The sequence below is a fragment of the Haematobia irritans genome, chromosome 1 (assembly GCF_050003625.1).
Source record: "Haematobia irritans isolate KBUSLIRL chromosome 1, ASM5000362v1, whole genome shotgun sequence".
NCBI classification, from domain to species: Eukaryota; Metazoa; Arthropoda; class Insecta; order Diptera; family Muscidae; genus Haematobia; species Haematobia irritans.
In genome coordinates this window covers 44,892,252-44,964,340 of record NC_134397.1, presented here as the reverse complement: position 1 = coordinate 44,964,340, position 72,089 = coordinate 44,892,252, and the positions used below count along the sequence as shown (strand labels likewise).

At 31.6% G+C, this 72,089-nt stretch overlaps 3 protein-coding genes and 2 long non-coding RNA genes across 5 annotated transcripts; 3 read left to right on the top strand and 2 right to left on the bottom strand.

Moving 5' to 3' along the window:
• The first annotated feature begins 17,577 nt into the window (after positions 1-17,577).
• CheA87a (Chemosensory protein A 87a) lies at positions 17,578-18,426 on the top strand. Its single transcript, XM_075290172.1, has 2 exons — positions 17,578-17,931; positions 18,003-18,426. Exons 1-2 carry the CDS (start codon positions 17,593-17,595, stop codon positions 18,327-18,329), a joined length of 666 nt encoding a protein of 221 aa, XP_075146287.1. The 5' UTR covers positions 17,578-17,592; the 3' UTR covers positions 18,330-18,426.
• A 3,227-nt stretch (positions 18,427-21,653) lies between these two features.
• Positions 21,654-29,333, bottom strand: LOC142220814 (protein TAPT1 homolog). The gene is made up of 4 exons (XM_075290171.1): positions 29,018-29,333; positions 28,315-28,910; positions 26,705-28,200; positions 21,654-22,213 (listed from the first exon to the last, which is right to left on the bottom strand). Exons 1-3 carry the CDS (start codon positions 29,187-29,189, stop codon positions 26,830-26,832), a joined length of 2,139 nt encoding a protein of 712 aa, XP_075146286.1. The 5' UTR covers positions 29,190-29,333; the 3' UTR covers positions 21,654-22,213; positions 26,705-26,829.
• A 604-nt stretch (positions 29,334-29,937) lies between these two features.
• LOC142238508 (uncharacterized) lies at positions 29,938-30,595 on the bottom strand. Its single transcript, XR_012722744.1, has 2 exons — positions 30,209-30,595; positions 29,938-30,151 (listed from the first exon to the last, which is right to left on the bottom strand). It is a non-coding gene; the product is annotated as an uncharacterized LOC142238508 (long non-coding RNA).
• Positions 30,596-31,549: 954 nt separating this feature from the next.
• Positions 31,550-32,045, top strand: LOC142238500 (uncharacterized). Its single transcript, XR_012722743.1, has 2 exons — positions 31,550-31,775; positions 31,832-32,045. It is a non-coding gene; the product is annotated as an uncharacterized LOC142238500 (long non-coding RNA).
• Positions 32,046-34,433: 2,388 nt separating this feature from the next.
• Positions 34,434-68,753, top strand: LOC142220813 (peroxisomal N(1)-acetyl-spermine/spermidine oxidase). Its single transcript, XM_075290169.1, has 5 exons — positions 34,434-35,546; positions 62,145-62,550; positions 62,611-63,427; positions 65,144-65,264; positions 65,325-68,753. The coding sequence occupies exons 1-5, from the start codon at positions 35,298-35,300 to the stop codon at positions 65,505-65,507; spliced, it is 1,776 nt and encodes a 591-aa protein (XP_075146284.1). The 5' UTR covers positions 34,434-35,297; the 3' UTR covers positions 65,508-68,753.
• The last annotated feature ends 3,336 nt before the right edge of the window (positions 68,754-72,089 follow it).

The window sequence follows — 72,089 nt, the reverse complement described above, 5'->3', positions numbered from 1 at the left end:
GTTTTCATTTTTATTAAAAACACATCTAATATCACACACCTACTTTCTATAATCGCCAACCTTTCGTTCTCTTTGTTAGCTTTTTAAATGTCTTTTTTGTCATATCCGGCATGTGTGAGTTTTTCTCTTTGGTCCAAAATATGTAGTTACTTGTTGTAAATTTCTATTATGTCTGGCGCCAAATAGTTTTCCTTAACACATATTCAACTAATATGGACCCGACCTCCGCCTTCAGGGTTTTTTTGATTTTTATATTTCTTTTCTGAGAAATTCCTTTCACCTTTCGTCTTGAACATTTCCATTGTCGACATTTTGGCCACTTCAAATGTCAAGGTCATCGTATACTAGTCGAGCAGTCCAATCCTAACCATGTGGCGGTTGTTTATTTTTATGAATGAATCCCATGACTAAGTAGTATGATTGTTCTTCTTTGATTTCATTATATTTCTTAAAACACATCAGAATGAAGAGTCCTTTGCTGCAGCTTTTCCAATTAGTCTAAGTTTTTATGTATGATACGAATGCGTTGTGATTTTTCTTAGAATTTCTTCCATAATCAACAAAAATGTTTGTGTTTATATGTAGAAATTCTTGGAGAATTTTTAATGAAGCTTTATACAGTTCAGCAGTTGTGAAAGTGGTAGCCTCATGCAAGCAAGGAAAACTAGAAGACTTTTAGATACAGTAGAATGGGACATCAAAATAGGGGGGCGGTGGAATTCATTTTCATCATCGTTGACACAAGCCATTGAGAAGCCACTAAGCGTCCAGAGCAAGGGATCGCTAACCTACTGCAAACACAAAAGGAAGAAACTTAAAACCTGATATTTCTTTTCTATCGAAAATTTTGTCAACATTTTATTTCTATAGAAACTTTTGTCAAAAATTTATTTCTATAGAAAATTTTGTCAAAATTTTATTTCAATTTATTAATTTTCTTTTTATTCGACCTTTATCAATATATAATGAAATGATTAATCAAGCTCGAGATCTCGAGGTCAAGACGAAAAATTCCTTACAGATTAAGGCGAAATATCGACAAATGAATAAGTAAAAACACAAAGTCCTCGAGCTTGATTAATCATTTCATTAAAAATTTTAATTCTATAATTTTATTTCTTTAGAAACTATTGTCAAAATTTTATTTCTATAGAAAATTTTCTCAAAATTTTATTTCTATAGAACATTTCCAACATTTTATTTCTATTGAAAATTTTATTTTTATAGAAAATTTTGTCAACTTTTTCTTTCTTTAGACAATGTTCTCAAAATTTTATTTTAGTAGAAAATTTGGTCAAAATATTATTTCGATAGAAAATTTTCTCAAAATTTTATTTCTAAAGAAAATTTTGTAAAAATTTTACTTTTATAGACAATTTTGTCAAAATTTTATTTCTATAGAAAATGTTGTCAAAATTCTATTTCTATAGAAAATTTTATTTCTATAGAAAATTTATTTTTTTTTATTATTATTTTTGTAGAAAATTTGGTCAAAGTTTTATTTCTATAGAAATTTTGGTCAAAATTGTATTTCTATAGAAAATTTTCTCCAAATTTCTTTTCTATAGAAAATGTTCTCAAAATTTTATTTCTATAGAATACTTTTTCAAAACTTTATTCCTATAGAAACTTTTCTCAAAACTTAATTTCTATAGAAAATTTGGTCAACATTTTATTTCTAAAGAAAATTTTGTAATAATTTTATTTCTATAGAAAATTTTGTCAAAATTGTATTTCTATAGAAAATTTTGACAAAATTTTATTTCTATAGAAAATTTTGTCAGCATTGTATTACTATGGAAAATTTTCTCAAAATTTTATTTCTATAGAAATTTTTCTCAAAATTTTATTTCTATAGAAAATTTTCTCAAAATTTTATTTCTATAGAAAATTTTATTTTTGTTCTAGTGTCAACATTTTATTTCTATGGAAAATTTTCTCAAAATTTTATTTTTGTAGTAAATTTGGTCAAAGTTTTATTTCTATAGAAATTTTGTTCAAAATGTTATTTCTATAGAAACTTTTCTACAAATTTCTTTTCTGTAGAATAAGTTTTTAAAACTTTATTCCTATAGAAAATTTTCTCAAAACTTAATTTCTATAGAAAATTTGGTCAAAATTTTATTTCTAAAGAAAATTTTGTAATAATTTTATTTCTATAGAAAATTTTGTCAAAATTTTATTTCTATAGAAAATTTTGTCAAAATTTTATTTCTATAGAAAATTTATTTCTTTAGAAAATTGTGTTAACATTTTATTTCTATAGAAAATTTGGTCAAAGTTTTATTTCTATAGAAATTTTGGTCAAAATTGTATTTCTATAGAAAATTTTCTCCAAATTTCTTTTCTATAGAAAATGTTCTCAAAATTTTATTTCTATAGAATACTTTTTCAAACCTTTATTCCTATAGAAAATTTTCTCAAAACTTAATTTCTATAGAAAATTTGGTCAACATTTTATTTCTAAAGAAAATTTTGTAATAATTTTATTTCTATAGAAAATTTTGTCAAAATTTTATTTCTATAGAAAATTTTGACAAAATTTTATTTCTATAGAAAATTTTGTCAACATTGTATTACTATGGAAATTTTTCTCAAAATTTTATTTCTATAGAAAATTTTCTCAAAATTTTATTACTATGGAAATTTTTTCAAAATTTTATTACTATGGAAAATTTGGTAAAAATTTTATTTGTATAGAAATTTTGTCAAAACTTTATTTCTATAGAAATTTTGTCAAAACTTTATTTTAATAGAAAATTTTCTCAAAATGTTATTTCTATAGAAAATTTTGTCCAAAAATGTTTTTTTTTTTTGTTTTTTCATAGAAAAGTTTATCAAAATGTTATTTCCATTGAAAATTTTCTCAAAATATTATTTCTATAGAATGTTTTCTCAGCGGTTTATTTCTATAGGAAATTTTGTTTGTTTTTTCTATCTTTTGTCCCTTCGAATAGCTATCTTTCATCAGACCATAGAGATAAATTTATTATCAATGTTCCGCAGCTTTTTAGTCAATTATTAAAAATTACTCTGCAATTTAAATCAACTAAACCGTAAACACCCAATTAAGGGCACGTGCCATGTAAGATTCAAAGAAAAAAGGGTGACTTTTTTACATCAATGCCTTTGATATGAATTCTTTGTCCATTTATTTATTCATTCAGTGATAAAAAAAGAACCCACGCAATCATTAACATATCAGAAGATGAGCAGCCCTAACTTTTATGGTCTCACTTCTGCAACAATTTTTAATTGTTTTTGCTAATTTAAATATTAAAATATAAACAAAAGGGATAATTGAAGTTAAATGCATTTTTTGCTCTTTTTGTTGGTCAAATAACTTTTAATGTTGCTTCCTTTGGGTAGAAGGGGTTCCATTTAAACGGTGTCCAATAAAAGGTGTGAAAAATATGGCGCCTTTTTCATTAAACTTAGCCGCTGCTATTCTTACGTATTGTTAATTCCAGGTGGTCCAGTAATGTGACGCCTAACTCATTAATACATTTCCTATGTTTGATTAATATTTAACGTTAAACTTAAGGAAATGTCTCACTTACCTTAAAAAAAATAATCATAATAATTTCGATTGGTTAAGAATTGGCGCCTATACGTATTTTTGGGGATAGTTATAAGAAGTTTGAGACTTAATGTCATTAAATCCACGTGTCGAAAAATTCGTAGAGTTTGGGTGGTCTACATTCACGGAAGCATTTCGGTCGACTATTGTCGATGGAAGAGCGTTGAAAAAGTTCATTTCGAATCCAGGTGACTGGCATGAGGCATATGTTGACTATTTAAACAGTCGTTGCATTGATGATTGAATTATTACTGGCTGGATGCACAGCTTGTCTTTCAAATAAGCCCAAAGGAAGAAGTTATATGGTCTCAAATCACATGATCTCTAACAACAGTTGACACCGCCCCCCCATGAAATAGCACGGCCATTGAATTTGTCATGCAAAAGAGTTAATGTTTCATTAAGCCTGAAGCACTGTTCTTTATATTATTCAAATTGAGTTAGTCTGAAATTGAGAAATGCCAAATGATATATCCAACAAAAATCTTGACATTTAGATGTGCTTCACATTTAACAGTCGCCTTTAAATTTAATACCGTAATACAAATATCAGCCCGAAAGTATGCAAACATTTTTTCAGGAATTTAAGTAAGTTATTCAGGAAGTCCCTTACGTAGATTAAACTTTGATGAAATAAAGAAAACGTGTTTGTTAGGTTAATCGAAATCTTAATATGTTCTGCTTAATAGTATCAAATAGTTGACACAAAGTGTTTCCAATTTACAATCGGTCAAAACAATAAGATTCAAATTGAACTAATGTATTATTCGATATTTTGGACCATTCTCATGAACTGGCTTCCTTCACATATGCCAAATTTGCACACAAAAATACAGTAACAGACATACACTGAAAAAACAGTGAACCCTTTTCCATTGCAAAATGAACTAAACTGTAGTAATATTGACCATGATTTAGCCCTTAAGATTTTTTTCAACTTGTCTAGTTTATAATTCTCTTAAATTTTAGTTCATCTATAACATTGTAGTTTAGTTCATTTTTACAACACCATAAGATTTATATACCCCTACCAAGTTAAAAAGTCAGTATTATTTTGTTTTACTTGCTTATTTTGTGGGAAACCCGATAATAAAAATTGGTTAACAGTCTCTTTAAAATGTCGACGATTAAACTATTTTTAAATCAATCATTCCACAGTACAGAGAAATTAAATAATTAAAGGAACAACAAACCGTTTTACTATTATGAAAAATTTCATACATTAAAATTAAACTTTCTTTAAGCAAAAGTACTTTATTATAAAAACTTATGATGAAAGTTCTTAATACAATGTTTTTTGTGAATAAAAATTATGACCACGTGGAACAGAGAGTAGTTCATTTGAACCCGCTGTTTGGACATTTTGACTTATCCTTTTTTTATTCATCGTAGGTAATTTTTTCACATATCTTGCTGGAAAAAAATGGAAACAATAATGAAAATTGTTAAAAATTAACACCATGTAATGAAATATAATTTTAATTCTTCATTTTAGCTTGTAACTTACCATATTTGGGGGCATTTTATCGAATGTGTAAGGAATTCAACTTTTCTTTGGAAAACGTATCTCATAAAATTGGTACCTGAAACAATTAGAGAAATAATGAAGTATTCTATATAAACTCATAAAACTGTGTTGTTATCGATGTGAAGGATATAATAAAATAAATATTCTAGTTGAAAGAAAGCCAGAGTTTTAATATAAAACTTACCAATTCTCTATTAAATTGTACGCTGAGGGGAAATATAAAAAGTTGTCCAAATTTATTTGGGCTATTCTGAAATTAAATATTTAATTTTTACGTTAAATAAAATTATTAAATAGGTTTTCAAAAAATCTAATGAAAAAAATAATATGCATAAAAACCCAAATATTCTTGATAGCCCTAGACAGTCATCATTCGTCAAAATGACTACACCTAATTTAATTTTCAATTTAAAATGCATTTTAGTCTATTGGGAAATGGTAAATTTAAGTTATACTAATTCGACCGTTTTATGAATTTTTATTTTATACTAATTATAACCACATTGAATAAGAAAATAAATTCAAGTTTGGTTCACTTTTTCGCTCACGATGAAAACTATAGCGTCTTGAAATCAGCCGTAGTCAAAATGACGAGGATGACGTTAATGTACAAAAAATAAGGATGACTGTCCAGGGTTAAAAGAAAGTTAAAGAATCCTTACCAACTCACTATTAAATTACAGGCAAAGGAGTACTAAAAATTTGTACAAATTTTTAAGGGGTTATTCTGAAATTAGATATTTGTTTTTACATTAAAAATATTACATTGGTTTCCAAAAAATTTGATTAAAGAAATACTAAAATAAGGTATTAAAACCTGTAATTTTGATGATAAAAAGGTCACAAAAACGTAAATATTCTAGTTGAAATAAAGCCAATTTTTAAAAGAAAACTTACCAATTCTCTATTTTTTAAATTTGTTCGAATCCATCTAGAGTTACTCTGAAATTAAATATTGTTTTTACAACAAAGAAAAACATTAAACTGGTTTTCAAAAAAAAAAAATAATTAACAAATAATAATATACATAAAAAATATTATTTTTAAAAGAAAGTCATATTTAAAAAATACTTACCAATTTATGAATAAACTATACGCTGAGATATAACAAACATTTTTCAAATTCATCTGGAATTGAATATTAAATTTTTTACATAGACATACAAACACCAATATATGTCTCAAAAATCCAAAATATTCCATGCCTTTTATTCCCTTGTTGAATACCTGCCTAAAAGATGCAACAGCCCACGCCAACGCCAACTATACAACTGAAGCATGTAAACAAAACCAAGCAAAGCCAAAACATTCCTACAACAACAAAAACACATGTGCCTTTATTGAAAACAACACCTCATCCAGCCAAATAAACCATCCGCGAAAAAACACACACACACAAACCACTAAATGAACAAAAATAAAAACAACCCCATGCTCATGTATACACAACAAAACTCAAGTAACATCATCTTTACATTAATCACATTCCACTATGCCGTTAAAGATCTCTGTACTATACATTAGTTCATCGCATCTGCTGACAATTTACTCTAAGAATAATATTCGTAAAGGCACACCAGTTTATGAACGATGAAACGTTTAACTTAAAATTTGCAAAATTTTCATGAAATGTTATTTACCATTTTTGACGAAAATGTCTATAAATTTAATTACATGTGAACTAAAAATATTTCATTGGGTAATTTTTTACCAACAATTATTAACTATAGGACTTGTCAGTAAGAACTTGCTATCCACTTTCAAGTTCATTTTTCGTAAAAAAATATTTTCTCATACAAAAAAATCTTATAGTAAATTGCACTTATTATTTAGAAAGTACTTTACATTTCACAAGTAGTTTTATAGCATGACAAACGAATTTTTAACTACCAGTTAAGAAATTTTTTAAGGAAATTTCCATCGTATTTTGTAGGCCATGAACTAAACGATTGCTACTTAGAATTTGTAAAATTTCCTTTCGAGTAGTTAATTTTCGTTGAAGATACGAAAAATGAACTAAAATTCTGGAAAAGTCTTGTAATAAATTATTGTAAAAATCTTCTTAAATTTACGAGACACTTTTTTTTCTGTGTACAGATGGGTGGATATCGCTAATTCGATTCAGAATTTAATTTTAAGACAATCGGTATGCTAAACGATCGGTCTCAGAGGGGTCCTTCTTGCAGTTATACACACAAACTTATTATACCCTCTACCGCAGTAGTGGTTAAATGTATAAAAATTGAAAAATCTTGAAATAGTAGATTTTTCAATTTTTATACATTTAACCACTACTGCTTTGGAAACATTGGAAAGTAGATTATTTTAAATTTTGCAAAAATCTACTTTTTGGTTCGCATTACAATTCCCATTTACGACCAAACGCGTTTTTCTATGTGTCCCTACACACATTTTTTATTTTTAAAAATTTAATTTCTACATTTTAAAAATCTCACTAACATTTTTCTCATCATTTTAAATCTGCCCAATTTCTATAACCCCATATAGCAAATAAGAATAAGCACAAACCAATGTAATTATAATTTGATAATATTATTTGTGTTTTATAGTTTTCAGACGTGATTTCCAAATAATCCTTCCTTTGACTCCTACACACGTTGGTGCTCTGGCACCCACACAGTGTGTAACTAGGATTGTAAAATACATAATAATAACTGCTTAACTTTTGAAGCTGGCCATTTGGCCAATTATTTATCAATTAAAAGTATAGTAATCACAGCAATAAGGGTGCATAATGGGCGACAATTAATATGGCATTTATTCGCTAAAACACCTACGTGCATTAAACTTGAAAAATGTTTCCATGTTATGTGACAGGGCCATTGATCAGTAAGGCCTTTGAAATCAACAAGAGTATTTAAATAGGCTTTAAATTGGCTTCACTCTATTAAAAGGTCTATTTTAGTAAAACGATTTGTAAACAATTGCACAAGTACTAAATAACGGTGGCCCGAATAGTACAATAGTACGAAATAGTACATGTGGTACAACTATAGTTTGGAAAAAGTACTTTACTAAACCATAAAGTACTTTTTCGTATTCATTCAAGCAATCCTACTAATCGAAAGGACGTTACAATTTTCCTTGTTTTTTTGGGAAATATAGCCTCCAAGACATTTCTTTGTTCTTTAATTCCTTCCATTCGTCCTTAGTTATATAAGTATAATAATATAATTCATTCTGGCAATATGAGTTTAAATGCATTTAAAGAAGGTTAAAAGACGTACCAATCGTATTCCGGGAATACAATATTGATTTCACTCAAAAAGTAACAAAAATTGTACAAAAGTATCACCTTTAACAAACCAGAACCCTAAAATATCCCTTTAACCTGAACCCTATAATCCCTCTTTAAATTCGGAGAATGTAGGATTCCTACATGCACAGTTTTTAATTTCCAAAAAGGCCCTTCTTAAAGGTTATTTGCTCATTTATTTCTCTCCTTCATTCAATGGCATTTGCTCCCACATAGCCATTTCATTGGAAGGTGTATGTGCATAGTTTTTTTAAACGGATATGGATATCACATCATGCAGACAATTCCCGGAACAACAATACAATTTATTTCGAAAGTCCGTTAAATGCTACCACCATTTATGGATACCCTTTAAATGCTGATGGACTATATATCTATTGGTATTTTCGGTTTCGTAACTGTGTAGGTTTATAAATTCTATTAATGCGAAGTAAACGAAAGCATATGTTGAATGCCGATAAAATACGTATATAATTCAGTTTGACAAAATTTTCTATAGAAATAAAATTTTGACAAAATTTTCTATAGAAAGAGAATTTTGATAAAATTTTCTATAGAAATAAAATTTTGATAAAATTTTCTATAGAAATAAAATTCTGACAAAATTTTCTATAGAAATAAACTTTTGAGAAAATTTTCTATAGAAATAAACTTTTGACAAAATTTTCTATAGAAATAAAATTTTGACAACATTTTCTATGGAAATAAAATTTTGACAAAATTTTCTATAGAAATAAAATTTTGACAAAATTTTCTATAGTAATAAAATTTTGACAAAATTTTGTATAGAAATAAAATTTTGACAAAATTTTCTATAGAAATAAAATTTTGACAAAATTTTCTATAGAAATAAAGTTTTGACAAAATTTCGACAAAATTTTCTATATATAATTATGGACCGATATGGAAATAAATATAGAAATAAAATTTTGAGAAAATTTTCTATAGAAATAAACTTTTGAGAAAATTTTCTATAGAAATAAAATTTTGAGAAAATTTTCAATAGAAATAACATTTTGACAAAATTTTCTATAGAAATAACATTTTGACAAAATTTTCTATAGTAATAAAATTTTGACAAAATTTTCTATAGAAATAAAATTTTACAAAATTTTCTATAGAAATAAAATTTTGACAAAATTTTCTATAGAAATAAAGTTTTGACAAAATTTCGACAAAATTTTCTATATATTATGGACCGATATGGAAATAAATATAGAAATAAAATTTTGACAAGATTTTCTATAGTAATAAAATGTTAACAAAATTTTCTATAGAAAGATAATTTTGATAAAATTTTCTATAGAAATAAATTTTGACAAAATTTTCTATAGAAATAAAATTTTGACAAAATTTTGTAGAGAAATAAAATTTTGACAAAATTTTCTATAGTAATAAAATTTTGACAAAATTTTCTATAGAAATAAAATTTTGACAAAATTTTCTATAGAAATAAAATTTTGACAAAATTTTCTATAGATATAAAATTTTGACAAAATTTTCTATAGAAATAAAATTTTGACAAAATTTTGTAGAGAAATAAAATTTTGACAAAATTTTCTATAGTAATAAAATTTTGACAAAATTTTCTATAGAAATAAAATTTTGACAAAATTTTGTAGAGAAATAAAATTTTGACAAAATTTTCTATAGTAATAAAATTTTGAGAAAATTTTCTATAGAAATAACATTTTGACAAAATTTTCTATAGAAATAAAATTTTGCCAAATTTTGTAGAGAAATAAAATTTTGACTAAATTTTCTATAGTAATAAAATTTTGACAAAATTTTCTATAGAAATAAAATTTTGACAAAATTTTCTATAGAAATAAAATTTTGACAAAATGTCGACAAAATTTTCTATATATAATTATGGACCGATATGGAAATAAATATAGAAATAAAATTTTGAGAAAATTTTCTATAGAAATAAACTTTTGAGAAAATTTTCTATAGAAATAAAATTTTGAGAAAATTTTCAATAGAAATAACATTTTGACAAAATTTTCTATAGAAATAAAATTTTGACAAAATTTTCTATAGTAATAAAATTTTGACAAAATTTTCTATAGAAATAAAATTTTACAAAATTTTCTATAGAAATAAAATTTTGACAAAATTTTCTATAGAAATAAAGTTTTGACAAAATTTCGACAAAATTTTCTATATATTATGGACCGATATGGAAATAAATATAGAAATAAAATTTTGACAAGATTTTCTATAGTAATAAAATGTTAACAAAATTTTCTATAGAAAGATAATTTTGATAAAATTTTCTATAGAAATAAAATTTTGACAAAATTTTCTATAGAAATAAAATTTTGAGAAAATTTTCTATAGAAATAAAATTTTGACAAAATTTTCTATAGAAATAAAATTTTGACAAAATTTTCTATAGATATAAAATGTTGACAAAATTTTGTAGAGAAATAAAATTTTGACAAAATTTTCTATAGAAATAAAATTTTGACAAAATTTTTTATAGAAATAAAATTTTGATAAAATTTCGACAAAATTTTCTATATATATAATTATGGACCGATATGGACCAATTTTTGCATGGTTGCAAGGTACAATATACTAACACCACGTACTAAATTTCAACCGAATCGGTTGAATTTTGCTCCTCCAAGAGGTTCCGGAGATCAAATCTGGGGATCGATTTATATGGGGGCTATATATAATTATGGACCGATGTGGACCAATTTTTACATGGTTGTTATAGACCATATACATACACCACGTACCAAATTTCAACCGAATCGGATGAATTTTGCTCTTCCAAGAGGCTCCGGAGGTCAAATCTGAGGATCGGTTTATATGGGGGCTATATATAATTAGGGACCGATTTCGACCAATTTTTGCATGGGTGTTTGAGGCCATATATTAACACCACATACCAAATTTCAACCGAATCGTTTGAATTTTGCTTTTCCACGAGGCTCCAGAGGTCAAATCTGGGGATCGGTTTATATGGGGGCTATATATAATTATATACCTATGTGAACTAATTTTTGCATGGTTGTTAGAGACCATATACCAACACCATGTACCAAATTTCAGCCGGATCGGATGAAATTTATTTCTCTTAGAGGCTCCGAAACCCAAATCGGGGGATCGATTTATATGGGGGCTATATATAATTATGGACCGATGTAGACCAATTTTTTCATGGTTGTTAGAGACCATATATGAACATTATGTACCAAATTTCAACCGGATCGGATGAAATTTGTTTCTCTTAGAGGCTCCGAAAGCCAAATCGGGGGATCAGTTCATATGGGGGCTATATATAATTATTGACCGATGTGGACCAATTTTTGCATGGTTGTTAGAGACCATATACTAACACCATGTACCAAATTTCATCCGGATCGGATGAAATTTGCTTCTCTTAGAGGGTCTGAAATCCAAATTTGGGGGTCCGTTTATATGGGGGCTATACTTAAAAGTGGACCGATATGGCCCATTTGCAATACCATCCGACCTACATCAATAACAACTACTTGTGCCAAGTTTTAAGTCAACAGACGGACGGACGGACATGCTTAGATCGACTCAGAATTTCACCACGAACCAGAATAGATATACTTTATGGGGTCTTAGAGCAATATTTCGATGTGTTACAAATGGAATGACAAAGTTAATATACCCCCCATCCTATGGTGGAGGGTATAAAAACATGGGAAACATTTAAATCTAAGGCAATTTTTAGACAACGTCGCAAAAGAGTATTTATGATTTATCGGGCGATAAATCATAGAACTATAGGAAAATTGAAGTCATTCTTACAAGTTTTCGACTTAGCAGTGACGATTTTACAAAGAAAATGTTGGTATATGGATATTTTTTAAGAAAAACATATATATGGGGCCTACATCTAAATCTGAACTGATTGCAACCAAATTTGCAAAATTCAAAACAAATTAGGGCAAAACTCTGGCTTCTGGGGTCATATGAATGGATATCGGGCGATTACAAAAATGTGTTCACAGACAGACGGACATGGCTAGATCGACTCAAGTGCCGACCCTGAGCAATATTGCCAAAGACACCATATATCTTTGTCGACTCCTTCTGGGTAATGCAAACATATGCACTAATTTATAATACCCTGATCCACAGTGTGGTGCAGGGTATAAAAATTAGTCCCTACTATTGACGTATAGCCCGGTCTCCTCTGTTGACTTTGTGAATGGCTATTTTGAAAAGAATATGAATTGTATCGATTTTATTCGATTTTATCAAAATTTGGTATGTGGCCTTAAATTAGAACCATAAAGATATGTGTCAATTTTATCGGCTCATATTTTAGTAGAGGTCGCATATATTACGACATTTCGATTGGAATTCTTCACCCCCTGGGCGCCCATATTTTAACCGAATTGCCTGAATTTTGGAATTGGGTATTTTTTGGAAAATGTGTAAAATACTGTTACATTGGTACATGTTTGAATTCAGTCCCTTTTTAACCCGATGTCCCGATTATACTTGCTAAAGTTCAAGAAATTTGTATCCAAATTACTTGAAACTTAAAAACTAGAAACATAAAAGGCCATGCAACATTTGAATTATATCTCTCCAAATAGATCGATTTGACACCCCCTTTTCCTCCAAATTACCTGAAATGTGAAATTCCTTGTTGGTTGTTCATTACTTCTAGGTATACGATTTTTCTGGGTATAATTACACAAAAGTTTCTGACAATCAATTTTTCACCTCAGTGTTTGTTCCACTTAAAAGTTCTCTCCATTCGAGTCAAACCTACGATATTCACTTACGTGACTTCCGGACAAAAACATTACCATTCCCTATCCTCCTACTATCCAATATTCATCGTAATTTATGTTTTCCGAAAATTGGCAAAAGGGTACATAACAGCCAACATTCACGTTTGGCATTGTTACAACTACGCGTACAATCCAACCTATCTATAGCTGGAACTTGCGTGTAGGTGGCTTCAATGTAAAGGGTGATTCTTTTGAGGTTAGGATTTTCATGCATTAGTATTTGACAGATCACGTGGGATTTCAGACATGGTGTCAAAGAGAAAGATGCTCAGTATGCTTTGACATTTCATCATGAATAGACTTACTAACGAGCAACGCTTGCAAATCATTGAATTTTATTACCAAAATCAGTGGCAGAAAATCCGCTTTTTTATCGACAAATTTTGTTCAGCGATGAGGCTCATTTCTGGTTGAATGGCTACGTAAATAAGCAAAATTGCCGCATTTGGAGTGAAGAGCAACCAGAAGCCGTTCAAGAACTGCCCATGCATCCCGAAAAATGCACTGTTTGGTGTGGTTTGTACGCTGGTGGAATCATCGGACCGTATTTTTTCAAAGATGCTGTTGGACGCAACGTTACGGTGAATGGCGATCGCTATCGTTCGATGCTAACAAACTTTTTGTTGCCAAAAATGGAAGAACTGAACTTGGTTGACATGTGGTTTCAACAAGATGGCGCTACATGCCACACAGCTCGCGATTCTATAGCCATTTTGAGGGAAAACTTCGGAGAACAATTCATCTCAAGAAATGGACCGGTAAGTTGGCCACCAAGATCATGCGATTTGACGCCTTTAGACTATTTTTTGTGGGGCTACGTTAAGTCTAAAGTCTACAGAAATAAGCCAGCAACTATTCCAGCTTTGGAAGACAACATTTCCGAAGAAATTCGGGCTATTCCGGCCGAAATGCTCGAAAAAGTTGCCCAAAATTGGACTTTCCGAATGGACCACCTAAGACGCAGCCGCGGTCAACATTTAAATGAAATTATCTTCAAAAAGTAAATGTCATGGACCAATCTAACGTTTCAAATAAAGAACCGATGAGATTTTGCAAATTTTAGGCGTTTTTTTTTTTTAAAGTTATCAAGCTCTTAACAAATCACCCTTTATATGCAATAGAGATTTTATGAATGAATTTATTTGAATGTGGGTTTTTTCGGAACATAAATCCTTAGTCATTTATGTTTTACATATGCAAAAAATTTAAGGGATAGTGTTTTTCTAGGAATGGATGACACTACTAGAGAAAGTTTATGATACTGGAATGTGGTTTTAGGAAATAAGCATTGAAGCATTTAGTTGAAGATTGCAGCATTTAGTTCAAGTTCACCAATGTGGTATCACAATGGACTGCATAGTCTTAGTGAGCCTGATACATCGGGCTGCCACCTAATATAACATAATATAACATGTATACATGACTATAATTGGTTAAACTTAACTGGGTTAGGATTCATATATACAGGATGGCTGATATGTATTGCTACCAACTTCAGATTGCTATAATTGCTAAACCGCGCGTCTAACAGCACGTATATATACAGATCTATTCAAGTGACAGTAAATTTGATTATTTACTTACAAAAGCATGCTGATCTATTGCATTCATTATTCGTGATGGAATTTAAGGGTGACAGTATGATTGCTTATAGAGCTAGAACAATTTAAGCAGTTTGTAAACCAACAAAATTATCATATAAAAGAGGTCATCTTAAAATGTAAATCTTTGATTGGCCACCAGAACTTAAGCACCGCCAATGGTAAGTCCACGGTCTGACACATAGATGGCGTCGCTAATATTAAATGCATATTATTTTTATATAGTACCAACCTTCAAATGATTCGTATCAAAATTTGAGGTCTGTAAGTCAATTAGTTTGTGAGATGGAGCGTTTTTTGTGAAGCAAATTTTGTTATTGTGCAAAAAAATGGAAAAAAGGAATTTCGTGTTTTGATAAAATACTGTTTTCTGAAGGGAAAAAATACGATGGAAGCAAAAACTTGGCTTGATAATGAGTTTCCGGACTCTGCCCCAGGGAAATCAACAATAATTGATTGGTATGCAAAATTCAAGCATGGTGAAATGAGCACGGAGGACGGTGAACGCAATGAACGCCCGAAAGAGGTGGTTACCGACGAAAATATCAAAAAAATCCACAAAATGATTTTGAATGACCGTAAAATGAAGTTGATCGAGATAGCAGAGGCCTTAAAGATATCAAAGGAACGTGTTGGCCATATCATTCATCAATATTTGGATATGCGGAAGCTCTGTGCAAAATGGGTACCGCGCGAGCTCACATTTGACCAAAAACAACAACGTGTTGATGATTTTGAGCGGTGTTTGCAGCTGTTAACTCGTAATACACCCGAGTTTTTCCGTCGATATGTGACAATGGATGAAACATGGCTCCATCACTACACTCCTTAGTCCAATCGACAGTCGGCTGAGTGGACAGCGACCGGTGAACCGTCTCCGAAGCGTGGAAAGACTCAAAAGTCCGCTGGCAAAGTAATGGCCTCTGTTTTTTGGGATGCACATGGAATAATTTTTATTGATTATCTTGAGAAGGGAAAAACCATCAACAGTGACTATTATATGGCGTTATTGGAGCTGTTGAAGGTCGAAATAGCGGCAAAACGGCCCCATATGAAGAAGAAAAAAAGTGTTGTTCGACCAAGACAATGCACCGTACCACAAGTCATTGAGAACGATGGCAAAAAATCATGAATTGGGCTTCGAATTGCTTCCCCACCCACCGTATTCTCGAGATCTGGCCCTCAGCGACTTTTTCTTGTTCTCAGACCTCAAAAGGGTGCTCGCAGGGAAAAAATTTGGCTGCAATGAAGAGGTGATCGCCGAAACTGAGGCCAATTTTGAGGCAAAACCGAAGGAGTACTACCAAAATGGTATTAAAAAAATTGGAAGGTCGTTATAATCGTTGTATCGCTCTTGAAGGGAACTATGCTGAATAATAAAGACGAATTTTGAAAAAAAAATGTGTTTTTCTTTGTTAGACCGGGGACTTATCAGCCAACCTGTTAATTATGAAATTTTGAAATTATCCAATTGAAAATGTGTGTTACATAAAGTAAAATCCCAGCTAGCATTTTAAGCACTTTGGAGTCTTTTTCGAGTCTACTTGGCAGAATATGATTCGAGTCTACTTGGCAGAATATGACGATTAAAAAGGCAGAATATGAGCTCATTTTATGAACATAAAAGACTCTTTTGTCGGGAGAAAAACGTGACTACCCGCGACTCTTCTTTATAAATCATTTATGAGTCTTCTTCCATATTTATTTTATTTATTTAGTCTTTTTTGACTCATTTTCTAGTAGCATTAAAGTCTTTTTTGAATCGTTTTTTGATCAGTTTTAGTCTTAATATACCTCATCTGCGAATCTTTTTCGAGTCGTTTTTCAATTATGATTATAATCCCTTACGAGTCTTTAATGGATCACATATTACTCTATTTATGAGTCATTTAATAGTCATATTTCTAATCGCAAATGACTCTTCTAAGTGCATTTTTGAGTCGGTTTTCTGAACCATTTCCCTTTAATTAATAATACGTGGTTTTTTAAATAAATATTTAATATTAATATTTGTATAATTATTTTTAATACTTAGTATTTAATAACAAAATTATAAATAACAATTTCTTTTTATATGGATATAAAATTACATTCAATGAACAAATTCATAAGAGTTATTCATAATTTGAAATGTAAAACAAAATAATAATAATAATCGGTTAATCCATTTTTCATTCCCGGGAAAGCGGGAGCGAAAAAAAAGCAAATTCCCGGGAATTCCGGGGTCCTGTTCCCGGGACAAAAACCCCTAATGCCCTCCACCATAGGGGGGTACACTAAATTTGTCATTCCGGTTGTAACGCATCAAAATATTGGTATCAAACTCTATAAAGCATATATGTATATATTCTTGGTCGTGGAGAAATTCTGGGTCAATCTAGCGATCGGCATATGGTATTGCAAATGGACCATATCGGGTCACTTTTAGGTATAGCACCATATAAACTGACCCTCAAATTTAAGTTCTAGAGCTTCCTGGAAGAGCAAAATAATTGGATATACATTAAAAATAAGAACATGAACCACTACAGGACTTTTGTTATCATTAATTAACGGTTCATGATGAATAGATGTCTATCTAATAATTTTTCATGAAAATATTGAAAGGGCTGGACTTATTGTCTATAACAATTTCCGGCACTATGAATAGGCGTAACATTTTAAACCTTTCAATTATTGTCGAATAACAATTACAATTGGATAAATTTTTTATTGTAAACCCCCATAATATCTCTGAAATGACAATAACAAAACTTTACAGCATTCCAACATTTCCGTTTTGTGTTAACAAAAAATCTGATAAAATTTAAAACATGGACAATTTACCATTGCCATTAAGCATTTGGAAAATAATAAAAACCAGCAGATACACTTTAGATCAACTCAATTGTAGTCTGATCACATATCAAATTGAGATGGGTTTTAGAATTCATCCACTATTGGTGTTGGGGCTAATTTATTGCCTCTGGGGAACCATTAATGCCCAAGAGGAAAAAAAGGACTTGAAAATAGTTTTGGATAAATTGGAAAAAATTAACGATGCTGAACACATCTTAAAAACTGATTTGAAATTCGAAAAGGATGAAGCTGACAATGAGGTGAAAATCAGTGGTACGGTGGAGCAAATGTTAGATTTGGGTGATGAACATAAGGTTCGTTTAAAGATTATCATGAAGATTATCGGATTTCATTGTTTGTTTTTTTCTCTAATTTCTTCTCCTAGATAACTATCAATATTTCCCATTGCAATACAGAAGATGGTGAATTTAAGACTATAGTTAGTACACCTGCGAAAGGAGTTTGTGAAGTTATGCAAAATCAATATAAGAAATATTTCTATGACACCTTGAAAGATTATTGCAGCAATGCTCCAGACCCCGAAAAATGCCCCGTGACCAAAGATAAATATGAAGTTACTAAATATCCTTTGGATTCATCGAAATTCAAAAAATATTTACGTCCAGGTTACTATCATGTTGTGACTACTCTCTTCCATGATGACAAGGAAGTTTTGCAATATCGTGTTGAAGCCCATACGGAAGAGGAATAAACATTTGTTTTTGGAAGACAATATCATATTCTAGTTCATGACAAACTGTATCTTTGCATAAATAAAAACCCTAAAATATGCCACACCAAATAAGAAATTAAGTCGTTGTATTTGCAAACAAAATATTATAACCTACATCCTAGGCGGTGGGTCATTTCGAATTCATCGGTCAGAGTATTCAGATTGGCACAATTTCTTCTCTCTACTCGCAAAAACAAACTTTCCATCCAAAAGAAATGTTAGACCAATGAACATAGTTTGGAAATTTATTTTCGCAGTAAAACAAGTATTTTTTTTCTTGGGAGAATAATATGTAATTTTTGTGATAAATGTTGACGTTAAAACAGGTTTATAAGAAATTGTCCAAGTCTGGTAAGACTACACCTTGTACCGGGGCCTGTACATGGGGTGGTCTTACTAAACTGTACCAAGTCGTGTCCTAAAGTGAAAATTTACCCCGTCAACGACAAACCAATGTTAAAGTGACCGATCCCTTCCATACGTTTTTACTACTTACTAAGGTTGATCCATTTCCCGTAGGGTAATTAAGGCAGCATACAAACATCACACGCCGAATTTCAACGGAATCAGATGAAAATTTCGGCTCAATAATTCAAATGTGGGAATTAGTTCATATGGAGACTATATATATTTCTGTACCCATATGAATCGATATTTGTATGGTAGTTAGAGAACATAACGAATTAGTAAAAAATTTCAGGCCCAGTCGGGAATCGCTTTATATAGGTGCTATATATAATTAAAGTTTCAACCGAATCTAAGGAAATTTGCTGTTCCAGGAGACTCAAAAACAATTGTGATATCATTTCTGATTCAATCACGAAATTAATAGATCCAATTGATTTTTAAATTGATATGTCTTCAATCACAAAAATGTCCGCCATGTCCGTCTGTCCGTGAACACATTTTTGTAATCAAAGTCTAGGTCACAGTTTTAGTCGAATCGACTTCAAATTTGGTACAAGTATGTTTTTTGGCTCAGAATAGAACCCTATTGATTTTGGAAGAAATCGGTCCAGATTTAGATATAGCTCCCATATATATATATATATATATATATATATATATATATATATATATATATATATATATATATATATATATATATATATATATATATATATATATATATATATATATATATATATATATATATATATATATATATATATATATATATATATATATATATATATATATATATATATATATATATATATATATATATATATATATATATATATATATATATATATATATATATATATATATATATATATATATATATTTGCACTAGGAGTACAATTCATAGTATGGTCAAGTGTGCCAAATTTTATAGAAATCGGTTCAGATTTAGATATAGCTCCCATATATATCTTTCGCCCGATATGGACTAATACGGTCCCAGAAGCCAGAGTTTTGCCCAAATTAGGTTCAAATTTTGCACTAGGAGTACAATTAGTAGTATATATATATATATATATATATATATATATATATATATATATATATATATATATATATATATATATATATATATATATATATATATATATATATATATATATATATATATATATATATATATATATATATATATATATATATATATATATATATATATATATATATATATATATATATATATATATATATATATATATATATATATATATATATATATATATATATATATATATATATATATATATATATATATATATATATATATATATATATATATATATATATATATATATATATATATATATATATATATATATATATATATATTTTTTTTTTTTTTGCACTAGGAGTACAATTCGTAGTACGGTCAAGTGTGCCAAATTTTATAGAAATCGGTTCAGATTTAGATATAGCTCCCATATATATCTTTCGCCCGATATGGACTAATACGGTCCCAGAAGCCAGAGTTTTGCCCAAATTTGGTTCAAATTTTGCACTAGGAGTACAATTAGTAGTGTGCTCAAGTGTGCCAAATTTTATTGAAATCGGTTCAGATTTAGATATAGCTCCCATATATATCGTTCGCCCGATTTACACTCATGTGACCACAGTGGCCAATCTCTTAATCCGATTTAATTGAAATTTTGTACAGGTAGTAGAATTAGCATTGAAGCTATGCGTGCCAAATTTGGTTGAAATCGGTTCAGATTTAGATATAGCTCCCATATATATGTTTTCCTGATTTCGACAAAAATGGTCAAAATACCAACATTTTCCTTGTAAAATCGCCACTGCTTAATCGAAAAGTTGTAAAAATGACTCAAATTTTCCTAAACTTCTAATACATATATATCGAGCGATAAATCATAAATAAACTTTTGCGAAGTTTCCTTAAAATTGCTTCAGATTTAAATGTTTATCATATTTTTTTACTAACATTGTGTTCCACCCTAGTGCATTAGTCGACTTAAATTTTGAGTCTATAGATTTTGTAAAAGTCTATCAAATTCTATCCAGATCGAGTGATATTTGGGACAAACCTTTATATATAGCCCCCAACACATTTGACGGATGTGATATGGTATCGAAAATTTAGATCTACAAAGTGGTGCAGGGTATAATATAGTCGGCCCCGACCAACTTTAGACTTTCCTTACTTGTTTTATATACATATTTTTTTACATTTAAAAAATATCGGGGATTTGGGAAATATTTGGGGAAGAAAGCGGCCCATTTTGTGGACAAGCGCCAGACCTGGATCCAGCAGGCCCAAAACTCAAATGTGACAGTCGGTTTATACTGGGTCTAAACCTATATGTGGTCCACTATCCCCCATTTTCATGAAGCGTGCTCCGTTAGCTAACGAACTTTTAGACCATACTATGGACGTATCTGTCTATATATTATATATGTATGCTATTTAGGAACTTAACTGCTGAAATATTTCCAGTTAAAGTTTTTTTTTTCCTGTTAACTGGGTGTTAAAGCCTAACAGAGGTACATGAAAATGGCCGTATAATCCATTTGCAATACCAGCCTACTTCTGTAGTTTCAACCCCATATTTTGTTTCGTTCGTAAGTTAACGTGATTCAACAGACGGACATGACTAGATCGACTTAGAGTACAACCACGGCCAAGAACATATATTCTTCATGGGGTGTAGGACCAATAATTCCATGAGTTGCAAATGGAATGACAAAGATATTATAGCCTCTACCATTGTACAATAGAGTAAAACACGAAAGAGAATTGTAAATATTTACAATAGATCTGGACATGAATTGTAATTTTCAACTTTTCTTGGAAAAAAGGAAAACTAAGACACCACATTAAAATTGTATGACAATTCTCATCAATAAATGATCATTCTTTATTTTATGTCATTATATAAATATATTTTGCGTTATTTTTTTTCTAGATTTCTTTTTTGAATAAGGCAATGTGATATTTGGATATTTGTGATTTTGTATAAATTAATGCTAAAACACATCTAAGATAACTTTTCAAAGCTTTCGATACAATAACAACATAAAAAAGTAACCAAGGAACAAGAGGTCTATAAATTAGCATCTAGAGTTACTTCATTTCCATTTTGAGCAAGTGTTAGTTTAGAATATTGGCATAGGAAAGAAAGAAAATGTTAATCAAAAAAAGGGAAATTATTATACAATAGATTAAAATAATGCTTGATAGTTATAGAGTTTTGAGAATAGTGAGCTTTAGAGCAATAATTAATTTGTATAAGGTATACCATCTCCTGTTATAACAATATACATAGCTACGGCATACATAGCATACGGCTGCCAAGGCATACATAATTGTTCAAAGCAAAATAGAACATGTCCTTTCCATTGCATAAATACATATTGTATTATTAGGAAATTGTATTCACAATCTGCAATGAAAGATAAAATGAAATCATTAATAAAAAGTAGAGTCAAGACAAAATATTTTTATAATTAATTTAATTAAAATTGAATTGAATATTCAACTAAAATACGTTTATTTAAATTAAATTAAGTTATATAGATAGATATAAATAAGGAAATAACAAGTAAGTAAAGTAGAAAGTCGGGTGGGGCCGACTATATCATACCCTAAACGACCCTTACTGAATTAGTAATCATAAACATTTGTGTGGTAACATTGATATAGGTCTGGGAGATAAACCGCAGTTGCATATTTAAGAAAATTAAGGGGTACATGTTTATGGGTGCTAAGTCTCAATCTGACTACAGCTGATAGTCAATGTTGTCAGGGAAAATGTTCGGTTTACGCTACTAGGACAAAAAAGTTCTTTCCCATACAATTTTCCCTACAATATTTTTCGTTAAATTTAAAAAATTTTACAAAACAAAAATGGTTCTAAGTACTTTATTATCTTAAAACATGAACATGCAACGTATATAACTTAGAATATAAATTTGTATTACCACCACGGTTGCCACAGTTGGTAGAATTCTACCCAAAATAGTAATCTTTTTTTTGTTAAATCTCTATAAAAATAAAATTTTGACAATAAATTCTATTCTAAAAATTTTGAGAAAAAAATCCATAGAAATAAAATTTTTGAGAAAATTTTTTATAGAAATAATATTTTGAAAAAAAAATATATAGAAATACAATTTTGACAAAAATTTCTATAGAAATAAAATGTTGACAAAATTTTCCACAGGAATAAAGTTTTGACAAAAATTTCTATAGAAATATTTTATTTCTATTTAATATTTAGCAACACTGGCTGTAGTTGATATTGCACCTACGGAGTTAGTATGCCACTAATATTGAGCCCATTATTAAAAAAGAGAAAATCTCTCAATTATTGTGGGTAATAAATCCAAATTTGTAAAAATCGAGCAATATTCTTATGTAAGAGCTACAAGTACGTATAAATACGATCGGCTAGTACATCAAAATTTGAAATTTGAGTAACATTGGTTAATAAATAAGAGTATTATGGCCAAATTTGGGAAAATCGAGCGATGCATATATATGGAAGCTATATATAAATCTGAACCAATTTACATAATATCTTGATGGTTTGATTAATACCACAAAAGGTTACCTTGTGCAAAATTTGAGTAAGATCAGTTATGAAATGAGGCCTCTACGGTCAAACCTAAAGTTATTAGGGGCAAAATTTCCAAAATCGGGCGATACATATATGGGAGCTATATCTACATCTGAACCGATTTCGATGAAATTTTGCACATACAGTTAGTACTATAGAGGACTGAATCTAGCCAACTTTGAGTACGATTGTATAATAAATAAGGGTTCTATGGCCAAATTTGGGAAAATCGGGCTATACATGTATATGGGAGCTATATCTCAATCTGAACCCATTTCGATGATTTTTTGCACATATAGTTAGTGCTATAGAAGACTACATTTAGCCCACTTTGAGTAAGATCGGTTGATAAATAAGGGTTTTATGGCCAAGTTTAGAAAAATCGGGCGGTACATATATATGGGAGCTATAGCTAAATATGAACCGATTTCGATGATTTTCTGCACATATACTTAGTGCTATAGGAGATTACATTTATTAAACTTTGAGTAAGATCGGTTGATAAATAAGGGTTTTATGACCTAATTTGGCAAAATCGGGAGATACATATATATGGGAGCTATATCTACATCTGAACCGATTTCAATGAAATTTTGCAGACTTAGAGGGTGATGCAGAAGATTATTTTGTGCTAAATTTGAACGAACGGTTAGTAAAAAAGTGCAACGTGACCCCATTTGACGAAATCGGACGATACATATATATGGGAGCTATATCTAAATTTGATCCGATTTCTTCCAAATTCAATAGCGTTCGTCCTTGTGGCCAAAAAACTCTCTGTACCAAATTTCATCAAAATCGGTTAATAATTGCGACCGGAATCCTGTGAATAACAAATACATGGACAGACGGACGGACACCAAGCGCTAGATCGACTCAGGAGGTGATTCTGAGTCGATCGGTATATATTTTATGGGGTCTAAAATCAATATTTCTGGTAGACACATTTTTTGGCAGATCAAACTTATTATACCCTGAGCACTATGTGGTTTAGGGTATAAAAACAATTAAAATATTAGGATTAAATGGGATATTTTTTCAAATATTTGAGAATTTATTCCATCGGTAAATACTACTTTTTACCACCTTCTTGGCAACGTACGGACGGATACAACGTCGAAAAACTGACCTTTTGATTCAATCCACGAATCGACCCATTTTTTGGTTTCCTTAAATCGAATGAATTAATGACCAAAATCGAACTTAACGAGAAAATCGAAAAAAAGAATATGTACTGGAAGGGAAATGGGAGTTAGCTTTTAAATTTTTAAATATGGAAAAGTCAATTTTTTAATGGAACTACGGTCTTTTAACATTCGAAAAAATCGAAAAGTCTACTTTTCCAAGGGACCAAATCAATATTGAGTGCGTGGGACTGAAAGTTACTTTATGATTATGAACCTGTGTACACTATTTTTTGTGTGACCTTTGGAGAACATATCCTTCCTTCCGAATTTGGTTTATATGGTGCTATATATAATTATGGACCGACATTAACCAATTTTGGTGTTGCGTAATAAAACCAGTGCACCAGTACAGGATGAATCCATAGTGTATATGGACCAGTCCCAGTTTTGGTCAAAACCTGTGAAAGGGATCGGTCACTTTAAAATGAGTTTGTTTTTAACGGGGTATATTAACACTTAACAACACCACTTGGACTCATTCCAAAGGACACCTACAGAGACAATTTATTAAGATCAATCCATAGAAAGAATCTGTTTCATTTTTAGCATCCAAATCGCATCAGAGAGGAAAAAGATTTTGGAAATATATTTCAGTAAATGTGTAGATTAGTCTTGGGCAAAATCGTTCACCGTAGTGATTCGGACTCATCGTTCCTTTTGTACAAAGGAACTGTTCCTTCAAATCGTTCCATCGTTCCTTTTCGTTCCGGATTTGTATATTTGTCATCACTGTCATCTACTAAAGACAAACATTACATTGTTTGTTTACTTTGTGTAACGAAGTTCGTGGTCAATTGAAAGACACAAAAAATATGAAAAATTGAGTGAAATTACTTCAAATAGTTTATAGTAATATACAAAAATTAAAGGAATGGAAAATTTAAGGAAATAACTAAATTCAGGAAGCCAAACTCTTTGGATGGATTTTTGGATTGAATAATACTATACTCTGTGCAAAATTATTCATTGGAAGAAATTACGATGTTTTTTTGTCGTTTGTGAAGAGTCTGAGATGGAATTAAAGATTCTATTAAATAGCAGCATATCAGCCAATGGTTTAAATACATACGCGCCAAAATGAATGAATTGGTAAATAGCTCTAACAGAAGTAAAGAAATCAAACTGCGATCCGAAGAACGATGGATCGTAAACGGAAAATAGAACTGAACAAAAGGAACGATGAGAACGAAAGAGATGGAACTAGTGACAGTCGTTCCTTTTAGTGAACCGTTCATTGGAACTAGTTCGTTCCGGAACGACACAAGACTAGTGTAGATCCAAAAATATTTAGCTATCAAGAGAGTAAAGAAATCGAAAAATTATATGAAGATTTAAAAATAGCGACATACTGGAGCACTCGTACCTGTATTCAGTGGCAAACCAATATCCCGTAGGATACTTATGTCCATATTCAAAATAATTTATAAACCGTTGGTCGAAGGAATTTTTATGGGAAATGTAACCTACATTCAAGTTTAATTTAATACTTTTGAATATGGGAGTTAGACAAAAAAAAACTTTTGGGAAAGTAGGGATTGGGTTTTAAGTAAAACAGTCTCCTTATAATTTGATACACTAGGTCCAGACAGGTCCAACTTTCATTACTTGTTGATCGCCTTCAAACGACATGATCTCAGATTTTTCTCACTGACGTATGACCATCTTGAAACTCTTCATACTTATATTGAAGATTGTTTTTGATTTCACTGCGTGGTTTTGCTCTTTTTCCATTTGTGTAGAATTCGCGGACTTTCCTGCGTTCACAGATATACCACTTCCATTTGGCTGAAATTTCGACAGTTGCAATTTTCTTAGAAAATACGAGAGTGCAAAATCTCTTCTCCCTCAACGATAATAAAGATCTGAAGATCTGAACAACCGATTCAAATTTAATCAAGCGACGAAGGCATTCACCGACTTTCAATCTCGATTAGCGATTCTTAGCATGTAAATGATGCTATAGACAATTTCTTTGAGCTTTATATGGCCGCTAGGGACAATACAAAAATATTTTTTCAGTGATGAAAAAAATCCCTATATATGTATACTAAAGAAGTATTTGGTTTTTATTTACTATACCTCAAGCATTTTAAGTCACATTTCATTCTCGCTGTTTTGGCTTACATACCTTAAGTGTTCTAGGGTCAAAGAACAATTCCCCATTTAAATTTATAGTAGATGTCTTTTGCTTTGTGAAGACTACGAGAAAAAATCCTAGAAACAATATATCTCGATCAGAAATATCTCCTACAACTACGCCTGATGATGATGACGATGGGCCGAGGGTGATGATGATCCACTTGATTCCGATGAGCAGCCACCACCTACTATACTCTGCATACTTGGTTCCGATTCGGAACGTTTATGAGTACGTCTTACAAGACGTGTCGGTTTCACATTATTTGTTTGTTTCGAAACGCTAGATGCTGGTGGCGTTGTATTGACACTTGAAGGTTGTTGCAAATCCGGCTCGCTACGTGCCAAAGCTTCTTCTACAAATCCTGTTGTAGTTGTCGTATTAGTATCCAAAACATTTTCATTAAGGCAAACATCATCTAAATCCACATCACTATTGGAAAATAATGCTGTTGCTCCCAATTCCAAGGAACTTTTCACATCCAATTCTATATCATTGTGTGTAATGGTAATAATTGCATTTTTGGAGGAAGAAGTAGGTGATGTTGTTATTACCGAGGTTTTATTTAGAACACTTGGAGCACTACTACAGGAAGCATTATTGGGATTATTTTTGTTAATTGTCTGTTTGGGTGTAGATGTCGATGATGACATAGTTGAAGACAGATCAGTTGTAATGGATCTTTGTAAAGGAAAATGACTGCTAATGTTCATGGATGCCGAAGGATGTGTGGGTGATGTAGCCATATCGTTGCGATGCCGACTTGGGGCCGGAGAACCTGGTAGATTTGTTGATGCTGACGATGATGTTTTCGACGTTGTACTACCCACAGGAGGTACATTTGTCATGGAACTTGGAGTTGAACCACTTTTTTCATCTTGATGTTCCTTCATCAACTTACAAGCCTTGCCCAATGCACAAATAGTTAGGCATATTCTTAGGCCTAAAGCAAAAGCATAAGCCAATGAAAACAGTATCCAAGCAGCTACATTATCAAAAGACACCGCCGAATAGATGGCCTTAATCAAAACCACAGCCAAAGGGAATGGTATAAATCCCATACGTCTAGCCACCAAGTCTGAATGATCGGAAAATGCATGTTTTTGTCGTGTTTGTGTCATATCGTAAGCCAAACTTGTGGTATATTCACGATAAATGCATTCTGGTAGCTCATTAAATCGTGTTATGAAGGCATGTTTAATCCAATCAATTAGTATTTCAGTTATTAGCACCGAAAAACAATCGGGTAACATAACACAAAATTGTGTTATGCTCCAATCGAATTCTTTCATTGTTTGTATCATAACAATGAACAATAAGACGGATAGATGAAATCTCTCGCGTACATCACTGCAGGTCAATTGGAAAAGATTATTTTTATCGAATTTTTTGAAAACGGAACCCTTAAGTTCAACAAAATTATTGGAAATCATAATCGTGAGCAAGCCCTTGTTGTTTGAGTTGACAGCGACATTTAAAGTGGTTGCCTGTAAGGAGAAATATAAAGAAACATTACACTAAAAATGCTTAACATAAAATGTAATATATGACAGTGGTCCGATAGAAATTTAGCATACACTCCCGTCATCATTAACACTCACCTGAAACATTATCAAAAAGCTATGGAGCACCACATAGATTAGGGTAAACAAAATATGGGTTATTAAGCCAAAATGTTCTCTCTTCGATGTCTTTGGTTCTGTGGCTGTCCAAAATAAAGCATCTATAGTATCTTGACCAAAAGCGGATAGTAAACGATCACCGACCTCCAACATATTGTAAAATAAATACAATTTTATAATTGATTGACTCTTGATGATGTGGTACACTCGATTGGTATCCACTGACAACATTAGCAAAGTCACCGCAATCCATATGGAACCCTTCAGCAAATCACAAATTTCGGCTGGTGTCAAAAGACGTTGTGTTCTTCTCCTCAAACCTAAACAACTGGCAATGGGCCGGGTCAACATTCCCCAAACAGCCAATGCAAAACGAACCGGCAAAAATGTATGTATGTAAAGAAAAGAATCGGCACATTGCATTATTCCATAGACCATAAAGCGTTCCAGATCGCGGGGAATACGCATAAACGAATAGATTTTCTTACGACGGGCCGTATAACGTTCTTCATCATGCTCCAGCAAGTAGCCACGAGTCATTTCCAACTTGAAAAAATCCATAAATGATGGAAACACTATGGTTGTGGGTGTTGAAGAGAGAAAATTTTACATGAAAAGCGTAGGGAAATTTTGCATGCTACTCAAATCCCTAACAGGTTTCTATAATAGCACATATACTTACCCCCTTCCTCGGGGTTTTCCGTTTCTTTATTTGATTTTGCATCACTATTGTTGACCACACTCCCACTAGAAGAACCCAACAGTGCATCCATTTCATCGTTTTGTAGCTCATCTATCCGACTATTACCCGAGAATTGCATTTCTCCACGGAATCGTAACTTTTTCGAAGCCATTCTAACGCTGTCCTTAATAATAAATACTTAAGTTATTTAGATGCATTCATCTGGCAAATTCTTATTTGTTTATATTTAATGAATATATAGTCCTAATTCAAAAGCGTTCCATCGTTCCCCTCACCACAACCTGGAATACGTCTGGCCGACGAAGATCTTTGTTACCCAAGGGCTGAAGATGGTCTTCGGTAAGACGTGTTGGGGGGTGTAAGTAGTGCGATTGTAGCGCTTTTATTGTACCGACGTTACAGAAAAAGGCAGATTAAAATTACGCCACCATTGTCAAAATTAATTGCAGGTAGTGTGACCTTCAAAAAAATTGGAAATTGGGATGCCCTTTACAGACTATCAGTTATTCCGGACGACAGTGGTCGTGTCGAACATATTCCATATATTGAGCACATTATAAGTTAAGTCCGAAGACATAATCGATACTGCTGCATGTTTATGGGATCGATAACACATGTACCGATTATTTAGTCATCGCCGACAACCCTGCCAACATTTTTTGAATTTGGGGACTCTTTTGAGAATCCCCACTACGTCGAAAACAATCATATACGACATCAAAAACTCGTCGGAAAAGCGCCGTCACTATTGAGAAGTTGTACCACGCCAAGTTACTACAAAAATGTTTCGCACGAGTGCAATTATTAGGTGCCTTTATAGATCAATTTAGAACGACGCCAATAAGGGACCCTCCAAACAATCAGAAAAAGTGCATTTTAAGATAGTTGTAAAAGAATCATTGTGGTCGAGTAAAACACGTTTGTTTAGATATTTATTAATTTGATTAAACATTTACAAATTCTTAAAAATATAACATTTATACCACTATCACATTACATTTAACATAATTTTTGGCATTAATGATGATGTTGAGTTACAAGTAGCGAGTTACATGTTGCTGCGTCTATCAACCAGTGTTTTTATTCCATGGAGGCAGCGTGTCTGTAAAATATCTGAAAAACAATCACTTTATTCCATTTGGAAAATCACCAAATTGTTCACCAATATACCTTTCACATTTTTAAGCGTATAATCTATGTTTTCAGAACTTTATTTTCGTTTTTATTTAATTAAAATATAACAAGCTGGTTGCGCTTGGCGTTTCACAAAAAAATGGCTTTTTTAACAGTAGGGATGGCAAATCACATGCATGTACTTTTTGATGTACCTTTTCATGATGGTTGAAGTGACATTTACGAGTCTGTGGTAACGATGAGGTTGAAATGGAACTTTGAAATGCTGGCAGGGAAGTCGTATCGATCCGACACATTGTAAGATTCTTTAAAGTTGAGGTACATACCATGCGTTAATTCGTCCGTTGATTGAAGAGTTGAATTTTCTCTTTGAAAGCAACAGTTTTGTTAGAGTGCTTCAAACTGAAAAATATCAACCCTTCCATCAACGTACGGATTAAAGCATGGATGTAACTCAACCTTTACAAACACCAACATTCAGTCCGGAATAACTGATAGTCTGTAAAGCGCATGAGAGGCATAATAACCACAAAAACTGGGCATTTTATGCCTTCTCGTAATAAACGAACGATGTTGTTAGTTTTTACGAACTTTGAGTTCGGGAACAGAGATATAGAGATATAAATCGTTCCAACTTTGCGATAGATATCTCTGCCAACATTTTTTGAATTTAGGGGCGCTTCTGAGTATCCCCACTACGTCGAAAACAGTCGTATACGATATCCAAAACTCCTCGGAAAAGCGCCGTCACTATTGAGAAGTTATACCACGCCAAGTTACTACAAAAAAGTATCCCATGTGTGCAATTATTAGGTGCCCTTCTGGATATATTTAGAAGGACGCCAATAACAGTCCCTTCAAACTATCATAAAAAGTGAATTTTAAGGTAGTTGTAAAAGAATTATTGTGGTCAAGTAAACACGATTCTTTAGATGTTTATTAATTTGATTAAATATTTATAAATTCTTACAAATATAACATTTATACGACTATAACATCACATTTAACATAATTTTTGCATTAATAAAAGAATGATGTCGAGTTACAAGTTGCAAGTTACTTGTGGCAGCGTCTATCAGCCAGTGCTTTTATTCTCGATGGAGGCAGCGTGTCTGGAAAAATATTTGTAAAACGATAACTTTATTTATTTATTTATATATGCCTTTCACAATTTTAAGCGAAATAACAAAGTTTTCAGCACTTCATTATCGTTTTTATTTAAATAAATTATAAGAAGCTGGTGCGCTTGGTGTTTCACAAAATATAAAATGGCTCTTGTAACAATAGTGATGGCAAAATATTTTTATGTACATTTCATACTTTTTCATATGCTTCACCCATTACAGTTGGCGATTGTTGCAGTGTCACTTCCCTGCCAGCATTTCAAAGTTCCATTTCATCCTCATCGTTACCACAGACTCGTAAATGTCACTTCAACCATCATGAAAAGGTACATCAAAAAGTACATGAAAGTATTTTGCCATCCCTACTACGATTTTATTTTTTGTGAAACGCCAAGCGCAACCAGCTTGTTATATTTTAATTAAATAAAAACGAAAATAAAGTTCTGAAAACATAGATTATACGCTTAAAATTGCGAAAGGTATATTGGTGTACAATTTTTGATTTTCCAAATGGAATAAAGTGATTGTTTTTCAGATATTTTACAGACATGCTGCTTCCATCAAATAAAAACACTAGTTGATAGACGCTGCAACATGTAACTCGCTACTTGTAACTCAACATCATCATTAATGCCAAAAATTATTTAAAATGTAATGTGATAGTGGTATAAATGTTATATTTTTAAGAATTTGTAAATGTTTACACAAATTAATAAATATCTAAACAAACGTGTTTTACTCGACCACAATGATTCTTTTACAACTATCTTAAAATGCACTTTTTCTGATTGTTTGGAGGGTCCCTTATTGGCGTCGTTCTAAATTGATCTATAAAGGCACCTAATAATTGCACTCATGCGAAACCTTTTTGTAGTAACTTTTGCGTGGTACAACTTCTCAATAGTGACGGCGCTTTTCCGACGAGTTTTTGATATCGTATACGATTGTTTTCGACGTGGTGGAGATTCTCAGAAGTGTCGTCAAATTCCAAAAATGTTGGCAGGGTTACGAGTCTGTGGTAGCGATGAGTATGAAATGGAACTTTAAAATGCTGGCAGGGACGTACCAAATATCAACCGGATCGAATGAATTTTGCTCCTCCAATAGCTCCAGAGGTCAAATCTGGGGATCGGTTTAAATGGGGGTTATATAATTAAGACGGTGTGGACCAATTTTTGCATGGTTGTTAGAGACCATTTACACGTAACAACACGTACTAAATTTCAACCGGATGGGGTGAATTTTCCTTTTCTAAGGTGCTCCGGAGTTCAAATCTGGGGATCGGTTTATATGGGGGCTATATATAATTATGGACCGATGTAAACCAATTTTTGCATGCTTGTTAGAGACCATATACTAACAACATGTACCAAATTTCAGCCGGATTGTATGGAATTTGCTTCTCCAAAAGGCTCCGCAAGCCAAATCTGAGCGTCGCTTTATATGGGGGCTATACGTAAAAGTGGTCTGATATGCCCATTTTCATTTTCACTACTTGTGCCAAGTTTCAAGTTGATAGCTTGTTTCGTTCGGAAGTTAGCGTGATTTCAACAGACGGACGGACGGACGGACATGCTTAGACCGACTTAGAATTTCACCACGACCCAGAATATATATACTTTATGGGGTCTTAGAGTAATATTTCGATGTATTACAAACGGAATGACAAAGTTAATATACCCCCCATCCTATGGTGGAGGGTACAACAAGGAGATTTTGAGCATAAGGCCGGTATGCACCTCTAGCGAAAAATTTCATTCCCATAAGAAATGCATTGCTATTTATGCTAACGAAATTTTCGGTAGCGTTCAATTTCGTAAGCTGGTACGCACCTCTAATGAAAATAACAGGGTTGTCAAAAGCATATTTTGGCAGCAAACATTTAATTTATTACAATCATTGTGTGCGTAAAAGTTTTAAAAGGTCTGTAAATAATAAACAATTTGTTTGAGGAATATTTGGAACGTATATTAACAATTTTTAAAAGCGATTAGCTGGTTTAAAATTTGTGTACACAGCCCTGTTTTTTTGTTGTACACTTAAATAAATTTTTGCTACCGAAAATTCCGCTAGAGGTACATACCGGCCTATAGTGAAAACACAGCAATATTGCGGTCCTGTTTTTATTCAGATTTAGATTTGCGAATGTGTTTTTATGGTCTACTAGAGACTTTGTTATTTATTATTTTACCCACTGATATCCGAACACGCTACCTTTGTAATGGAAGACTAATATGGTGTTCTCACCAAGCATGTTTTGGGGTTTGAGATGTTTTCCCTTTATAAGCACTTCAAAACGAGTCGTTTTCGCCATACTAAAAAACAAGTTCAAAACACAAGTTTTCCTCCAAAACACGTCAATTTTAGAATGTGAACCCACCTAATTTGGAATATACCCCGAATAACATACCCTATTCAAAATATATGTTAAAATGTTGAAATAAGTTTCATAGAACAAAATAATAAACAAAGGCTTTTAAGAACATGGACATGTGAAAATAACATAAAACATTTTTTCCCTTTGCGTTCGCGGTAATTATTTGGACATGTGATGTGAATTTCTAGTTTCCATGGCAACTGTCAAACTAAAACATCTCAACCCGGTGTGAACGGTGGGTGAAATGTTTTGGAAAAACGAATGAGGAAAACGAACGAAGGCTACAGTCAACACTTCCTCCTGTTATGTCGAATTTGATAAAAAAAAATTAAATCTGAAAATTGGATTGTCATTATCATTAAGATTTGTTACGTTAAAATAAAAATCTATAAATGCGCCATCGATCACAAATACTGCTGCAGTATCGATTATGTCGTCAAACATAAATTTATGGTGTGATCAATATGTGGGATTTGTCTCAAAAAGTTGACATTATGACATTATTGAACGTATTAGAACGGCGCATCAGTCTCTATATATTTTTGTAATGAAAAGGAAGACGTTTTAAACACCAAAACGTTTGATTGTTTTGAACTCCATATTATAGATATTCAATGGTAACACTACCTAATAATTATTCAATCGGAGTGACATTTGGACGAAATCAGCTGTTTTCCTTTATGATTGGCAACGGTGGCAGTTAACTTCATAGAGAATGTCAAAAACGTCATTACATTTACTTGCTACAGTTGTTTTTGTTTCATTCCTCTTTGAAAACGCAAGTAAACAGGATGGAGTCATCAAATGCCGCAAGATAGTTTGTTTTGTGGGATTAATTACATAAATGTTTAAAGAATGCGAAAAAAACAAAACTATAAAAGATTAGGGAAACAATATTAATAAAACAAAACCTCATAAAAATAATAAAAAGTTGTACTATAATGCCGGTCGGTGGTCATTATGGCCACAGAGTTACGTGATGATGGATATGCTTGCTGAAGGTGGCGATTGAATAAACCAAAACAAGTAAACCGAAAAATCTTGTGACCACATAAAAGCGAGAGCGGATATCCCACTAGTTAATTTGGCGATTGCGCATAATAAGTTCCATCCACTGAGAAACACGCCACATATTATGAGAAAACGGCCGAAAGAGGCAAATGGAGGCAATATAAAAATATTTTGACATTAATGACGGACGGATGGATCTGCCTTTCGGGTTTTCGTTTGCGAGTAGAGAAGAAAAAACAACACAAGTACCAAGGAAAAATTGAAAATTTGCTAAAAACAGCTACGTTCATAGGAAAGAAGTGAAATTTTTTAACAAAAAGTGGTAATACATTAAAGTTATTCGCATAATTTTTTTCTTGGCTTTGCGTGCGTGCGTGATTTTGTGAATTATAGCCAACATTCGTATTTGGATATCTTGAAGAAAATCAAACAAATCGGGAAAAAAGGTGTCCATCACCTAAATGCATTTGTATAAAATAAAAAAGATTTGAAAAGAAGAAAAGTGTTAGTTACCCGGGGCTTTCATAACATCTCGCATTTGTCTGGTGTTATTTAAGCAAAATCCAAAATTTCATTTCTACATCATAGAGTGTCCTTAGTGTAGTAGTTAAGTATGGGTGAGACAACTCCTCATACACCAGCACCCTCTCCAACCGATGAGCATGCTGCTGCTATGGAAGCAGCAGCGGCAGGTATTACCCCAGCACCCACTAATTTTAAAGTTATCATCATCGGAGCGGGCATGGCTGGTCTATCGGCTGCCAATCATCTAATGCAAAATGGCTGTGATAGCTTTTGTTTGCTGGAAGCTCGCAGTCGGATCGGTGGACGAATTGTATCCATACCTTTGGCCCAACAAAAGGTAAGAAATGGTCTATAGGGGACTTATGTAAGATGAAAGAGAATTTGGATTTTGTTTTTGTTTTTTTTTCTATTCCTTCTTCGTAATGGGACTTTACAACCACTGAAGGATGATGGGACGATGAGAAAATAAGCCAAAAATTATATTTTGACAAGAAATAGAAAAAAAAAACAAAATAATTGTGGAAAATTTATATTGTCCCCGTTGGGAAAACATAATATAAATTCCTTGGGAACAAAAGTAAATAATAAGGTTGGAGTAAAGATATGACTGTATTTCTAGATTCAGACAATTATTTTTATTATGCAACTTTATCGGTCTTCTATCTATTTTTGATTTTGACAATATTGGTAAATATTGTTTTACTATTTCTTGAAAGTTCAAGTGGTTATTATCTCGCCTTGATTCTTCAATGCATAAGACTTTTGAGTTATATTTGCGGTCACATGGCCTGTTTATATGGCTAATATCTGCATTTACTATAGATTTTTGAAAGCATATATTCTTGTTTAATGATTCCAAGAAAATAGTATATAATATTGAAGCAACTCTATTTTAAATTTAGCACAGATTCAATATTAGCCAAAAATCATGACCTAATCGCCTACTGAAATGTCGATTTTAGTGAGACTCTGAGATTCGTGACGTTTAGTTTGTCCCAAAACTTGCAAGTTACATTGTTTCATGTGCTCTTTAGAGAGAGATGTAATAGTCAACGAAAAGTCTTCTTTTTGAAAATTAAGACTAATCGAATAATCCATGTTCAAAGTAAAAACGAAAACTCGTTTTTTACCTTTGTAATCCTTAGTGTTTTTACGTGTTTATAGACATAATTACCTAATTCTGACTGAGAGCAGCAGGATTATTATGATGAATTGTAATTCTTGTCTGCGATTCACACAGCAGTGAACTTTGCCATCATCTGACTGAAGTCTCGATTTTAGTGAGCTCTGAAATTCGAGATGTTTACTTTGTCCCAAAACTTGCAAGTTACATTGTTTCATGTGCTCTTTAGAGATATGTACATGTCAACAAAAACTTTTGAAAATCGAGTCTAATCGAATAATCCATGTTCAAAGTAAAAACGAAAAGTCGTTTTTTCCTTTGTAATCTTTAGTGTTTTTACGAGTTTCTACACATAATTATTTGATTCTGGGAGCAGTATGATTATAAAGACGAATTATCATTGTCATTCTCGTCTGCGATTCCCACTGCAGTGAACGAAACGAGTGACTACTAGGTTTATGATGTCTTCGTCACGGCAACCTAAATATGAAAGAGGTGGTAGTCCACTGAAACGGCCTTCAGAGAAATCATTTCATTTATTTTACATAGTAATATAATAAGCCCAACGGGCCAATAAACTATATTACAAAAATATAGTTTATTGGCCCGTCTACTTAGCCAATCCTACCAGTTATTTCACTGCGAGAAACTTGAGGATATCCCCACCAAATCCTCAGCCACACTATTCACTACATGGACGGCAGAAGTGCGCAGGCAGTTGAATATTAGTGTCGATGGCGAAATAATTCCTACCACAAATTACCCCAAGATTCTTGGGGTCACATTCGGCAGCCTTTTCAAGTCGTCTGCCCATGCCACTGCAATTTGTAATAAGCTCCGTGGTAGAAACAAGGTCCTCAAGTCACTTGCCGGCAGTACTTGGGGTGCGGACAAAGAAACCTTGTTAACTACCTATAAGGCCGGTCAGTGGTAAACTATGCAGCGCCAGTGTGGACACCACAGACTAGTGATACGCAGTGGAATAACACACAAACCTGTCAGAACGCTGCCCTTAGAACTGTGACTGGGTTTCTCCGCAGCACACCCCTGGATCACCTTTATGTGGAGACAAAGATCATCCCTGTGCGAAGACACAACTAATTGTTGTCAAAGCAGTATCTCCTGGGTTGTTATCGAAGTAATCATCCAAACCACCATCTCATATATGCACAACCACCACCTAGGAACGTAAGGGTTGATATACATCATCTAGAGCGCGAGATCCAGCGCTACAAAAGAGTACCTCTAGATCAAGCAGCGTGTCATGTAGGTTTGAACAGGATTCATGAGGATACTGTAGCTGAAGCGGTGAGAAGCTACAAGGTTAATCCTGTTCTCGGAAAGAGACCTCCCACGGCAGACTAGGCTAGTTTTAGTCCAATTAAGATCAGGCAAGTGCAGCCGCCTCAATTCCTACTTATCAGTGATTGATAGCAGCGTAGCTGACGTATGTCCAATTTGCAACCAAGGGCTACACGACACGCATCATCTTTTCTCTTGCCCAGGTAAACCAACCCGACTTACCGCCAGATCACTCTGGACGCACCCCACCTTAGTCGCAGAGTTCCTCGATCTGGCCACAAGCTGAAGTACCAAAGCGTATAACATAAAAATGGATGAAATCATAATAAACTGTTACAACAACAACAACAACAAAATTGTCAATAGTTGATATGTATTATAACAATAATAAACGTATGATTTTTTATAATAAATCCATTATTAGATATAACAGTATATATAGAAATCGTAATGCTGAACTGTTGAAAAATATGTGACGTAGATTAGTCAACCACAAGTTGCTCTGTCAGGACTATACTCTTTGGGTTGATGCCTATTAAAGACCAACTATTAAAGACTACAAGGATCGCAAAACTCCCACGTTTAATCCCATATCCTTAGGGGGTATTGAAATTCTTTTTGGTGAGTGTGCAAAATACCTTGGCGTTATTCTGGGCAGGAAGCTGAACTACGGTAGTTTTGTACTCGTGCAAAAAGGCAATAGGAAAAAAGTTTGGGACTAAAACCGAAAATTGTGCATTGGCTATACACGACAGTGGTTAGACCTATAATGCTATATGGTGTTGTAGTCTGGTGGTCGGCACTTCAGCAATCGACAGGTTTAGATAAAGTTCAGCGTATGGCGTGCTTGTGTATATCAGGCGCATTCAATAAGACAGGAACAGATTCACTTATTGTCATGCTACATCTATTGCCTTTAGACATTTTGGCCAGTCAGCTGCAACAACGGCTGTGCGGTTGCGCGAGCTATTGCTGTGGTCGGAAAAAATGTACGGTCACAGTTCGGTCCTCAAAATAATGCCAGATGTGCCTAACGTAGTGGATTACACTCTGGCAAAACCACTTTTCGACAAAAAGTTTGAAACTCTAATTCCCAACAGTGAGGCGTGGTGCACACAGACCCCGGGGATTGAACGATATATAGATTTCTACACTAATGGCTCCAAATTGTATGGACAAGTGGGTATCGGAGTATATTCTAAAGATTTGGAACTTCGAATAGCGAATAATCTAATCACTGTAGTGTTTTTGCAGGCTGAAATATCAGCAATAAGAGAGGTGACGAATTGACTGAGAAGTAATGTTTCAACAAATGTTGGCATTAATATATACCCAGACAGCTAACCTGCAATAAAATCCTTGGACTCTGTGTTCCTTAACTGGAAAACGGCCATCAACTGCAGCAAATCTCTCAACGAGATGGCTGGGCAGTACAATATTCACCTAATATGGCTGCCTGACCATAGGATCATACCAGGGAACTGCGAAGCGGATGAGTTAGCAAGGCTAGGAACTACCTTACATATTCCAGGGGAACTAGAATCTGTTGCTATGCCTCTGGCTACCTGCAAGCTCTTACTGCGTGAGAAGGCTGTCATGATGGCAAATATTCGATGGGAGAATTGCAAGGGTTGCAACGACACCAAGCAAATATGGCCCCATTTAAACTTGAACCGCACACTAGATATGCTAGAGTTCTCAAGACGTCAGATATCACTCCTGATATCTAACGGGTCGCTGCCTGATAGGCGAATTTGCAGAAACTATTGGTGCGAAGTATAATTACTATTGTATGAGCTGTCATGATGCGGAGGATAAGTAATCAATTAAACACTTCTTGTGTGAGTGTCCTGCATTTTGTGTAAGGGGTAAGCAAATTTTAGGGGCATATAGCTTTAGATGACTGGCGGATCTGGAAAACGTTAACTTTAGCAGTCTGTTAATGTTTTTAGCACAATCTGGTTGGTTCAACAAAAGAAAATAATAGAGAAGGTTCAGTGGTTAAAACTAGAAGTGCCCATATCGATGCCCTCATTCCAGAGTACGCTAAGTCGACTTAGCATGTGTTGATGGAGTTCGCTGTTTTTTATTCGGATTGATGTGAATTGCATCCTGTCAAAACTTCGAATTTATTGGACATTTCTATCAAAAGTTATGGTCAATATTGTACTTAGACTGTGTCTAAAGTTTAAAAAAAAGTCGAATCCAAATAGGGAAAAAAGCTTTGTTCGGTCGAAAGGGGTCTAAGTCATTTTTAGCCATATTCTATTATCACTATTTTGAGTTCGTACATACTAAAAAAATATAAAAAATATGATTTTATTTTATTTATTTTTTATTTATTTCAACTTTATTAGTAACATAGCCTCATAGAGGCCCTATTCGTTACAAAATATATTATTGGTTAAACTTCAAATATTTCTTAAACACTAATAATAATAATTAAAAATTAAATAAATATGATATCTATAACGTATCTCTCTTTAAGACCGAAAATAAGGGAATTTCTATCTTATACGGGTTTTGAGAAATTTCAAAAAACAAAACTTGTTTTTTGTTTCCTGTAAAATTCACTTTTTCGACTTAGCGCACTTTGGAATGTAGACATCGATACTTTTAGTTAAATGTGGTATCACAATGGACTGAATAGTCTAAGTGAGCCTGAACCTTAATCGGGCTGCCACTTTAACCTAACCTACCTAACCTTCTATAGAAATAAAATTATAACAAAATTTTCTAAAGAAATAAAATTTTGACAAAACTTTGTATTAAAATAAAATTTTAACAACATTTTCTATAGGAATAAAATTTTGACAAAATTTTCTATAGAAATAACATTTTAATAAAATTTTCTATAGAAATAAAATTTTCAAAAACTTTCTATAGAAAAAAAATGTTGGCAAAATTTTCTATAGAAATAAAATTTTCACAAAATTTTCTATAGGAATAAAATTTTCACAATTTTTTTATATAAAAAAAATTGTGAAAATTTTCTATAGAAATAAAATTTTGACAAAAATTTCTATAAAACTAAAAGTTTGACAAAATTTTCTATAAAAATAACATTTTGAGAAAATGTTCTATAAAAATAAAATTTTGATATAATCTTCTTTAAAACAAAAATTTTGACAAAAAAAAAAGATTAAACCGATTTCTCGAAAAAATCCCCACAAAAATCCCCAAATGTATGGAAATTCCCCACCAAATCACCAAGTCCCCAACTCAAAAATTTCGTCCCCGTTCGCGAAAAAAATATCCCCAATTTGGGGGGAAATCCCCAATACTGGCAACACTGGCTTCCACTGCAATTCATTGATAAGACAGAAATTCACCACATGGAATATTACAAAAAAACTGAGCCTAAAATATCGGTTTGCTACTGTACCTAACATAACTTAGCCTTATAATCCAATTGCAATACCAAAGGTGGTAAATTCTTTTATCAACAAGTGCTGCCCGATTACATGTGACACTTTGTGAAACCATTAAAATTAACTTTCATACCCAATTGTCCTTGGGTGGAGACCCTTTTAACAATTTTTTAACAATAAGGATTTTGTTGTAGCCGATATTTAAAAAAATCTGTGTTTTTGAGATTTACCAAGAGACCGGACGAAAGCAGTAATGTTTGGCTGTCTCCAATAAGAATATGTGATATTTTTAGTTATTGTAACATATGTCCAACATCCTGATGGATATATGTTGAGAAATATTGCAGATAAAACTAATAAAAAATATAACCATATCAAGTTCGTAAAACATAGAATTTCTTATGGTAATTTTCATGTTTGCATGTCCTTCCCAAAATCTTAAAAAATGTGATGGACAATATTTTCTATTTCAGATTCGATATTATTTGCAAATTCCCTTCTCATCATGCACACTGATTACAATATGAGCTATCCTAAATGGCTATTTATATCGAAATACGCACAAAAATGGGGACACAGCTGCATGTATTTACGCTTCCCTATCCCACTATATTCACAAGCATATGGTATTATGCTTTTTAAATGAATTTCACTTTTGGTATTTAATGAGCAAGTTGTCTCCATTACTCCTCCTTTGGTCATTCTCATACAAGAGTCAAGAGATTACATGTTGCATTCAATAAAATGACGTGTTTGCCACTCATCACATTACCTTGTAATCTCTAGTTTCCGTATGTTGGATGTAGACGTTTATCTTCACCGTCTGTCGCCTGTTTTGCGTGTAGCCATCATTAGTTCTTGATCAATGTCTTTGCAATTTTAATGAATTATTGGCATGTGTTCTTCTTGGGCCTTTGTCGGATTCTAGTAAACACCAAATTTTGCTAATTACGCTTGAGAATTTTCTCGCATTTGAGACTTTGTTAGGTGATTTCTTACACTTAAATTGTTTGTTTCCCCTTATTCTTATTTCCTTTAATATATGAGGTGGCAAGTTGTCGCTTGGCATATGAAAAAAGAGTTGTGGATGGTATTTATTTTATTTTGTTGTTCAACCGTCCTTGCTGTAGGTTATATTACGTTTTACTCACATATTTCTTTGGTGTGTGCCTATTTAATCTTCATGAATGTTTATAATACCCTACTATATATTGTGCATGGAGCTAATTTCTTTAATTTATCGCTTGTTCAGTTAATAAAAAGTGTTCATATTTTATAAAAGCAATAAATTTGAAATGCATAGATCATCGTCATGATTTTCAATGCGTTGTTTTGTGAGTTAATCTTACTTGACGGAAAAACAAATTTCTTACAGAAATTGTTAAACGAAATTTGTACAATTTGCTAAATATAGGGAGATGGTATTTAATTGCTCACCACTGCTGTGGTACATGGTAGGGTCCAACTAAACGCTAGCATGTCGGCAGCAATATTGATAATAAGCCAAATTCAAACTTTAAAAATAATTAATTTCCTTTCAATATCTCAAATTTGTACTGTAGATAGATTATCGGGGAGGAACTAGACCCATATATTTATACCCTTCACCACTACTGTGGTACAAGGTATAATAAGTTTGTGCATTTGTATGTAACGCCAAGAAGGAAAAGTCTGAGACCCATTGTTTATTATACCGATCATCTTAGAATTAAATTCTGAGTCGATTATTTGTGCGCAAAGTACAGGTCGCAGTTTAAGTCCGATCGTCCTCAAATTTCGCATAGGGTCGTTTTTTGGAACAAAGACAATCGCTATTGATTTTAGAAAAATCGGTTCAGATTTAGATATAGCTGTTATATAGATCAGTCCTCGATCTGGTCATAATTGGCGTGTTTATCAACCGATGTTTTTCAAATTCCGTACATCCGAATATTTTATGAGTCTCGAAAAACTTGCAAAATATCAGCCAAATCGGTTCAGATTTAAATATAGCTCCCATATATATATTTCGTCCGATTTTAGACTTTACTTACTTGTTTTAAAATATAATAATGCAATTACAAACCTTAAATCAATCCTGTTGCTTTTATCCAAATCCAAATGAAAATCAATAAAAGAAGTCATTTCTTATTTTAAAGGTCAAATTGGCTGACCAATTTGTAGATAATAATTATTGTAAGGATTTGTGCGCGGGTTCAAGGCCATTAAAGGCAAGGACAAATCATTGTTGTTACTTCTTGTCTTTGAATTTAGTTTTTAGTAGTTGGCGAAAAGCAATTACTCTATTTAGCATACGAGTCTACTGCGAAGAAAAAAAGTCATAAACTTTTGATGGTTTTTTGTTTGTTGGGATAATAAACCAGAGTAAATGAAGAAAGTAGTAACATTTAAAGATTAGGGGTTGAGTCATAAAATCCAAAAAGAACAAAAATATTTAAGGAAAAACCGCATGCGATTTGTGCCAGTAAATTTGTATGTGAATGGTTTGTATAAATATATAGCAAATTATTGCAAAAATGCCAAAAACCACGAATATTTTTATTAAGAATTTCATAAAAATACGAATATTTTCTTAAAAAGCACGAAATAGTTTCCAAAAAAGTAAGCAATTTATTAAAAGTACCAAAGTTTTTCATAATAATTATGAAGAACAAATTTTGTTCGAACGCTTCATTTCGTTCCTTTAATTTAGTAAAAATCCAAACTTAGAATATCCCAATCTACATCGATTGCGAATCTGTTGATTATGAAATATGGAGCACCAACACAAAAAAAATTTCTGATTCAATCACGAAATAAATTGATCCAATTAATTTTTTAATTCGAATGTCTTCAATCACAGAAATGATAGTATCAAATAAAAAATTAATTGACAGCCAATTAAAAAATTGATTGATTTTTGTTTCAATTAAAAAATTTATTGAATCAATTAAATTTTTAATTGAATATTTTTTAAAACTCAATTAAGATTTTAATTGGAAAAATTTTCGAGAAATATTTTTTCTGTGAAGGCATCAACTTTGGTTTCGTCATAGTAAAGGGTGATTTGTTAAGAGCTTGATAACTTTTTTTTAAAAAAAAACGCATAAAATTTGCAAAATCTCATCGGTTCTTTATTTGAAACGTTAGATTGGTCCATGACATTTACTTTTTGAAGATAATTTCATTTAAATGTTGACCGCGGCTGCGTCTTAGGTGGTCCATTCGGAAAGTCCAATTTTGGGCAACTTTTTCGAGCATTTCGGCCGGAATAGCCCGAATTTCTTCGGAAATGTTGTCTTCCAAAGCTGGAATAGTTGCTGGCTTATTTCTGTAGACTTTAGACTTGACGTAGCCCCACAAAAAATAGTCTAAAGGCGTCAAATCGCATGATCTTGGTGGCCAACTTACCGGTCCATTTCTTGAGATGAATTGTTCTCCGAAGTTTTCCCTCAAAATGGCCATAGAATCGCGAGCTGTGTGGCATGTAGCGCCATCTTGTTGAAACCACATGTCAACCAAGTTCAGTTCTTCCATTTTTGGCAACAAAAAGTTTGTTAGCATCGAACGATTGCGATCGCCATTCACCGTAACGTTGCGTCCAACAGCATCTTTGAAAAAATACGGTCCAATGATTCCACCAGCGTACAAACCACACCAAACAGTGCATTTTTCGGGATGCATGGGCAGTTCTTGAACGGCTTCTGGTTGCTCTTCACTCCAAATGCGGCAATTTTGCTTATTTACGTAGCCATTCAACCAGAAATGAGCCTCATCGCTGAACAAAATTTGTCGATAAAAAAGCGGATTTTCTGCCACTGATTTTGGTAATAAAATTCAATGATTTGCAAGCGTTGCTCGTTAGTAAGTCTATTCATGATGAAATGTCAAAGCATACTGAGCATCTTTCTCTTTGACACCATGTCTGAAATCCCACGTGATCTGTCAAATACTAATGCATGAAAATCCTAACCTCAAAAGAATCACCCTTTATATAAAGTCATCAATTTCTTAATATCATTTCATACATCTTATAGATGTCGAAATGAATCTCTCGATATAAATGATTTCCATAATCACTAAAAATCCCATTCATTATGGACAAATTAAAATGCACTTACTGTACTGTACACAATACACAAAGGTAAGGAAGAAAAAAACTTAAATTACCTATGCTAGTAGTCATGATTCCTCTAATGACACAACAATTTCTGTGATATTTTTTTTCTCAAGCTTGGTTTACCGTTTTCGTTAAAAAAAATATTTATATGAGCTATAAGCATACATTTTGTCTTTTTGATGACGTTACAAATGAAGCATTTCAAGGTTTTAAGTTTAAACTTTTTTCTCTGGAGACTCGAAAAAAGTGTTACATGCAATTGATCACATACGCCAACAAAGTTTAATTATAACAAAACTAAGGCTGAAGTGCATTCTCACCATAAACTTATGCGTATGCAGTTTATGCCGCAATCATGAATCGTGAAAAAATTGGAACTTATTTTCAAGAGGAAGGAAAGTTCAATAAACTGCATCGAAATCAGTTCATTCAACATGTGCCAGAAACGAATTAAAACTCATACGCTGCTGGATGATGACGTTGGTGTTTATTTATCTTTCATTTGCCAATAATTACTATGACTTCATACTATTGCTGGTTTATATTTTGTTTTTGAATTACTTTTGAAAATTTATGATACTCAATTATTACCTTTTTGGGTGCATTTGATATCCACATTTGATTTCAGTAAGGGCATTGGAAAATAGTACTATGTTCGTCTAAAATTTCGTTTCCAAAAAAAGAAATTGATTTGTTGCATACATCAATTCTTTTATCATTGCCTCCAATAATTATAACGACTTTCTTTGTTTTTCTTTTTCCAAGCAGTGTTGCCAGTATTTTTCTGGCTCGTGTCCCCAAATTACAGAAAAACAATTACAAAATTTTCTATAGAAATAAAATTTTGACAAAATTTTCTATAGAAATAAAATTTTGACAAATTTTCTATAGAAATAAAATTTTGAATAAAGTTTCTATAGAAATAAAATTTTGACAAAATTTTCTATAGAAATAAAATTTGGACCAAAGTTTTCATACAACTAGAATTTTGAAAAATTTTCTATAGAAATTAAATAATGACAACATTTTCAATAGAAGTATAATTTTGAGAAAATTTTCTATAGAAATTTTTAAAAATAAAATTTTAAGAAAATTTTCTATAGAAATTTTTATACAAAACTTTCTACAGAAAAAAAATTTACAAAATTTTCTATAGAAATAAAATTTTGTCAAAATTTTCTATAGAAATAAAATTTTGACAAAATTTTCTATATAAATAAAATTTTGACAAAATTGTCTATAAAAATAAAATTTTTACAAAATTTTCTATTAAAAAAAATTGTTTTGAAAAAATTTCTGTAGAAATAAAATTTTGACAAAATTGTCTATAAAAATAAAATTTTGACAAAATTTTCTATAGAAATAAAATTTTTACAAAATTTTCTATAGAAATAAAATTTTGACAAAATTGTCTATAAAAATAAAATTTTTACAAAATTTTCTATAGAAATAAAATTTTGACAAAATTTTCTATAGAAATAAAATTTAGACAAAATTTTCTATAGAAATGAAATTTTGACAAAATTTTCTATAGAAATAAAATTTTGACAAAATTGTCTATAAAAATAAAATGTTGACAAAATTTTCTATAGAAATAAAATTTTGACAAAATTTTCTATAGAAATAAAATTTTGACAAAATTTTCTATAGAAATAAAATTTTGACAAAATTTTCTATAGAAATAAAATTTTGGCGAAATTGTCCATAGAAATAGAATTTTGACAAAATTTCCTATAGAAAAACAAGTAAGGAAAGTCTAAAGTCGGGGGAGGCCGACTATACAATACCCTGCACCACTTTGTAGATCCACATTTTCGATATCATATCAAATCCGTCCAATGTGTTGGGTGCTATGTATAAAGGTTTGTCCCAAATACATACATTTAAATATCACTCGATCTGGACTTCTACAAAATCTATAGACTCAAAATTTAAGTCGGCTAATGCACTAGGGTGGAACACAATGTTAGTAAAAAAAATATGGGAAACATTTAAATCTGAACCAATTATGAGGCAACTTCGCAAAAGTGTATTTATGATTTATCGGTCGATAGATATTTATTAGAAATATAGGAAAATTTGAGTCACTTTTAAAAGTTTTCGAATAAGCAGTGGCGATTTTATAAGGAAAATGTTGGTATTTTGGGTGTTTTTGCCCAAATCGGAAAAACATATATATGGAAGCTATATCGAAATCTTAACCGATTTCAACCAAATTTGGCACGCATATCTACAATGCTAATTCTACTCCCTGTGCAAAATGTCAATTAATTGGAGTAAAAAATTGGCCTCTGTGTATGAGTGTAAATCGGTACAGACAGTTGAAATGTTAATTCTACTTCCTGTGCAAAATGTCAAGAAAATCGAAGTAAAAGATTGGCCATTGTGGTCATATGAATGTAAATCGGGCGAATGATATATATGGGAACTATATCTAAATCTGAGCCGATTTCAATAAAATTTGGCACACTTGACTAATTGTTTTTCATATGCAAAAATTTAATCAAATTAGTGTAAAACTGTGGCTTCTGGGGCCATATAAGTCCATATTGGGCGAAAGATATATATGGGAGCTATATCTAAATCTGAACCGATTTCTTCCAAAATCAATAGGGTTCTATTCTGAGCCAAAACACATACTTGTGCCAAATTTGAAGTCGATTGGACTATAACTGCGACCTAGACTTTGATCACAAAAATGTGTTGACAGACAGACGGACATGGCTATATCGACTCGGGAGCCCACGCTGAGCATGTTTGCCAAAGACACCATGTGTCTATCTCGTCTCCTTCTGGGTGTTGCAAACACACAAAAAATTGTTTTTCTGATTCAATCACGAAATTAATTGATCCAATTAATTTTTTATTGAAATGTCTTCAATCACAGAAATGATAGTATCAATTAAAAAATTAATTGAAGGTCAATTAAAAAGTTAATTGATCCAATTAAAAAATTAATTGATACTATTATTTTTGTGATTGATTTTTGTTTCAATTAAAAAATTTGTTGAATCAATTAAATTTTTAATTGAATATTTTTTAAAACTCAATTAAAATTTTAATTGGAAAAATTTTCTTGAAATTTTTTTGTGTGAACAGATGCACTAACTTATAATACCCTGTTCCACAGTGTGGCGCAGGGTATAAACATTTTGTTAAAAAAGATTAAACCGATTTCTCGAAAAAATCCCCAAATGTATGGAAATTCCCCAGTAAATCCCCAAGTTCCCAATTCACGAAAAAATATACCCAATTTGGGGAAAAATCCCCAATACTGGCAACACTGTTTCCAAGTTTCTTTGGAAACTGATTTCACCCATTTTCTAACATACCGTCTCCAATCGTATACTACATGACTGCCAGCATAAAAATAATTAAAAGTCATTAGAATGTTTTTGTTTTTGTAATGATCATTTCATTCTATGTCGAAGAAGCTTATTTATCTTAGATCATTATTCCACGATGTGTGTGAGCAATAGCTAAATGTTCAACTAGTCATCGGTGCATAGATATGGGATTGCAGTTTTATTACTCTGAGATTCAAAAATTCTGTTGAAAAAAAATGAGATTGAATGTATACACAGAAAAAATATCACCAAAATATTTCCAATTAAAAAGTTAATTGAAGTTGAATGTTTTTTCAATTAATAAATTAATTGATACAATTAACTTTCTAATAAAGATAGAAACATTAAGTTAATTAAGTCAATGATTGAAAATTTTAAAATTTTTAATTAAAAAATTAATTGATACAATTAACGGTTTTATCAAATTCGGAAGACTAAGTCAGTTAAAAAAGTGATGAACATTTCTTAATCCAAATAAAAACTCTAAGCCAATTCAGAAAGTAATTGAAAATGGTTACCTTTTTAAATAAAAAATTAATTGGGGTTTGCATTCAAAATCAATTAAATTTTTAATTGAATCAATTAAAAAATTAATTGAAAATTGCTAATGACATCAATTATTTTTTTAATCAAGAATTTTTTCTATGCCCAATTAAAACTGTGATTGATACTATCATTTTCGTGATTGAAGACATTTCAATTAAAAAATTAATTGGATCAATTAATTTCGTGATTGAATCAGAATTTTTTTTTGTGTAGTAACATATTGATTTTTTTACTTTATTTAAAGATTTTGTTACAATTTAGATTTTTAAAATTATATTTACTTGTGCGGTAGCTTCCTAAAAATAACTTTATTAAAAAACTGCCGCATCATTGGCTCGGAATCAATAACAAAATGCTTAAGGGACGGCCAAAATCTGTATGTCAAGTTTTTGTCGATTGCATATAGATGCAGTTGGTTCTATGGTATTCTAGTCTTGAAATACATATACTTTTAACGTAATATTACATCTACTGTATTTAGATATTTTGAGCGAGTATTAATGAAAAAAAGGTTATAAACATTATTTATGTTTATGTAAATATACGCCAAAAAAAGTGAACCCACTAGGAAATTTAGTTTTATTTTCGAAAATTTTAACTAAAAACTTAATATTCGTTTCTGCGCCATCTACACGCAGAGAAGAAACATGATTGTCACAATCATATTCGAAGAGCAAAATAATATGATAGGAGCTATTTTTGCGGCGACCATGTAACATTTTAACCTGAAAAATGTAAATGTCCTCATCTAAAATGTTATTATATTGATAAAAAAGAATTTTGTTTGAATGAAGACAATGGTCACGATTTAAAATGTTATGGTATTCATTAAAAATGTTTTTCCCCTAGTTAAAAGAACATGGTCACAACCTAAAATGTTTTGATCTTTATGAAAAAACTTTTTTTCATCGTCGAAAAAAGGACGCCACTTGAGAAAAGAAAACACAAAATTAATTTTATTTGTTTGTTTTTATTTATTTATAAACTAATTCATTATTTATTTGTATTTATAATGCCGTTCAAGCAAACATCATATATTTTTACACACTCTATTTTATTTCAATTTCAACAATAAGTAATTATTCCATATTTACATCGAGCTCAGCAAACGCAGACATCATGTAACTGCAAATAAAAATAAATTATACCATATAGCAAAATGCAGAACAAAAAACCAGGTACATTTTTTCAATTATACTTTCCTTTTTTGTGTTCACATAAAACCACGTGCCACTTCTGAATAAATCAATTAACACAAAACACAGTAAATCCGTATTCTCCGTCCATTCCGAGAAACAATCAACACACGACCGACGCGCAAAATGAAAATCGTGTGTACCTGCTCAATGTTTTTATAAAATTCTTTTCGCTGCAAACAAGTTAAAAAACAAGTATATACGGCCGTAAGTTCGGCCAGGCCGAAGCTTATGTACCCTCCATCATGGATTGCGTAGAAACTTCTTCTAAACACTGCCATCCACAATCGAATTACTTAAGTTGCGGTAACGCTTGCCGATGGCAAGGTATCTTAAAACCTCCTAACACCATCTTCTAAATTGTATGTCCATACGTGGTATATATTAAATCAAAAAAGATCGATCCAATACGTATATAATTCAGTTTGACAAAGTAGACATAAAATTTTGACAAAATTTTCTACAGAAAGAAAATATTAAAAAATTTTCTATGGAAATAAAATTTTCACAAAATTTTCTATAGAAATAAAAATTTTGACAAAATTTTCTATAGAAAGAAATTTTTGACAAAAATTTCTACAGAAATAAAATTTTAACAAAATTTTCTATAGAAATAAACTTTTGACAAAATTTTCTATAGACATAAAATCTTGGTCGAATATTTTTGGCTCGAGTGGCAACTATGATTATGAACCGAATAAAATTTGAACAAAATTTTCTATAGAAATAAAATTTTGACAAAATTTTCTATAGAAATAAAATTTTGACAATGATGAAAATTTTATTATGAACCGAATAAAATTTTAACAAATTTTCTCTAGAAATAAAATTTTGACAACATTTTCTGTAGAAATAAAATTTTGGTAGATTATTTTTGGCTCTAATGGCAACCATGATTATGAACCGATATGGACCAATTTTTGTGTGATTGGACCAATTTTGGTATGGTTGTTAGCGACGGTTGTTAGAGACCATATACCAATATCATGTACCAAATTTCAGCCGGATCGGATGAAATTTTCTTCTCTTTGAGGCTCCGCAAGCCAAATCTGGGGATCGGTTTATATGGGGGCTATATATAATTATGGACCGATGGGAACCAATTTTTGCATGGTTGTTAGAGACCATATACCAACACCATGTACCAAATTTCAGCCGGATCGGATGAAATTTGCTTCTCTTTTAGGCTCCGCAAGCCAAATCTGGGGATCGGTTTATATGGGGGCTATATATAGTTATGGACCGATGTGAACCAATTTTTGCATGGTTGTTAAAGACCATATACCAAATTTCAGCCGGATCGGATGAAATATGCTTCTGTTAGAGGCTCCACAAGCCAAATCTGGGGATCGGTTTATATGGGGGCTATATATAATTATGGACCGATGTGGACCAATTTTTGCATGGTTATTAGAGACCATATACCAACACCATATACCAAATTTCAGCCGGATCGGATGAAATATGCTTCTTTTAGAGGCTCCACAAGCCAAATCTGAGGGTCCCTTTATATGGGGGCTATACGTAAAAGTGGACCGATATGGCCCATTTTCAATACCGACATCGATAACAACTACTTGTGCCAAGTTTCAAGTCGATAGCTTGTTTCGTTCGGAAGTTAGCGTGATTTCAATAGACGGACGGATGGACGGACGGACAGACATGCTTAGATCGACTCAGAATTTCACCACGACCCAGAATATATATACTTTATGGGGTCTTAGAGCAATATTTCGATGTGTTACAAACGGAATGACAAAGTTAATATACCCCCATCCTATGATGGAGGGTATAATAAATGGTCACGAAAAAATGTAAATGGTCTTTATGGCCATGTAATGGTTCTAGACATGTCTATACTTAACCTATAAAAATACTTTTTTCCCTGTAAAAAAGTAAAAAAAAATTGAATGGTCAGGTACATGATTTTCCCGACCATTTAATGGTCTCAAATTCTATCATTTAAACGATAGAACATGTTTGCGGTATTTGAGAACCATTCAAATGCTTATTGCCACCATACATTTTTCTCCGCTCGAAAACTATTTTTATAAAGACAAAATACATGGTTTTCGCGGCAATTACATGCTCTAGATAAGCATTAAATGGATGCGGCAACCATGTCCAAACATGGTTTTTCTGTGCGTGTATAGGTGAAAATGGTTTATACGAATAAAAAAAATCCTACAAAATTTTTATAACAAGAAAAAGAAACGCCAAATTTTAACCAAAAATACACTGAAAAGATTGCTTTTGAAACGGACATCCAGTGAGCTCAACTTTTTCCATCTATCCAAATCGGTCCATAATTATCTAAACCAAAAAAAGTGAACCCACTAGGAAATTTAGTTTTATTTTCGAAAATTTTAACTAAAATAACTTAATATGTTAGACAAATTGAAGGGAAATTTTTAAAAATTATAAATTGACGGTGACAAAATGAACCGGAAACGTTCACAAAAAATCAAAACGGAATGTTCACGATTTCGTCCACGGGCGTTCACGTTTTCATGAACGGCATTTTTTTCCTTTGGCCATGAAAAGTCTTAGACGTTGCTATGACAACTCTGCCGGTGGTGCAATGTGCTAAGGCGACTCTTAAATGGTATGGTGCAGACAACACAGGTTCGTATCACGGTAGCGGATTTTTTTTTAATTTTGTTTATAAATTCGTAACCATTACGTTGTCAGGTCATGAACGCTGGTTGTTGTTTTGCCAACGCATGGTGTCATTTTTACGTTGTCAGATTGACCCCGTCCGTTTTCAGTTTGACAACACATGTGTGTTGATTCACTTTCATGAACGGATCATTTTGAAATGACCACACCATTCATGATTTTTTCTATGGGTATTCATGTAAGGAAAATTAAATGTCTATAGGAATATTCGTTTCAGCGCCATCTATATGTGAAAAAAGGTTTTTATGAATACAAACAATTTTTCTACAATAAAAGAAAAGCCAAATTTTAACCAAAAATACATTGAAAAGATTGCTTTTGAAGCGGGCATTCAGTGTGCCCACCCTTTTCCATTTATTTGGATAAATGGAAAAGGGTGGGCACACTGAATCGGCCCATAATTATATAAAATGCTACCCGGATTTGGCCTGCCGAGCCTCTTGGAAAAGCAAATTTAATTCCATTCAACTAAAATATGGTACGTAATGTAAGTATATACCCCATATCAACCGTGCAAAATCTGGTCCATAATTATATATAGCTTCCATATAAATGCTCCCCGATTTTGGCCTCCCAAATCTCTTGGAAGAGCAAATTAGGTTAGGTTAGGTGGCAGCCTAACCACTTATAGAAGCTGAGAGGGAATATTCGACTGCTGAAAAAGTTTTTGCTGTTTGGTGGAAACTGGGATTGAACCCACGACCTATTGCACTACGGTGGCTCTCAGTTTTATATAGCATTTGTAGGACTGTTAATGCTATAACAAACTGAATTCCCTAATTTGATCTGTTTTTTTAATCAAGGAATATATTTGACAAATTCTTATCTATTCTACAACAACAGAAAATATTGTCATTTTGAAGGTCGTTCCGTTTGATAGGCTGTGACAGCAAGTAAGCTAATAATCATCTCTTACAAATTCTTGCGATTGTATAAACGTTTGCTTTCAAGGAATTCACTTGTACGACATTCAAACCAACGAACAAGCACCAAGTTTACACCACATTGTCATGATCAAAATAATGAGAACAATATGTGAAATTGAAGACATCGCCTTCGTCATTACCGCCCTCTACCTCACACCATAGGTAACCAACCGTACCGAAAATGAGGTACATAATCGGTCCGTAGCGGTAGTGCTTTCAGGCACCTACTACTAGTATTTAGTCATGGTGACTGCAAAATGCATGGCGTATACATAGGGAGGACGGTATACAACATACTTATCACCTGACATTAAATCAAATATCGAATCGCTCCAATGAATTTGAACAAGTTGTCGGCGCAACCATGTATAGATTGGTTTGATGTATTCGAAAAAGCTTGTCGCGAATGCACTTTGGGTGTATTGACTAATATAAAATATGCCACTAAAGTGTAGGTTGCAATATCCCCTATTTTGTGCACCATAAAATACTCGCTTTAATTTTGCTTAAAACAAAACACAACAACAAAAGTTAATTTTATTTAAACAAAATGTAATCTTGTTTTTTTTTATACCCTCCATCATAGAATGGGGGTATATTAACTTTGTCATTCCGTTTGTAACACATTGAAATATTGCTCTAAGACCCCATAAAGTATATATATTCTGGGTCGTGGTGAAATTCTGAGTTGAACTAAGCATGTCCGTCCGTCTGTTGAAATCACGCTAACTTCCGAACGAAACAAGCTATCGACTTGAAACTTGGCACAAGTAGTTGTTATTGATGTAGGTCAGATGGTATTGCAAATAGGCCATATGGGTCCACTTTTTCGTATAGCCCTCATATAAACGGACCCCCAAATTTGGCTTGCGGTTCCTCTAAAAGAAGCAAATTTCATCCGACTCGGCTGAAATTTGGTACATGGTGTTAGTATATGGTCTCTTATGACCATGCAAAAATTGGTCCACATCGGGCAATAATTATATATAGACCCCATATAAACCGACCCCCGATTTGGCTTGCGGAGCCTCTAAGAGAAGCAAATTTCATCCGAGTGGGGTGAAATTTGGCACATGGTGTTAGTTATGGTCTCCAATGACCATGCAAAAATTGGTCCACATCGGTCCATAATTATATATAGCCCCCATATAAACCGATCACCAGATTTGACCTCCGGAGCCTCTTGGAAGACAAAATTCATCTGATTCAGTTGACATTTGGTACGTGGTGTTAATAATATTAACTTAATATATGGCCTCAAACACCCATGCAAACATTGGTCGAAATCGGTCCATAATTATATATAGCCCCCATATAAACCGATCACCAGATTTGACCTCCGGTGCCTTTTGGAGAAGCAAAATTCATCCGATCTGGTTGAAATTTGGTACGTGGTGGTATACGATATTTAACTACCATGCAAAAAGTGGTCCATATCAGTCCATAATCATATATAGCCCCCATATAAACCGATTCCGATCAAATTTCATCCGAGTCAGTTGAAATTTGGTACATTGTGCTAGTATATGGCCGTTAACAACCATACCTAACTAGGTCCATATCGGTCTATAATTATATATAGCCCTCAGATAAATCGATCCCCAATCACACAAAAATTGGTCCATATCTAGTTATTAATTGTATATAGCCCCCATATAAGCGGCCCCATATTTCAATTCTGGCTTTCTACGTACCGTGCAAAAGTCCATATCGATTCGTAATTATTTGTAGACTTACCTATACATACCTTTATTGTCTAATATATACCACGTATGGTATATATTAGATATAGAAAACGATGTTAAGAAGTTTTAAGATACCACAACCCAAGTAATTCAATTGTTGATGACAGTCTTTCGTAGAAGTATCTACGCCACACATGGTGGAGGGTACATAAGATTCGGCCTGGCCGAACTTACGGCCGTGTATACTTGCTTTTTTTTGTTTTTTCTTTTTGTTTCTTGATTAGAAATAATGGCAAGCATTTTTAATTTAATTTTTTGTGTATAAACAATTTGCATTGCATACAATTCTAATTGTTTGGTGTTTACGTTGCCTCATCAGTATACACTGAAATAAAATCAATCGATAAAGTTGTTTCAAAGAAAGTATTAAAACTGTACATTAACAAACAATTTTTTGTTTGCACAAATTCTGAAAATATATATGCTCACAGAAAAAAAATTTCACGAAAATTTTTCCAATTAAAATATTAATTCAGTTTTAAAAAATATTCAATTAAAATTTAATGGAATCAACAAATTTTTTAATTGAAATAAAAATCAATCACACAAATTAATAATATCAATTAATTTTTTAATTGGATCAGTTATTTTTTTTGAATTTCATTTTTAATTAATTGATACTATCGATTAATTTTTTAATTGATACTATCATTTCTGTGATTGAAGACATTTAAATTAAAAAATTAATTGGATCAATTATTTTGTGATTGAATCAGAAGAAAAAAATGTTGTGCACTCGAAGCAGAATATGTTTGTGAGTATATGATACAGAGGCGATTTTTTGGAGTATAAAATCCAGAAATAAAAAAGACAACCTTCGTATTATTTAAACATATTTTGTGAGTATTTCAATTAATTTAAAAATTTTATAAAATATAATGGTCTGTCAATTCTTCAAATTTCAAATTTTGTTTCATTCTTAAGTTTACCAACAACTTTATAAATAAAAAAATAAAGGAAAATATTTCGATCTTATTTTTATTTTATTCTTCTTTTATATTTTTTTTAATGTACATACATGTTCGTAAATAGATTTATTGTAGCTTTGTTTAATTTTTCTCTCTGATTTTATAAATGTTTTCATTTTAATTGCAAATTTATCAACTATTGTGGAATGTATTGTTTTTATTTGTCCTTTGAGTTTTATCCAACTGCATTTTTGTTAGACATTAAAAAGTCGACATACTCATTTCAATGCATATTGTGTTGTCCCAACAATAAATTTTAGCGTCAACATAAAATGATATCATAATGAATAAATTATAAACAATAAAGTTAATTTTAAGAATAATTTGTATTAAAAAATTTGGAAGTTCATAGAACAGTGTATGAGTAGACGAAAGTGTATATCCTTCAGTAAAGGTGTCTGGGGGAGATGACCTAAAAAAAGGAAAATTTTTCATTTACAAACAAAATCAAATAAAATTAAATTATGTTAAGGAATTAAAGTGAAATGAAATTAAACAAGTATATACAACAGTAAGTTCGGCCGGGCCGAATCTTAAATACCCACCACCATGAACCAAATATTAGGGTTTTCTTTGAAATTTCAGGAGGGCTTGAGGACTTGTGGACACTTCCCGAAGATAAATTTAAAGATTTCACCTATGAAGACTATATCAGATTCTGGATTAATAAGAACCATTTTTGTTTGAGTTTTAGAGGAATCATTAACATCTCTTGTAAGTGTGCAAGAAAATTATAAAATAACGTCTTGATTTGAAATCTTAAATCTGTAGAAGTAAAATCTGGAAATTTTACATTGAGTTTCAAGCAATTTTCATGATCAGTGCGCCTTCTACACCCTCAAGAAGTGAAGTCGGTCTATATGGAGGCATTACCAAATGGACCGATAAAAACTTAATCCGATACACGTTTTTGTGAGCCTAAAATACCAGAATATTTACAATTTAAGGCAAATCAGATAAAAACTACGGTTTGTAGAAACCCAAGGAGTTAAATCGGGAGATCGGTCTATATGGGGGCTATACCAAAATATGGACCGATACTCACAATTTTTGGCACACGTATTTGTGGTCCTACAATACCTCTATATTTCCAATTTCAGGTAAATTGAATAAAAACTGCGGTTTCTGTAAGCCCAAGAAGTAAAATCGGGAGATCGGTCTATATGGGGGCTATATCAAAATATGGACCGATACTCACAATTTTTGGCACATGTATTTGTGGTCCTACAATACCTCTAGATTTCCAATTTCAGGTAAATTGAATAAAAACTGCGTTTTCTATAAGCCCAAGAAGTAAAATCGGGAGATCGGTCTATTTGGGGGCTATATCAAAATGTGGACCGATACTCACAATTTTTGGCACACGTATTTGTGGTCCGACAATACCTCCAGATTTCCAATTTCAGGTAAATTGAATAAAAACTGCGTTTTCTATAAGCCCATGAAGTAAAATCGGGAGATCGGTCTATATGGGGGCTATATCAAAATGTGGACCGATACTCACAATTTTTGGCACACGTATTTGTGGTCCGACAATACCTCTAAATTTCCAATTTCAGGTAAATTGAATAAAAACTGCGGTTTCTATAAGCCCAAGAAGTAAAATCGGGAGATCGGTCTATATGGGGGCTATACCAAAACGTGGACCGATACTCAACATTTCTGGCACACCTCTTTATGGTCATAAAATACCTCCAGATTTCAAGTTTCAGGCAAATTGAATAAAAACTACGATTTCTATAAGCCCAAGACCCCAAATCGGGAGGTCGGTTTATATGGGGACTATATCAAAACCTGGACCGATATAGCCCATCTTCGAACTTGACCTGCCTGCAGACAAAAGACGAGCTTGTGCAAAATTTCAGCACGATTGCTTCATTATTGAGGACTGTAGCGTGATTACAACAGACAGACAGACAGACAGACAGACAGACGGACAGACGGACATCGTTATATCGTCTTAGAATTTCTCCCTGATCAAGAATATATATACTTTATATAGTCGGAAATCGATATTTCGATGTGTTACAAACGGAATGACAAACTTATTATACCCCCGTCACCATTCTATGGTGGTGGGTATAAAAATAAATATATAAAAAATTGATCAAATTAATTGGAGGGTCGTGAGTTATTGCTATCCGTCCTTGTAACACACATTTTATTTTATTATTTCCTCCCTAAAAAAATTTGAAAATGCCATAACATCTGAAGTGTATAATATATTTGTATAACGAAATAATTTTTTATTTTTATTTTAAATATATAAAAATTTCAATCTACCACTAATTTTGCTGGGTTACTTTCAATTTTATCCATGCTTACTACTGTTCTCGGCATTTATTTATTTTTGTATGTTTTTGTTTTTGTTTCTGTTCGATATAATTATCAGCCGGTTTATTTCTACGTAATTGTTTTTGTGTGTGTGTGTTTTTTTTTTCTATATTCGAGCATGCGATTGTGAATACTGATCGTAAATTGTTGTTGTTAGAAAAGTGGGTTTCATATACTTTGGTGGAAAAATGCTTTGACCGATCGACACCTTTGTGCTAAAAGCCAAATTGCTGAAATTACCACCGACGATATATTAGTTTTAAATGTAGAGGAACATCAGTGACGTTCCATATTATGTGACACTAATCGTTGATGGTGCCACCATTATAGTGTCATGTGAACCTATCTTAGGCAATACTATTTGTTTATATTTTTCTAAAATGTCTACATGTTTATTTTTTGTTTTTAAATCGTAAATATTGCATCAGTCGTTGTCAAAGTGTCTATGGTGGAAGCGAAATGTTTTCAAATCTATTAAAGAATGTGAGGTGATTGGTAAATTTGTTAAAAAATTTCTAAACAATTGTGTATTGATATTAAACTAAATTGTAGGTTAGAGGTAACAAAATTTTCTATCGAAAGAAAGTTTGGACAAAAATTTCTATAGAAATAAAATTTTGACAAAATTGTATATAGAAATAAAATTTTGACAAAATTGTATATAGAAACAAAATGTTGACAAAATTTTCTATAGAAATAAAAATTTGATAAAATTTTCTATAGAAATAAAATTTCGACAAAATTTTCTATAGAAATTACATATTGACAAAATTTTCTATAAAAATAAAATTTTGACAAAAAAGAAATAGAAATACAATTTTGACAAAACTTTCTATAGAAATAAAATTTTGACAAAATTTTCTATGAAATAAAATTTTGACAACATTTTCTATAGAAATAAAATTTTGATAAAATTTTTATACAGAAATAAAATTTTGACAAAATTTTCTATGAAATGAAATTTAACAAAATTTTCTATAGAAATAAAATTTTGACAAAATTTTTTATAGAAATAAAATTTTGACAAAAATTTCTATAGAAATAAAATTTGGACAAAAATTGTCTATAGAAATAAAATTTTGACAGACTTTTCTATGAAATAAAATTTTGACAAAATTTTCTATAGAAATAAAATTTTGATAAAAATTTTCTATGAAATGAAATTTTCACAAAATTTTCTATAGAAATAAAATAATGACAAAATTTTCTATATAAATAAAATGTTGACAACATTTTCTATGAAATAAAATTTTGACAAAATTTTCTATAGAAATAAAATTTTGACAAAATTTTCTATAGAAATAAAATTTCGACAAAATTTTCTATAGAAATAAAATTTTGAGAAAACTTTCTATAGAAATAAAATTTTTAGAAAATTTTCAATAGAAATAAAATGTTGACTAAATTTTGTTATAGAAATAAGAGTTGGACAAAATTTTCTATAGTGATAAAATTTGGACAACAATTTTCTATAGAAATAAAATTTGGACAACATTTTCTACAGAAATAAAATGTGGACAACATTTTCTATAAAACTAAAATTTTGAGAAAAATTTTTATAGAAATAAAATTTAGACAAAATTTTCTAAAGAAATAAAATGTGGACAACATTTTCTATAGAAATGAAATGTTGAAAAAACTTTCTATAGAAATAAAATTTAGAAAACATTTTCTATAAAATAAAATTTTGACAAAATTTTCTATAGAAATAAAACTTTGACAAAATTTTCTATAGAAATAAAACTTTGACAAAATTTTCTATAGAAATAAAATTTTGACAAAATTTTCTATAGAAATAAAATATTGACAAAATTTTTATAGAAATAAAATGTTGACAAAATTTTCTATAGTAATAAATTTTTGACAAAAATTTCTATAGAAATAAAATTTGGACAAAAATTGTCTATAGAAATAAAATTTTGACAAACTTTTCTATGAAATAAAATTTTGACAAAATTTTCTATAGAAATAAAATTTTGATAAAAATTTTCTATGAAATGAAATTTTCACAAAATTTTCTATAGAAATAAAATAATGACAAAATTTTCTATATAAATAAAATGTTGACAACATTTTCTATGAAATAAAATTTTGACAAAATTTTCTATAGAAATAAAATTTTGACAAAATTTTCTATAGAAATAAAATTTTGACAAAATTTTCTATAGAAATAAACTGTTGACAAAATGTTTATAGAAATAAAATTTTGACAAAATTTTCTATAGTAATAAATTTTTGACAAAATTTTGTATAGAAATAAAATTTGGACAACAATAAAATTTTGACAAAAATTTCTATAAATAGAAAAAAATTCTAAAGAAATAAAATTTTGAGAAAAAATTCTATAGAAATAAAATTTTGACAAAAATTTCTATAGAAATAAAATTTGGACAACAATTTTCTATAGAAATAAAATTTGGACAAAATTTTGTACAGAAATAAAATTTGGACATTTTCTATAAAACTAAAATTTTGAGAAAAATTTTTATAGAAATAAAATTTTGTCAAAACTTTCTATAGAAATAAAATTTGGCCAAAATTTTCTATAGCAATAAAATTTTGACAAAATTTTCTATAGGAAAAAAATGTTAGCAAAATTTTCTATAGGAATAAAATTTTGGCAAAATTTTCTGTAGAAATAAAATTTTGACAAAATTTTCTATAGAAATAAAATTTGACAAAATTTTCTATAGAATTAAAATTTTGACAAAATTTACTATAGAAATAAAATTTTGACAAAATTGTCTATAGAAATAAAATTTTCACAAAATTTTCTATAGAAATAAAATTTTCACAAAATTTTCTATAGAAATAAAATTTTGACAAAATTTCAGAAAATATTTTATGAAAAAATTTATGAAATAATAAAAAAAATAAATTTCTATAAATAACAAACTGACAAAATTTTCTGTTTTTTGTGAAAAAGTATCGAATCAGTAATCGAATTCAAGGTTCTTTAATTAGAAAATCGTATGTTTTTATGTGTCTAGATGATAAAGTCAATAGTGTATTACTCCCACTAAGGCTGTTCACAGAGGTAGATGTGTGTCTAGTGTATTTATAGCATTCTTGGTGACCGAATGAAAGTTTGTTTTCCGCCACATAGTTTCGCATTTGTTGATAATTGCATAAACTCAAGGTTGTTAAGATAAAATTGTTTACGGATGTGGATTTGCGTCTTAGAATAGCATTTCGAGCATAGGCAGTGAAAAGCCGTCAACCAAAGGTGCCAGATGATATGTAGGGAATATTAACTATAATTTACTCGATTTTAATAATAATTATTTATTTCTTTTCAGGTTGAGCTTGGAGCCAATTGGATACATGGCGTTCTGGGCAATCCCATTTTCGAAATTGCCGTACAGCATGGTCTAGTCAGTGTTGTCAATATACCAAAATCACACAAAGTGGTGGCCACCACGGAAGATGGCCAACAGGTTCCTTTCAATATACTGCAGGAAATCTACGAGGCGTATGTATGTTTCTTACGCCGCTGTGATGAGTATTTCCTATGTCAGTATAGCCCTCCGCCTGATATTAATAGTGTGGGAGAACACATTAACTTCGAGATACAAATCTATTTGAGTTCTGTCGAGGATCCCAAAGAGAAACGTTTGAAACAAATGATTTTCAATTGTTTACTAAAGCGTGAAACTTGTATTACGGGCTGTCATGATATGAACGAAGTAGATCTCTTAGAATTAGGTAAGTTTGTATTTGTTGGATGAATATGGATCAAGGATTTAAATGTTATTCGTCTTACAGGTAGTTATACAGAATTACAAGGTGGTAACATTGTTTTGCCCGCCGGTTATAGTTCGATTTTAAGACCCCTGACCGCACAAATACCCAAAGAAGCTATTATTACCAAATGTCCCGTTAAGAAAATCCATTGGAAACGAAAAAAGACTCTAACCGGTTTGGACACAGTCGATGAGAATGATGAAAATGATTCGGATGATTCCGAAAAAACTGTTACAGAATTTCCCACTGCAGCCGGTAGCCTAGGAGGGGCAGCTACTGCTAGTGCCAGCCGAGAAGGTACACCCTCTTCCCGTTGTGGTTCTGTGGAATCAGATGGTGGTGTTAACAATGATTTTCCTGTACGTGTAACGTGCGAGGACGGTCGAGTTTTTTATGCTGAACATGTGATATGTACCGTACCCTTGGGTGTTTTAAAAGAATGCCATAAAAATCTCTTTGATCCCGAATTACCACACTACAAACAGGAATCACTGGAACATCTTATGTTTGGTACAGTGGATAAAATTTATCTGGAATATGATCGGCCGTTTTTGAGTGCTGATATATCGGAAATTATGCTATTATGGGATGAAGATAAATACGAAGTGCATGCCTCCGATGAAGAACGTTGTACTCCAGAATATTTAAGTAAACACTGGTATAAGAAAATCTATTCGTTTGCGAAAATTTCCGATACTCTACTTTTGGGTTGGGTATCGGGTCAAGAAGCGGAATATATGGAAACACTTGCGACGGAAGTGGTGGCGGAGAAATGTACAGAGATTTTAAGAAATTTCCTTCAAGATCCATATGTGCCGAAGCCGAAGAGATGTGTATGGTATGTTTTATTTTCTCATTAAGCTTGACAATTTTTATAACCTCAACCATAGGATGGGGGTATATTAACTTTGTCATTCCGTTTGTAACACATCGAAATATTGCTGTAAGACCCCATAAATATATATTCTGGGTCGTGGTGAAATTCTGAGTCGATCTGAGCATGTCCGTCCGTCCGTCCATCTGTTGAAATCACGCTAACTTCCGAACGAAACAAGCTATCGACTTGAAACTTGGCACAAGTAGTTGTTATTGATGTAGGTCGGAAGGTATTGCAAATGGGCCATATCGGTCCACATTTACGTATAGCCCCCATATAAACGGACCCCCAAATTTGGCTTGCGAGGCCTCTACGAGAAGCAAATTTCATCCGATCCGGCTGAAATTTGGTACATGGTGTTAGTATATGGTCTCTAACAACCATGCAAAAATTGGTCCACATCGGTCCATAATTATATATAGCCCCCATATAAACCGATCCCCCGATTTGGCTTGCGAGGCCTTCAAGCGAAGCAAATTTCATCCGATTCGGCTGAAATTTGGTACATGGTGTAAGTATATGGTCTCTAACAACTATGCAAAAATTGGTCCACATCGGTCCATAATTATATACAGCCCCATATAAACCGATCCCCCGGTTTGGCTTTCGAGGCCTCTAAGAGAAGCAAATTTCATCCGATCCGGCTGAAATTTGGTACATAGTGTTAGTATATGGTCTCTAACAACCATGCAAAAATTGGTCCACATCGGTCCATAATTATATATAGCCCCCATATAAACCGATCACCAGATTTGACCTCCGGAGCCTCTTGGAAGACCAAAATTCATCTGATTCAGTTGAAATTTGGTACGTGGTGTTAATATATAGCCTCAAACTCCCATGCAAAAATTGGTCGAAATCGGTCCATAATTATATATAGGCCCCATATAAACCGATCCCCAGATTTGACCTCCAGAGCCCGTTGGAAGAGCAAAATTCTTCCCATTCGATTGAAATTTGGTACGTGATGTTAGTATATGGTACCCAACAACCATGCAGGAATTGGTTCCTATCAGCCCATAATTATACATAGCTCCAATATAAACCAATCCCAAGATTTGACCTCCGGTGCCTTTTGGAGAAGCAAAATCCATCCGATCTGCTTGAAATTTGGTACGTGGTGATCGTATATGATATTTAACAACCATGCCAAAAGTGGTCCATATCAGTCCATAATCATATATAGCCCCATATAAACCGATCCCGAGATTTGGTTTTGGAGCCTCTTGGAGGAGCAAATTTCATCCGAGGGAGTTGAAATTTGGTACATTGTGCTAGTATATGGTCGTTAACAACCATTCCTAACTAGGTCCATATCGGTCTATAGTTATATATATCCCTCAGATAAATCGATTTCCATTCATATCATATTTCAATTCTGGCTCTCTACGTACCGTGCAAAAAGTCCACATCGATTCATAATTATTTGTAGACGTAACTATACATAACTTTTTTGTCTAATATATACCACGTATGGACTAACTCACAATTTAGAAAACGATGTTAAGAAGTTTTAATATACCACAACCCAAGTATTTCGATTGTGGATGACAGTCTTTCGTAGAAGTTTCTACGCAATCCATGGTGGAGGGTACATAAGATTCGGCCTGGCCGAACTTACGACCGTATATACTTGTTCTTCCTATTAAATATCCATTTTTCATTATTATTTAACAGCACAAGTTGGAAATCTCAGCCTTATACTAGGGGATCATATACCTCAATACCAGTGGGTGCTTTACAAGAAGATATCGAGAATTTGGCACAACCTTTATATGCTAGTCCTCAAGCCTTTAAAGTAAGTTTTAATGATATAAAAACAAATTACAATTCATCCAATACCATAATTTTATTACAGCCTGTAGTTCTTTTTGCTGGTGAGCATACCCATTCCAATTTCTATTCAACTGTACATGGTGCCTATTTAAGCGGTCGAACTGCTGCCCAATATTTGGTGGGCAATGAAGAACCCGATGAGATTACATTAGAATCTGATGGCAGTGATTTATCGGCTTGGATACAAGGAATATCTTTAGAATAAGGAGTGGTTTGTCATATGCTATATAAAAAAGACACAGCGAACACAAAACAAATTTAACAACAGAGTAAAATCTGAACTTTAACATCGTAAATGTAGCACAAAATACTTACACAATTGGATTTGCTGTGAACAAACCAAAAAAACACCTGCTATATATATTCCAGCTATTAAGATCACATACCATAACTCATAACCACCTTGTTTCTTTGTTAAAATTATGTTTAAGTAGTGACTTTTTGGGTTTTCTATGTGTGGCATCAGAAACTAGATATCATAGTGAAGGGAAATTCGTATATGCTTTCATTATAAAAGATTTTTTTGTTTAGGAAAGTAATTAAATAATTAGGTTTTTCTAAAGGAGCAATTACACTATGCAATAAATGAGAATAAGATGAATCTCTTATGGATGCAAAATAGGATTCTTAAATTGTATAGAAAACGACTTTTCATGTGTTTTCTACGTACTTGCATTGCAAAATTTCCTAAATGAATTTAGATGTTGGCATAAAACGACATGTAACACGTTCTTTAGCCAACTGATTCTGATTATAAACCTCGACACTAGTGTATGATTATTTGAAAACAATTACAACTGAAACCAACATTTTGCGCAGATTATTCTGCATTTAATAATAATATTTTGTGGGAAAGTCAGTTTTCGCCATTGAATTAGAATTATGTCTTCTTCCTTGAGAGACTTCTATTTTCATTGAATTTTCATAGATATTAACCGATAATTGCGAAGATATCTACATGCTAGCAATTACAATCAGGATTAATCAGTTACTTCGACATTTGCAAGAGTCACATTTTCGATTTTTTAAATTTTGAAAAAAATGGAATTAAAATTGAGTTTAATTATGCCGTTATTAAAAAGTCGATATCAAAATACGATGTATAGAGATACAAACGTATAATTTTCTTAACCAAACAAATCGGAAAACTCGACCATACATTTTTGAAGCAAAAGTCTTGCAAAAACAACAATTTTCGACATTTATTGTTATTGAAATTGCAATGTTTTCGACGTTTACTATTATTGAAAAATTATTGCAATCAACTAAGAATATCGAATTTAGTTAGAAACTAATGGTAAAATTTTTTGTTGCACTGCGTTATCGAAAGTATAAAAATATGCTGTATTTTGCGGAGATTCGAAAAATCTTTGTTTTCAACCATGCCACTAAGTTAAAATTTTTTATACATAAAGAAAACCTGGAAAAATTATTTAAGTGAATTATTTTTCGAAAAAGGCTCCCTCCCACCATTAAGATATTATTTAGTTTTTTTTTTTTTGAGAAAAATGTACGTTTCATTATCATGACATCGTATGCAACATAATAACTGTGTTTTAACAAATTTACTCTTTGTTAATTCTTTCCTATAGTCACTCAATCCATAACCCTTCAAAGCAAAGCAAAATCAATAATTATTGTAAAAAAATATTTGGTTTAGTAGAAAAAAAAACGAAACTAAGTTATTATCATTGTTTTGATTTATATAAGTGGTTAACATTTCGTATTTGTTTAAGCTATGAGTCCCTATTACCTTAGTGCTTTTATAAAGTGCATTTTTGTTTCATTTTTTGGCAATGTATTAATATTCTGGTCTTCTTTATTATTTGTCTCTCATATGAATTTTTGTATTCTCTTTGTATTTTTTATAAATATTTTTTTGTTTTGTTTTAATTTAACAAAATATTTTCATATAATGTTTATTTAATACCACCAATTATTTACAGTATATTTTATTTTAAAGTCATGAGATTTTTCCCACTTTTCATTTAGGAATTTATTTTCTTAGTGGTATATTCTTTTCATAAATTGTTACAACATTTTTATTGTTTGTGATAAGTTTTGAGTTTATTTTAGATTTTGTCATACAATTTTTTTTCTAATTATAAATGTAATGTAAGCCCAGATCTAAAAGCAATAAAAAAATGCATCCATTTATATCGAGATTTTATTTTGTTATTAATTTTTTTCTTTCTGTTCTAAATTTGGAAAATTCTATGTTTGGAAATTTTGAAAATATAAATGCTAAAACCCTACCGAAAATTATATTTTCTCGATCTCTTCCGGCGATGATCTTCTCATTCAACTGAATCGAAAGACTTTTTTTAGTTTGCACAAAAATAAAAAAAATCGAGGAATATGGAGGATGGACTACCTCCATTGTAACCCATTTTGACTGTGGTGAAGCGGAGATGGGGACGGGGGGCTATCAAAATGACAAAATCACTGTTCTTCTTCACTTCAATTGCGTCGTTTTTCTTCAGCTTATTTATCGGTTAGGTTTTGGGACAGTCTTTGCCTTACCCACCCTGTCAAAGTCGATTTGAGTCAATTTTGAAAAATACCAAAAGTCAAAAAGGTCGATTTAGATTAGTAATAAATTACATTTTTGTGCATTGGTACATTTGACAACATAATTCCGACAAGTCGGCTTTCTTATTTTTAGCGAATTTAACATGATAAGTTGATTTAATTGACTAGTTTATTAATTATCAAATTCTTATACCTGCATCCATTATTTTTGTACACAAGTTGAAATAAAACTAAAAAACATCTCTATAAAGCTTGTAATTATAGTGAAAGCATTTGGAATGTATTTTGTTAAGTATTTTATACAAACTAGCTACTATATTTTTTCTAAAACATTCACTTAAACACAAACAAATCGAAGCTGTATAAAGAATGTCTTTAATCTATCGTATATTTTTATTGAATATTGTTAAACTAAAATGTGAATTAACAAGCTAAATATTTTGTTGAAAAACCAAAACACAATGAATTATTCAAGGTATATTTGTATGTAAAAATAAAAATAAAAATATATATATGTAAATCAATACTGACAAGATATACATACGAAATGGTTATTTTATGATTAAGTTTACTAATGTCAATACCAAAGATATATTTGTTTTCGTTTTTTTTTTTGTTTGCAAGAATTTCACTATATTTTAGAAAAGCTAATTGATTTGAAGCTCTATCTTTCTATATGAAATTCTAAAACAAATTATTGGTGTTTTTAAAATATAGTGATATTAACCGTTGGAGAAAAAATGTAAACGTAATAGTTATTATGAATAATTAAATGACGGCTATGAAATCCAGTAATGACATGAAACAAAAACATCACGCTGATTCATTTTAATAATTTTAAACGAAGGCAAGTTTACTTATAAAACTATAAAATCAAAGAAAAATTAATAAAATTTAAAATTTTTATTCGTTGAAAAATGTTTGCTTGTGTTTTTGAGGTTTTATTGGTTAAATTCAGTTGATAATTTTATTGGGATTAATGTAATAGCCTAAAAGTATGCAACAATATAATGAGGTATTTTTAAATATAGGTGATATGCGGCAAAACACAATTAAATGTCTTGGGTAAAGTTGGGAACAGCGTTGCCAAAAGAATTTCTTTTGCTCTTTGTTGTGCTCTATGATAAACGTGTTAGTACATCGAGAATTAAAAGATTTCTGTTGGTAGATTATTGAAAATGGTCATTTAAATTATAGTTTTGGCAAAACTAAAAAAAATGTAATAGAAAAATTGAAGATTATGACCAATTTGATGTAAATGGACCGCGGACTAAAAGCTCGCTACATATTCGGCTCAAATGTTGGGCATATTTGGCGCTGCAGCGTTAGTCTTAAAACTAAATGTCCAAGAAAGTAGAATTGCCATTTTCGAATTTCGAAAATTTGAAAGTTGTGCTGGATTGTGCTAGGTTTGTGCCGATTTGTGCTGCAATTTGTTTTTTTAAATTTTATCAAATAGCCGAGATATTTCGAAAAAACTTTTTTCAACAAAATTTTTGCCAGAATCGCCATTTTCGAAATTCGACATTTTGACAGTTGTGCTGAGTTGTGCTAGCCGAGTACATTATTGTGCCGTTTAAATAAAAATTCTATCTCTTATAGTTTTCGAGAAATTCTAAAATTTCGAAAAATTTCCAGAATCGCCATTTTCGAATTTCGAAAATTTTTATATTGTATTAAACCGTTATCGACTTGTGCTAAGTTGTGCCGTTGAGATCACCTTTCTATCTCAAGCCGTTTCCGAGAAACAGCCAAATTAAATTTTTAAAAAAGTTCAAAAATATGTGTTTGAAAAACGCCAAAATTTAAATTTTCGAATTTCAAAAAACTGAATGTTGTGCCAATTTGTGCTAGTTCAGTACTCATTTGTGCCGTTCGAATCAACTTTCTATCTCAAACCGTTTTGGAGATATTCGCAAAAACTTTTTTTAAAAAATGCCAATTTATGATTGAAAATAGTCAAAATTTAAATTTTTGGAATTTCAAAAAACTGAACGTTGTGCCAATTTGTGCTAGGTTAGTACTTATTTGTGCCGTTTGAATCAACTTTCTATCTCAAACCGTTTTGGAGATATTCGCAAAAACTTTTTTTAAAAAATGCCAATTTATGATTGAAAATAGTCAAAATTTAAAATTTTCGAATTTCAAAAAACTGAACGTTGTGCCAATTTGTGCTAGGTTAGTACTCATTTGTGCCGTTTGAATCAACTTTCTATCTCAAACCGTTTTGGAGATATTCGCAAAAACTTTTTTTAAAAAATGCCAATTTATGCCAAAATACTCAAAATTTAAAATTTTCGAATTTCAAAAAACTGAACGTTGTGCCAATTTGTGCTAGGTTAGTACTCATTTGTGCCGTTTGAATCAACTTTCTATCTCAAACCGTTTTGGAGATATTCGCAAAAACTTTTTTTAAAAAATGCCAATTTATGCCAAAATACTCAAAATTTAAAATTTTTGAATTTCAAAAAACTGAACGTTGTGCCAATTTGTGCTAGGTTAGTACTCATTTGTGCCGTTTGAATCAACTTTCTATCTCAAACCGTTTTGGAGATATTCGCAAAAACTTTTTTTAAAAAATGCCAATTTATGATTGAAAATAGTCAAAATTTAAAATTTTCGAATTTCAAAAAACTGAACGTTGTGCCAATTTGTGCTAGGTTAGTACTCATTTGTGCCGTTTGAATCAACTTTCTATCTCAAACCGTTTTGGAGATATTCGCAAAAACTTTTTTTAAAAAATGCCAATTTATGCCAAAATAGTCAAAATTTAAAATTTTCGAATTTCAAAAAACTGAATGTTGTGCCAATTTGTGCTAGGTTAGTACTCATTTGTGCCGTTTGAATCAACTTTCTATCTCAAACCGTTTTGGAGATATTCGCAAAAACTTTTTTTAAAAAATGCCAATTTATGCCAAAATAGTCAAAATTTAAAATTTTCGAATTTCAAAAAACTGAATGTTGTGCCAATTTGTGCTAGGTTAGTACTCATTTGTGCCGTTTGAATCAACTTTCTATCTCAAACCGTTTTGGAGATATTCGCAAAAACTTTTTTTAAAAAATGCCAATTTATGCCAAAATACTCAAAATTAAAAATTTTCGAATTTCAAAAAACTGAACGTTGTGCCAATTTGTGCTAGGTTAGTACTCATTTGTGCCGTTTGAATCAACTTTCTATCTCAAACCGTTTTGGAGATATTCGCAAAAACTTTTATTAAAAAATGCCAATTTATGATTGAAAATAGTCAAAATTTAAAATTTTCGAATTTCAAAAAACTGAATGTTGTGCCAATTTGTGCTAGGTTAGTACTCATTTGTGCCGTTTGAATCAACTTTCTATCTCAAACCGTTTTGGAGATATTCGCAAAAACTTTTTTTAAAAAATGCCAATTTATGATTGAAAATAGTCAAAATTTAAAATTTTCGAATTTCAAAAAACTGAATGTTGTGCCAATTTGTGCTAGGTTAGTACTCATTTGTGCCGTTTGAATCAACTTTCTATCTCAAACCGTTTTGGAGATATTCGCAAAAACTTTTTTTAAAAAATGCCAATTTATGATTGAAAATAGTCAAAATTTAAAATTTTCGAATTTCAAAAAACTGAATGTTGTGCCAATTTGTGCTAGGTTAGTACTCATTTGTGCCGTTTGAATCAACTTTCTATCTCAAACCGTTTTGGAGATATTCGCAAAAACTTTTTTTAAAAAATGCCAATTTATGCCAAAATACTCAAAATTTAAAATTTTCGAATTTCAAAAAACTGAATGTTGTGCCAATGGAAAGGAAATGGCAAACATATTGTTTAAAATGGTCCTATAATTGTATTATCATTTATCGTCTTCTATTTTTGTATGATCACAGGTTTCCATGACTTAATTCGTTTGCAGGGACATTCAGGACATTGACCAGATACCGATATATATATTCCCGATTCGGACACTTGAGATTTTTTAAAAATGAATAGGCATGGAATATTTGTTACATTATGAATCTCTTCGTAAAGAACATACGTCCATGTATTTTTTTTTCAACGTTTTTATGGTACGATCACGATTTTTGAAAATATGTAAACTACTTTCTGGTTTTAAACTAGACCAAATCTCCGTAATGTCTATATTGAATTCAACGATGTTAGATGATGTATCGGATGAACTGTTAACCTCGTTTGATTCGTTGCACGGACAGTCAATGTTAAGGATCGGTACCAAATACGTATACAAACTATAACGGTTCGCTTTGAAAAGAGTATAAATAT

Excerpts from the sequence above, each read along its gene's own strand:
- CheA87a (XM_075290172.1), top strand. The coding sequence starts at position 17,593 with ATGGACAATTTACCATTGCCATTAAGCATTTGGAAAATAATAAAAACC. Across the intron at positions 17,932-18,002 it reads ATTTGGGTGATGAACATAAG|ATAACTATCAATATTTCCCA; the intron begins GTTCGTTTAAAG and ends TTCTTCTCCTAG.
- LOC142220814 (XM_075290171.1), bottom strand. The coding sequence starts at position 29,189 with ATGGCTTCGAAAAAGTTACGATTCCGTGGAGAAATGCAATTCTCGGGT. Across the intron at positions 28,911-29,017 it reads GGAAAACCCCGAGGAAGGGG|TGTTTCCATCATTTATGGAT; the intron begins GTAAGTATATGT and ends CCACAACCATAG. Across the intron at positions 28,201-28,314 it reads GCTTTTTGATAATGTTTCAG|GCAACCACTTTAAATGTCGC; the intron begins GTGAGTGTTAAT and ends TTCTCCTTACAG.
- LOC142220813 (XM_075290169.1), top strand. The coding sequence starts at position 35,298 with ATGGGTGAGACAACTCCTCATACACCAGCACCCTCTCCAACCGATGAG. Across the intron at positions 63,428-65,143 it reads AAGCCGAAGAGATGTGTATG|CACAAGTTGGAAATCTCAGC; the intron begins GTATGTTTTATT and ends ATTATTTAACAG. Across the intron at positions 65,265-65,324 it reads CTAGTCCTCAAGCCTTTAAA|CCTGTAGTTCTTTTTGCTGG; the intron begins GTAAGTTTTAAT and ends ATTTTATTACAG.